This window comes from Montipora capricornis, chromosome 6, assembly GCF_036669925.1.
Source record: "Montipora capricornis isolate CH-2021 chromosome 6, ASM3666992v2, whole genome shotgun sequence".
Taxonomy (NCBI): domain Eukaryota; kingdom Metazoa; phylum Cnidaria; class Anthozoa; order Scleractinia; family Acroporidae; genus Montipora; species Montipora capricornis.
Genome location: NC_090888.1, coordinates 25,064,007 through 25,121,506, shown reverse-complemented (window position 1 = coordinate 25,121,506; position 57,500 = coordinate 25,064,007). Strand labels below are relative to the sequence as shown.

The 57,500-nt window shown below is 39.9% G+C and overlaps 3 protein-coding genes and 1 pseudogene across 8 annotated transcripts; 2 read left to right on the top strand and 2 right to left on the bottom strand.

Moving 5' to 3' along the window:
- Positions 1–14,413: 14,413 nt before the first annotated feature.
- On the top strand, positions 14,414–33,266 carry LOC138051825 (adipolin-like). 6 transcript variants are annotated; one of them, XM_068898103.1, is made up of 9 exons: positions 14,414–14,613; positions 17,116–17,250; positions 23,038–23,163; positions 24,447–24,567; positions 25,365–25,402; positions 26,459–26,578; positions 28,677–28,867; positions 30,704–30,782; positions 31,903–33,266. In XM_068898103.1, exons 2-9 carry the CDS (start codon positions 17,140–17,142, stop codon positions 31,999–32,001), a joined length of 885 nt encoding a protein of 294 aa, XP_068754204.1. In that variant the 5' UTR covers positions 14,414–14,613; positions 17,116–17,139; the 3' UTR covers positions 32,002–33,266. The 6 variants fall into 6 exon arrangements, with proteins under 6 accessions (XP_068754204.1, XP_068754206.1, XP_068754207.1 ...); XM_068898105.1 differs by lacking the exon at positions 14,414–14,613 and adding an exon at positions 16,421–16,588; XM_068898106.1 differs by lacking the exon at positions 14,414–14,613 and adding an exon at positions 16,446–16,464.
- A 1,625-nt stretch (positions 33,267–34,891) lies between these two features.
- Positions 34,892–40,962, top strand: LOC138051824 (uncharacterized). The gene is made up of 3 exons (XM_068898101.1): positions 34,892–36,105; positions 38,500–38,700; positions 40,701–40,962. The coding sequence occupies exons 1-3, from the start codon at positions 35,382–35,384 to the stop codon at positions 40,931–40,933; spliced, it is 1,158 nt and encodes a 385-aa protein (XP_068754202.1). The 5' UTR covers positions 34,892–35,381; the 3' UTR covers positions 40,934–40,962.
- Positions 40,963–51,983: 11,021 nt separating this feature from the next.
- The window catches only part of LOC138050385 (uncharacterized), a 6,291-nt pseudogene continuing 774 nt past the window's right edge, over positions 51,984–57,500 (bottom strand).
- Positions 55,762–56,694, bottom strand: LOC138053486 (uncharacterized). Its single transcript, XM_068900116.1, has one exon. It carries the CDS (start codon positions 56,692–56,694, stop codon positions 55,762–55,764), a length of 933 nt encoding a protein of 310 aa, XP_068756217.1.

Here is a 57,500-nt window from a genome sequence, read left to right as displayed (position 1 = left end):
CTTACACCCATTTTCACAATTTTACCAAATAATTGCCAAAATCCATGGAAAATCCAAACATCCCAGGTAAGAATGACTTCGTCTCCATTGCATTCAATCTTATGCCTTTACTTCACAGTTCGACTACCACAAGGAAAAATTCCTTGTGTCTTACTTCTATGCACTGTTGCTTTACTTACGAATGCTTCCTTTTTTTTTTTTTTAACAAGAATTCATTTTATAAGAATATCGAAACTGAGATTTGCGAAATTTTAAGAATAAACCCGAGGCTGAAATAACGATATAATCTTGTGCTGAAAATCTGTGAATACACTACAACTTTATGTTTCTAACTTAACCGTATAAAATTATTTCTTTCTTTAAACATAGTTGAAAGAAAATCGGGTACTTTCGTTTCCGTCTTGGTGTTTCTGCGAGAAATGCATATTTGAAGGATATTAAGGTTCTCCTTTACAAAGGAAACTACTTTAATCTAGTTTTTCTTGGCCCTATATTTTTCTTTCCTTGATGTGCCATTTTTGTGTTATGCCGGTACTGTACTGAAAGTAGTGTAAGCTTCTGTATTGTCAGGAGCGTTAGTGATCGTATTGTATTGTAAGTAGTGTATGTACTGCATTGTAAGTAATATAAGTAGCGTAAGCTTTTGTGTTGTAAGTGATGGAGTTAAAAAAAAATTCAGGTAGACTACTGCACGACTGATACTAACGCGAAAATGTATTTTTTGAACAATATTTCGGCTACCCAATACCATCCTTCATCTGGTTTACTGATGATACTTTACCAGAGATGACACGACTTACACAATGCAACTTACTGCTTGCAAAGTGATACTTAGGGCAGGGTATGGAGCGTGGGTGCTCCGGCAAACCCAGCTAACTTGGCTGGGAGAGCCAACCGTTTTCATACCCTTTTTTAGAAAACGCATTGAGGAGTTTACACGGTATGAAGAGATCAATGTAATAAACACTGAAAAGCGGCCGCCACCGAACTAAGAGATAAAAAACAAATTAAACTTGCCTCCAAAACGTTTCTTTTGTCCGCCATCGTGTTTGTTGTGCTTAGTGGCCTTACAAAGGGAAGCCCAATGGCTGGCCATCCCGCTTAGGTGAGTTGCACGTAGTGGCGGGCTATGTTCAACTTGTTTTAACCCTCCTAGCCGGGTAACTCGGACAGCCGGGGCACCCTCCCTCCGTGCAAACAGGCCCTCACACAACGGAGTTACATTACGGCATGTTGGAGCATTGGGTACCAAAAAAATTCTCATCAAACTAGAGCAGATTGTTTACTGGAGAAAAGCTACAGCCTACTACATTCATTTATTCAAAAAAAGTAAAAATGGCTCCCATTTAAGTTGGAAGATTGTGGATCTTTCTTCTTCATAAGATAGTTAAACGTTAATAATGGTAAGAATTCATCCAGGTGTGGGCTGCGTTAACTTATTGATAATCTAAGAATAAAATTAAACTGCAGTAACCTGCAGTTTGAGGTTGTACGGACTTAGACCTAAAGTAACGTCAACTTGTAGATCATCCTTGCTAGAAACAATTTTGCAAGACTGCATCCAAGAGAAATCGCATTGTTTTTTAACATTCACAAAATAGCTGGTAATTAATAGATTTCTTCCTCGCCTTCGCAGAAAAAACAAACCTCCTCGTCTACAAGTCCCAGTTGTCAGTTTTAAGGATGTGTGGGTAGCTATTCGTCGATGGGGGCGATTGCAGAATATCCATCCATCCACAAAGAAGCGTTACGTTTGCGACACGAGAAGCAGTGCCGAAGTGAACGAAAGAGGGTTTCGCTTGGTTCGCGTCGGATACAGTGAATTGAGTAGTGACTGTTGCCGCATTGCCGTGGTGCCTTAGTCGACTTAAGGTTAAATTGAGTTCAGTAGAATGGCTGGTCTCACGGTGCTTTAGTCGATTTAAGGTTAAAGTGAATTGAGTAGGATGTCTGGCGCCGCAGTGCCGCAATGCCTTAGTGTTTAGTTGAGACGAGTTATATTCCATGTGTTGTTTGTTTTGCCTCGGATTAAGAACGAGGTTACACGGTTGGATCCATACCGATTTCCACCTTTTTACCAAAATCGGTCAATTTTCATGAAAAATATACATTAATTTTTTAAATAAAAGTATAATTCCAAGTTGAAATATTGAAAATGATGTTAATTTTTTTGTCAATTTTCGGGCACAGTCACGCTCTGGCTGTGTTATTTTCTACCCAGTAAGTCATTTGTCACTGTCTTCGTTACATAATCAGTAACGCAGTGAGTAGAGAGCTTTAGATTCTAGGACGAGAAAGACTACGAATACGAGTTTCTCACAGAACTACCATTACTTGGCGGGAAAAACGTGATAATGTCATCATTTTAGTGCGAGGTTTTGCAAAAATCAATGGTCGTCGTGTCAAAACAAGTCAACAACACGGTAGCAGTTTTGGCATTTTTCGACCAGCAAAAAGGCTCAGTTACCAGCAAGAAGAATAACTGAGCAACGCATGCTGCTAACAAAGAGTAAGATTAATCGTCCGAGCTATAAATGTTCCAAGTATTTTCGCTAAAAATGGGCATCGAAATCTCGTACTCGTTCTCGTCCTCTTCGTAGAATCTAAAGGTCTCTAGTGACTACTCAACGGCGGTCTCGCGATCATCTGATTGATGCGCTGGTGAATGTCTCTGAAACACTGGAAAGAGGACTATGGAGAGTTAATCCCCCTCCCCCCCAAAAAAAAGAATTCCGGGGAAGCATACCCCCGAAGTCCCCTAGGAACTTTATCGTTGTTTTGCAAACCGGTCATTATTTACCTTATATCCGCCCCTGAGCGTCCTCCTAAGCTATATCCATGTGTTGCGCGCTTGACAGTCACTTATTATTCGCTTTGGCACAGCGGATAAAAAGGACGGCGAACCTACACCGCGAATGCGGCACTGCGGCAGCAGTGTTTTTGGGGTCCATTTCTTGTGGTCGGGTATTCTGCAAACCTAAACTTGAAGCTTCTTTATCATCTTTTTTGTTTCAAAGGAATTCGAAAAAAACTGCAATCAGTCAGTAAGCTCTTTGATTGATTTCTTCATAATCCTATAATATATATATATATACTAATTGGTTTTAAGACTATAAGTATAGACTGAGCTTAGCTTCATTATTGTTAATAAATATGTCCCTGATTTTCTTGTTTCCGCAAAGGCTTCTGCTATTATTTCAACCACTAAAAAAATAAGTGAACAAGGCGACTCCCCGGGAGCACTGTCGAACCTTCCCCCCCCCCCCCCCTTCCACTCTCCTTCACCTCCCTTCCTAATTCGACTAAGTTTGAAGAAGTTATTCGTCCATCCATTGTTTAAAATACAGCTTTCTACGTCGAAGTGGAAAACGTTAATCCAATTTGATAACTGTGGACCGAAGCCAACATACTTCAAGGTCTCACGAAGAAAGGACCAGTCTGGAGTATCGAAGGCTTTCTAAATCCAGAAAAAACTATAAGTACTGCCGTTAATCAATAGAATATTTCCTGTAATAGATCTGTCTTTCACATGACGATAAAACCTGTCTGATCTCTTGAGATTAATTTTAATTTGTTTTGCTATAGCTTTAGTAGCAATCTTGTAATCGCAATATAAGAGCGTTAGCGGTCGCCAGTTTTTTACTAAGCTGACGTCCCAAGTAGTCTAAGGCTTTGCGATCTGTTTTTGGTATAAGTTTTACACCTCGTCTTTGCGATACCGAGAGCTTTCTCTTCTCATATGAGTAACTGAGAACGTTTATAAGAACATCAGCCACATCATTCCAGAAAACCTTAGTTATAAATTCAAACTTCGAAAGGCCATCGGTTCCTGGTGCTGTATCCAAAGACATAGATTTTAGCGTCTCAAAACATTACTCTTCTTCTTCGGTGCTCAACCGTTTTTTGATTCGCTTGTTTGAAAAGAAAGTCTTCCGTGAGGCAATGCTAACTTACTTTAGAGGCTATTATAGAGGCTTTCATAAAAAGACGCGCATTCGCTTCAGTAAAATCTTTGTCCGTGACAACAAAATCTTTCTCATTTACTTTGATCTGCAGAGTCGTTCCTTGTTTACAGTCTTTTTTCTAAATCAAGGAAGTAATTAACTTTTTCCCCCTCCTTCGTTGAAGCACCGGGATTTGGATATAAGAATAGCTCCTTTTGTTTCGTATTTATCAATAATTCGAATCTCGGGTCAAGTTTCAACCATATTTTTTTTCTTTTGAGAGTCGTCGTTTCATGTAAATGCTAGTAAGATCTTTTTCTGAACTTTTTAAGTCTCAACTGTTTTTCAAATTTTTTCTAGCCTTCTGACTTTCTGACCAGCTGACTTTTAGCTTTTTGAAAACCGGAGAATTATGAGGAAAACCCTCGAAGCAGAATCGAATACCACCGCGATACAAGTCATGTCCCCATTAGTGGGAGGCAACTGCTCTCCTTGGTTCTACAAGTCAAGTCCCGTTCCCAGGGCACTTTTTCGCCGCCCGTTCATTTCTCCTGAGAACAAGCTCGCCACTGTCCTGCCAATTTAACAGAAACGAATATTCCCACTCATAGACATACCAAATCAGAAAGACATCCGAGACAAATCGCTCACTGGTAGGACGAATTATCGAATTCAGCACTTTTTCTCAAAATGCATCATAATTAGCCGGAATGCGCTGTACCATTCACCAGCTTTTACCAGAATGCATTGCAGTTGAGCCGAACGCCATCAAACTCTCCGGAGATAGCCTGAGCACGAGGTCCCGTAAATATTCGATGAAACAACATATCCGTGATGTAAGAGTGAAAAGTCACAACAATTCCAGAAATGTTATTGCGCGGAGTTTTGCCACTAAATGTTTCAGTGTTCAGAAACATAATAGTCAACGTCCACGCTTTCTTACACCCATTTTCACAATTTTACCAAATAATCGCCAAAATCCATGGAAATTCCAAACATCCCAGGTAAGAATGACTTCGTCTCCAGTGCATTCAATCTTATCGCTTTACTTCACAGTTCGACTGCCACAAGGAAAAATACCTTGTGTCTTACTTCTATGCACTGTTGCTTTACTTACGAATGCTCCCATTTTATAAGAATATCGAAACTGCTGAGATTTGCGAAAATTTAAGAATAAACCCGAGGCTGAAATAACGATATAATCTTGTGTTGAAAATCTGTGAATACACTACAACTTTATGTTTTTAACTTAACCGTATAAAATTATTTCTTTCTTTAAACGTTGTTGAAACAAAATCGGGCATTTTCGTTTCCGTCTTGGTGTTTCTGCGAGAAATGTATTTTTGAAAGCCAAAACGGCCAAGTATCGTCTGACGTGACATCTTGACATCACTGCAACGGAAAGCGATGGAGTACGTTCACAGTGTAACGCAATATAGATCTAGACACCGAACACTTGTAATTGATACCCTAATACATTCTAAAACGGAAATGTCATTTAACAATTATACAAGAATATTTTCAGCCTAAGGTGGACAGAAAAATCATGAAGAATGTGAATTCAGCCTAGACCGGAAAAAAATATTCTTATTTAAAAAAAAAGTTTACACGAATCAGTAAAAACATAACACTCCGCAGCATTACTATCTGTTAGATACACTAGTTTATCGTCACTTTGCAGTCTGTAACGTACTTAACTACGATTTAATTGCTTTAAAGGTTACGCAATCAGTCATTTGTCAGTGACAAAATTAGCGAAGTTTTCAGCATCAGTCAGCTGTTTCGATTCGATCAGGTACAGTATGCCGAAACGGAGTTGACAATTCTGTAACCCCACCCAACAGGACTTATCTTAACATTGTAATAGGTTCTATAGGAGCTAATTTGTGTTACACAATCAAATCTTTACATGGTAATGACTATTTACGTAAAATAGTGCATTACATGAGCGTAATACAACTGACAAAAATTAAAGCAATCTATTTTAGAACATTTACAACGTCCGTCGCAGATTACACGAACAGTACAATTTAGTTATACACGGTATTTACACTTAGTTTCCTTACACATTTGTAATGCAACTTGTTACACACAGTTTGGAAAACTAGATTTTCGCTCCGCAAGGTGGCAGGGTCATTGCCGATATGCCAGTTCTGAGGAAATTAGTGAAGTTCACTTTAGCTTTATAGAGCGAGTTTCAATTGAGTGTCGTAAAACCAAACCAAATTAATTACTTTGGCCAATCAAAAAGGACGGAGACAATCCAGTAAACCAATCAAAACTCGAAGAAATTACACGAAGACGACACAGCGCGGGAAAATATGCACGTGCAAGCCACGAATGGTTTTGGTTTCACTTCTGATTGGTTGAGAAAATGGCGCGAAAACTTTGAACCAACCACTGAGTGAAGTAATGCAAAAACAATGCAATTCGCTAACGTTAGTTTCGACAATCAATTGAAAACCGCTCTAAATCTTGTGCTGAAAGGATGGGATCACACTAAGGAAGCGAAAAAGTTCTCCGATGGGGTAACGGTAGTACGAGCTCAGTAGCCAACAGTTTTTTTGTGAACAGCCCGGAGGGCTGTGCGAGAGTTCATTGGTGTCGATATTGACGTTAGGAGAGAATTTGAATCCGAGAAGTTTTATAGGGCATTTTTTTAATGTTGTAGTTTATTTCAAGTATTTTCATTTCTAAAACTAGCTTTATTGTATAATTGCCAGAGAAAATATTCACTTGCAAATAAAGCTTGTCACCTACCCCCAAGCTGTTGTTTCCCAGTACCCGGACGTGTTTCGTGGGAAGTCTACTTGACTTTCATAAATAATTCTTTAAATGTCGCTTGTCGATGGGATCGTAACCAAATTATAAACAGAGACAGTTACCGAAGACGTGCAAAGTACACTAAAACTTTGGCGAGGTGTTCGCCCTAAATTTCTGCGGTCTTACAGCTAGCCATTCGGTACGACGAAAGGCTAATTGAATTGAGGAAATATGTACGTTCGATAAGTATCGGAATGTCAAATATTGACCACTCAATAAGAACGTTATCAAATGCATTGTGTCTGGGAACGCAATGCATTTGGTAGCTGTCCCTCTCGCTAAACTAATTGAGTTTCAACGGCATTTACTGAGCTCTTAAGTGGTAAATGATGGCCATGTTTTCTCTCGAATTATATATGTTTTTAAAATCGGATCATTTTTATTTGATTGCCACAGGGTTTGTTTGTTTCTTTCTTCCTTTTTAAAATTTTAATTTGTTATCAGCAGTATCGTATTTGTGCTTCCCACTTTTGTCCTTCCATGCAAAAGAATGCTCTCAGTAAAATTAAAGTTGACTAAAAGTGTTGTACACTGGCTTTGTGAAGCTGTAGTCTACGACCTCGTGCACACCACAGGGAAACCAAACAGGTTTCATCCTATGCTGGAGGCGGAAACTCCTCTGTACAGGGCAAGGAAAATATTTCGATAGCTAACTGCATGAAAATAGCTCGGGTTGTCAGCTTCTATTTTGCGCTTTATACGATGCTGGCCTCGAAGGAAGCAATTTTCGTTACTTTAAGGAAAAGTTTCTTCACTTCTTTTAACGTAAATTTATGACAGATAAGAGCTGAAGCTTCAGTTCCTAGATATCTTCAAAGTCGGTTATCTTGACAACGATCCTTTGATGACCCTTCGATTTTTAGCATTTTTGACTCTTGTAAGCCAAGATGTGATAGGGGTAGAGGTTTGACAAAAAATTGATCGATAGAAGATTTTGTCTCGGATGTCATCAGGAAACAGGGAAGCTTATAACCAAAAGAAAATTCCATAAGGAATATAAAATCAATCAATTTTGGAATAAAAACGCTGTTCTGGCTAATCGTGACTCTTACAGTTGCAAGTATACTGTGCAAATCCTCTCGGGTGGTCTTTCTTACAATTTTCAAAAACAATATAGGGTCACTTGCCCTGCATCCTGCAGGATATGGTGGCATGCTTCCTTGTTAAATTAAAATTATTTGAGTGCCCGCTGTGTCCACATTTCCGGCAGTGAAGGTCATCAGTTATAAATATCTTGCAGTTAGACATGAACGTGAAAACATGTACATTTCTCAGTTACTTTAAAAAGCATCATGCCACGTGGCGAAAAGGGTGTGGCAGTCGTTACCTGGAGGCTGAGTCCAGTTTGTTATTGGATATATTCTGAGAACGATCAACTTGTCGAAAGAAAATACAGGATTTTACTCTACTGCATGGGATTGAATCCAATCAACTTGAAGATGTGGCGCCAGTGAAGCGGCCGAGATCATCTCAATATTGATTAAGTTATTTCAAGGAAAAGTTGCGAGTTTCTTTTTCTTTTAAAGTACCCTTCCATATTTAGCAAACTTGCACAGCAACAGAGTTAACTGAATAGAGTGTAATGTGAAGTGATAGATTTCTATCCCATATGAACCATGTGAGCGTTAGCCCTACTGATGGAAATGGGCGCACACAAGGACAGAGAAAAACTCTGACCAGGGTCCTTGTACTGGGTCCTTGTAGTTGCACAGCAACAGTTTCATTAAATCTGACACTTCTCGACTAGAACATCTGATATAAAGGACACATTTTACAGCTTACTTATGCACTGACATCAAACGGCCAAATTCAATTCAAAGCTATAAATTGACATTTCTAAGTATAAAGAAATGTTTTCAGCTAAGAGAATTTGATCCGTTCATATCACATAGTTGAAAGGCAGTGTGACCCAGTGTTGAGGGCGCTTGCCTTGAGATCCACAGATTACACGTTCAAGACCCCTTCTGACTGCTCCTTGAATTTGATTCCCGTAGTCCCTGGTTCAACTTCCCATTAGCCAACTAGTTTGCCTCCGGCCTGCCAGTTGAGATTCTTAAGCCGGTGACACACGGTTCAACATCTGTTGATCAACAAATGTTAAGTTGCATCTTTTGTGCAACAAACGTTGAACAGTGTGTCATGCCATGTCGAATGTTGAAATATAAAATTCAACACATTGAACGTTGCATGTTGAACGATGCTGAACGCAAATAGAGATCATCTCTATTCCGTTCAACACGTCTGTGCAACATTATTCAATATTTGTACAAATGTTTCAGGATGTTAAACCGCGTGTCATCGGCTTTCAGGGGCACCCAACGAGAATATAGTTCAAACCCACTTAAACATAGCATTGTTAAACGTATTTTAGTTTTTAAACGGCAGATATAGGCATATTTTTATCCCCTAAAAATTTTTCATCTGTTCGGATTCAGTCCTACCTGATAGGCTAGTGATCCGAAAACTATAGACATCGAAACTTACCTTTTCGAAAATTTCAGCCAGAAAAAAGGCTCCCGAAAATTCCGTTAAAATGGGCAATTATACCATTTTTTAGATGTTCGAAAATCATAGGACAGGCCACAATCAGAGTTTGCCACAACTTTGTCACGTTAATATGCTTGGAATAGTCGCGAAGCGATTACAAAAACGCGAATTCACATTTAATAACGACGTTCTCATTTCCTTTGCCATCGTCGTTGCTGAAACCCCCTATTACTCAATTTGAGGGCAATCTGCCACAATCATCCATGAGGCATTGGGCCTCAAGAACTTTTCGCAAAATGTCTGTAGTCTCAAGCAATGCCGCCTTCGGCACTTAAATTATTATTATTATTATTATTATTATTATTATTATTATTATTATTATTATTATTAAGTTTCAACATCATGTTCTGGCTGTTGTCATTGCCGTCTTTTATTCTGTTAGGCGACTCATAACAAATGACCAAAGGCTAACAGAATTATCTCTTCTTCACATTTCCAACAGTTTCCTTAATATCCTTGCAGTTTTTTGCATTACTCCAACATTGAATTGCAATCTACCTATCAAATCCTTTGGTGACACTTCCAAGGGTTCCTATCACTACAGGTACTATTATTATTGTTATTATTATTATTATTATTATTATTATTATTATTATTATTATTATTATTCGGAGTAAAATCTTAAATAGCCTGATACTTCCTGTTTTATGGTACCGCTCCGAACAACATGTTGTTCCAGGTTGATCCAGGTTTTATTTTTTTTCGGCACCACGAAAAGACCGATCAGTTGACATTTTTTCACTCTTCTCACAAATTAAGGTACCGCTCCTTGTCATTAATTTTCTGGCACTAATTCAACTAATTACTTAAAAAAAAACCTGATTTGAAACTGTTCTTTCAGCCATCATATACATTCATAGTTCTCTGCTGTTTTTGTCCAAATAGGTTGAACTTTGTTTTTTTAAGACTGGAATCGTGAATTAAAGTCTTCCTCAAAAAGCTTCAAACATAAGGCGAGCAGTTGTTTGACTATCATTACGTGAGTGAACTCGAATGCAGGTGTTGATCACCCGCTGTGGTTGAGTTGCACACTCGATGGGATTATCGTTCGCATTTTTTCACAACGTGACGTTACAAAATACATCCTCAGTTTCTGGTCGGCACGTTTCATACAGAGGCGCTTTGGCGGGTTTCTTGTACTACCGTCCAAAGGATAATGACTCCCCTGCTGCTAATATGCAGGTCGTTACTATGACGAGGCATGAAGTAAATTCTGTAGAATCTGCAAGAAAACTTGAGGAATTAAACGAGAACAGGATTATGCGATTACATGCTCTGCACACAACCCTATAACGTGAATCAAGTATAAAGTCTGTAAGGAGCTTGTATACCAGGGATAATTAAGGAACCTCAGCTAATTACAAATTAAACTGAGATGAGTCGAAGGCACATAACATGTAAATTAAAGCAATTAAGTCGAATACTAACGCAAAAGATATAGGGAATATGAGAACTGCAATAATTCTCATACAGTTTTACGGTACTTGGTCAAAGATAAATAACATTTTAAGAAACAGCTGGATGCAATACTGTCGTTGTTGCTGTTAATAGCCTCACTGTTACGCCCAACATGTCGCTGGGGTCGAATCGATCAGTTAGGCGGTTGCCACGGTTTGGGAAGATCGAGTTTGTCAATACGGTTGCTTCAGCGAATGTTTGTCGTGCTTAAAAAAAGGGCTGCAAGAAAGCAAGGATAAGTGTTTCATGTCCCGTGTTTTTCGACTTCATTGCCGCGCGATCATTGCCGCAAAAGCTTAAGCGGGAGTTGACAAAGCGCTGGTTCGAGTTCTTGTTATCAAGTGCCGCTTACTGTAGCTGCTGTTGTACTTTGGGAAGCAAATGATGGAATGTCGAGTTACGGAAGCACTTATAGGAGATTTATTCAAGTACATTGAAACAACTGAAGATACCGCAGAACTGAAACACCTCAAGGGGATCTCCTCAGCTATGTATAAATAAATAAATAAATAAATGATGCATGAAGACAGCATCCATTCCATTGAGCAAGCCGTGAAACGCATAACTTAGCGCAAGTGTTCTGATCGTAATTTCTTCCCCAGGTATTTACCATTTTCTGGCTGAAATTCAAGGCAGAATAAGAGAGATCTTTAGTGCAGCCGTGGGAGGGTCTTAATCAGATTCAGTGGATAGCATTGATTTATAGCCTAAACTCTTAAGTCAATTTCCACTCAGAGTTCTGCTTTGTCGAAACTGGGAGCATTCCTTTGCTTGTCCAAGTAACGCGGGCAAATTAACAAGAAACGTGGCAGCTCCTCTGTGGGAAATGGAGAAACACGTACTACGCCTTGTTTCATTCTTCATACCCCTTCGTTTTAGGTTTGTATCCCGATGAGTTTGAAAACTTATTTATCTCAGGTTAGCTTGATCGGGGTTTGAAGGGAAACTGAGAGCGCCGACCCGAAGAGAAGGCCGATTTAATCCGCCCGTTAACCTAGTTAAACATGCTTAACTAAACTTCCTAAGTCCTTTATTGAATCTAACCTCGGACATCAGAGGCTAATATAACTAATTGAGGTCTAGTGTCTGGCTACAAAATCAAGAAATAAAACTGATCAGGAGATCATTATGTACAAAGGGCGTAAAAATAATAGAAGAAAATGAGGTTAACATATAATGTTGTGATTATACCGTGACCAATATACTTATACTGGCTCTGAGTTAAAACGAAGAGTGTATTAAAACTACTGAGGAAATGTAGTTGTCACTAGAGGAATCAAGGAGCCTTCGCGACAGATGACACGTAATGAACACCCGAACGTCTCTTTCGCTTGTTGAAGGAGTATCTCTCAAGACTTTTAAAATATATCTTGGTTTAACCTCTTTTGCAACTTAAGTTTGATATCATCGAGTTGGACGCACCAAAAGAAAGATGTCAACTCCAGGTTTGTTATTTTCGACTTCCGGCTTGGGACACCATCTCTCGTTTCTAAAGAGTGCTATGGTAGTAATCTCAGGCCAGGCTGCAAGTTCTACACTAGATGGATCATATGATTTAAAAATTGATTTTTGAAATCAACTGACTTTGCATTCTTTGGGAAGTCACAATTCTAGAGTTATGGCTGCGACCACTACATTGTCATTCAACGGCGCTCACTGCAGTTGACAATAACTTAAAACACATTCAAAAGCATAATTCCGAGGGATTTTAATCCAAACTGAGCAAATTTTTCTGTAGTTCCGCTCAAAACGGAAAGCTGCCTATCGCTATGAGTTAAGTTCGGTTTATGATAAGTTCGGTTCCACTGACATTGATGGCCGATCGCCCTTCGCGATTGCAAGGAGCCGGTAAACAATCATTTTAAACACCCCGAGATCATGTGAGTTGTTTTTGCGATAGATATCGCAAGATTTTAAAGACAAAAATAAAAAAACTGCGTAGAATTAAAAAAAATAAAGTCCTCGTCAAAGATGTTATTAGAATCAGTTCTTATAAGAGATGAAGCCGGGATTGGTGTACAATTTCACGAACGTTAATTCTTGTGCCGTTGACCACTGTGAAGAATTGTTGGGGCAAACACGATCTCTACCGAAACGGAATTGAATTTGGCCTCTGAATGCTTCAAACGCGCGAGAAGGAATATTGTAGGGTCACCCTTCAACATAAATATACTGATTTAAGGCGGCAAAGCTCGAATACGAAAAGGTCCAATTGTCAAGGCCAACCTTCTATTGAAGAAAGAAACAACGACTTCCATCTCACACACCGCACACATACTCCTTAAAGTCGACGAACGTTTCTCCAAAGCACTATTAACTGCCAGATTAATCGTTACGTTGGGTCGTGTTTCAATTGAGGTAAATCAGATGAACGTTTTGCTCTTCATCTTCGGAAGTGGAATTTACTGGCTTGCCAATCAAGTTGTATTTCGAGCTCTTAGAACTAACAACAGTATTTATTTGAGAGATAAGATAAATATCAGCCAGACAAACAGGAAGAAAGACTGTCGCCTTGCTAACAAGGGGTTCTACAGATAAACCTTAAACACAGACAACACATTTTTCACTCCGCGCGATTCAACATGTCTTCAATATCAGAGTGATTTGATACATGATTCTCTTTCACAAAAGCCCGTTGGCTTTAATTTAATTCTTTTTTCATGATGCTTTTGTTACATAATCCACACCGCAGTTCGTTTTGTTTTTCTCTACCACTACGATCTTTTTGCCTGCTGACCGGCGCAAAATAGACGTGGATCATCTTGATCTGACGCAATAAATCAGCCAAAACCCAAAGATTGTTAATGAAACTTTGTATACTTGGGAAATCCCTTGTTTGAACTGAGGAGTAAAATAAAGTATAGCACCGAAAATAAACTACTTAGCAGTATTGAGCGCAAATTTGTTGCTTTGCCGGCTTTGTTTCTAGAGGAGAGAAACAAGTGAATCGCTCGGATAGAGGAGAGAAGTCGAAATATTCGACCGACTGATAATGTCGATACCAAGACCGGGAAGGGAAAACGGTTATAAAACTCCAACGCTTCTCCCTAAATTCAAAGCAAAACTATTTTTCTTTTTTTTTTTTCTTTGGAAACAGAGGAAAATATTGTTTTTACCTTTTTAAAATGAATCTGCTCAAAGAAGATAATAACTCTCGGGGAGGGGTTCTTATTTAGCGTATTAACATTTAAGTACTGATAAACTAGTCTAGTAATTTTTTTATTGCAAATAAAAACAAGGGCTTTCAGAGAGTCAATTAAGCCCACACAGAATTACCTGTTTTATATTTCCAAGTAAGGAGATTTGATCCAAATTAAATCAGCCAATTTCGGACCTTGGATCAGCGCTTCTCAGTAAACTTCCCAGTGTTCGCTTCTCCTGCCGTCGATCCATGGAACGGAAGCCAACAAAAAAAATATCGAGTTGCAAAAATTTTGGTTAAGAGTTTAACTGTTTTGTTTACTCGTTTAGTAAAGCAAGTAGTATGTTTAACGTGGATGAAATGATATGGGATGTTTTCTAACGGAAGTCCAGACATTGATCAGACATAAGCCATTTAGGCCATAAGCCACTCTCATTTGAGCCACATAACGAAGAGAAAGGTGTCTTTATTACTGGATGTTCATTCGAGAATTCCCTTAAATGAAAACAGTATAAGTAGAGCTTCTATCTTGTCGCATTGAAACTCAGCTAAGGATTTCTGCGCAACAACCCACTCAAGCATAATCGGCTCATTTCTAGTGCACTTTTATAGTCAATGCATGGTAAATTCTAGGACAGAATTAACGGAAATTGATTAATTTGTGACCGTCACTTCTTGGTTGCTGCTCGCCTTCTTTTGGTAAGTAGTTGGTGATTGTAGACTTTTCGTTTGCCACTGCCCGAATTATACGCCAGAGTGCAAACACTTTTTTTATTTATCCATTAGTTATCTATCTATTTATCTATCTATGTGCACTACAAGAACTAACAGATGCAGGGGAACTTTTTTGATGGAGTGTCGCTGTTGCTTTAAGTTGTGTTTGTACTAAACGATAAATAACACGATTGCAGGAAATCATTATTGAGTCTAAAATGCGTTAGTATACGCTTACATCACACTCTGTGATGGACTGTCACCGTTGCTTTAAGTTGTGTTTATACTAAACGATAAATAACACGATTGCAGGAAATCATTATTGAGCGGTCTAAAATGCGTTAGCATAGGCTTACAATTATTTTTCGAGCTAAATGGTGTGCAGAATCTATAAGCTCTAAAGCTTGGCTAAGGCTAATGCGTTGGGTTACATTTTCCCCTCGGAGTTTCAATAAAACTAAGAAATGAAAGGGCGGCTGGCCTTCCATATATCTATCTATATATATATACGTAGAGGTAAACTATCACCAAATTGAAGAAATAAAAAAGGAACTATCATTCTTTGTCTATTGTCTGTAACAATATCTGGAAAAAAAAAAAGGAACTATCATTCTTTGTCTATTGTCTGTAACAATATCTGGAATCAAACGCGAACGCCTATAATGTGTTTTGATGATGCAGGGATGGGACGGTGCAGCGGTGAGAGTACTCGCCTCCCACTAATGATGTGGTCCGCGTTCGACTCCCTGCAGATTTGGCGTCTCATGTGGGTTGAATTTGTTGCCTCTCTACTCTGCTCTGGGGGAGAAGTTTTTCTCCGACTGGGTACTCTGGTTTTTCCCTCTCCTCAAGAACCAACCGTCGATTTGATATAAGTTGACTTGATTTCACTTCTGTACAGTGTCGCCAATTAGTACCCCAGGGATAATTACAGTTGACACTTTAATGAAGTTTATTATCAAAAAAAACACCGAGGTTACTTTTCCGAGTTCGTCACAAGGGGATGCCGCATCGCTACACGTTATCTTCCAGTTCTAAACCTCTAAAACAACACTGTTAGTCGAGACTATTAACTCTCATCCTTACAAAGCTTTGGCAAATTTAAATTAGATGATTAAATGACTAATGCGATTCTTGAGGAATCAAATAAGCTCACAAACTCTATGATTACATTTTAGAATGGCGCTCTCCCGGAGATTAATTAAAAAATCACACGAACACTTAAAGAAAATGCAAGAAGTTGGTTTAAGGGGTCTGCTTTAATTTAGTAACTTCGAGGATATCCGCTAAACGAATTACTGCGACAGATAAGTGGATGATAATTTCAAAATATTCCCGCAAAAAAAAAGAAGCTCAGTGAGACATAGAAGACCGTATACCATCAGTTCCGTCGAGGACTCACGTCCCTCGTCGCAACTTTCAACTCCGCCTTTATTTTAACGTTTTGCGCAGTTTAAGTCTTTCCTGTTTAAAGAATTTACACGATCTCTTATTTGTACAAAACACCTTATATTACGCCAATTAAATTGGCGTGAAAATACAACTTAAATTACGATCAAATTGTTTGTGGTCGACCAAACTTGAGAGCGAAGCATGGAATTCGCAATTTTCGTGGATCACTAAAAGAGACAGACATGCAATATGGATGGCGGTCTCCGATCAAACCTCTTGAATATGTCGGAAATTTGGACGCTCGAAATAATTGTTTTCTTTGTTAATGGCATCGTAGAAATCTTAAATGGTTTAACTTGGGAGCGTTTTTAAATAGTTACACAGTATCTCCGTAACAGATGATTTATTTGCCGCTGAAAACTAGAGGAATCATGGGCAATTACCGTAAGAGTAGTGATTATAGCAGTTCACCCGGAACATTTTTGAGCCATTGATTTTTGAGAGAAAAATCCCAGACAGCTGAGTTTGAACAAAGAATACTTGACAGGGAAAATTCTTGCGTCCTGAGGTATTTCCTACAGCAAAAACACCGCGTACAATAGCAAAGGAGCCGCAACACAGTCATTCTCGTTTTGTCTTTCATCGAATCTTCAAGATTATTCGTGGCATTGTGGATAACCCGTTTGGTGAATGACATTTTCAGACTTGTACGCATTTCATTGGCCATTTATCCACGGGTTCCACGGTTAATGGTGCAAATTTTCGGGTCAGCCGGTGTATAAATGCCCGTGTTTCCCTGTCAGAAGGTCATTTGTATCCATTTGCAGTCATTAATCTTGAGGGTGTTAACATTACGACGGGTCATATTTGCTACTGGTCTTGAGTGCTTCGCTATAAACGGGTCTTTGTTATTGTAAAAATTATTAATTAATCAAGAATATTCTTACAGAAGGTTTGTATAACTTGCGTGCTTTTTTTTTTAGGTTAGCTCGAACGCGTGCCACAAGAGGCGTAAACACGGGTTGGTCGCCCGAGTGGAAAAAACTAATAAATTAACGCTGCAATGCTAATGAACTTTTGTTTTCAACCTGTTAGGTCTCGTAGTTGTTGGAAAGGAAAATGCGAGTAGTAAGTGCTTGTGTATTGCTTCTATTGTTGGATTTGGCTAACAAAGCATCTTGCGGCAAGAAACTGCAGGGAACACGCCGAAATCGAAACTTATTAACTACGGTAAGTCTTGTATTTGTGTGTGCATTATAATTGCTTCAGAAATTTATTTTCACCAAAGATAAAGTAAAATAATACCACCGATAAGCGTCATGAAATGAAATGGGAATCGCACGAGGTCGCAAAAAGTGGACCCCCAGGTTGTTAAAGGCGTTAACTAAACAATTTTCTTGTCTCCCCCCTCGCTCGTGTGATATTGTCCACCTGGCTTCTATAGAATTTAATTTGCAGTGGCTAAAACTATATTAATGTAAACCATAGCTTCTGACCGTGTGAGTTGGTCTAACACAACAATCCACCTTTTGTACATTCCCGAATTAGTAGACTACGTGTAGCCGGCTAGAAGATGAAACACGTTCTTTGAGCAAATTTTAGATATTCTTTCTTAGTGTATGAGGAAGAAGTTGAAAATGAATCAAGTAAATAAAAAAGCGTTAACTATGTTAGTTTTCGTCTCAAGAGTCAACAAAAGATAAGGATTGCTGTTGGTACGAAAAAAGCATTACACGATAACTGGGTGATGGAAGGATGGTTTGCTTTATCCTTCAGACAAATCACCTCTTTGTTCAATATACATGTACCATTCTCATCTTCTAGACAGTCATTTAGCACTATGCACTACTTAATTAATAAACGAGGCCGGAACGCAAGGATCCGTGTGAAAGTCTCTATGATAAGTTAAGGGATTTCCGAGAAAAAAAAAATTGTTGAGATTAAAAGACAAATCGTTTCGGCGGAAAGGTTACAACTTAAAATCCAGTTTGTCTTTTCCTTTTTTAATTTGCTCGAAATTTTAGGCCCAAACGTATTTGGATTGCCGCGAAAAGTGTTAAAAATTGCATGCCAACAGCAGCTTCCAAGTTTGGATAACTCAGTGGTTAGATAATGACTTTTTAGCCCCTCCCCATCGATTAGGAATCTACCCTACATAATTACTGAATCGTTCGAGTTGATTTGATGGGCGGAGTAAAAAAAAAAAAAACAGATGACGAGGGTTCTCACTGCCTGCTCGTGCCTTGTTTGTCAAGCTCAAGATATTTCTGAAGCCAATTTTGTGGCTTCCTCCTGCAACGTAATTAGCTCTTGACGAAAGTAGCACGAGAATAGAGTGGTTGAATTCGGGATCTTTGACCTTTTCCGCAGGTGTGCAACAGCTTGCTTTCACGGCTTTCAACGCCCCATCCCTGACATTAGCAAATTAAATGAAAATCAACTCCTCAAACCTGAACCCTTTTATTGATGAACAAACGCATTCGAAAAAGCGATACCATCAACACGACCTTCACCTTTAAATTATAAAGGGAAATACCAAGATTAAATTTCTCAATACCTCAGACCTCCCGTATTCTCGCGAAGCACATATATTGTCCGCACCGCGTCTAGTTTTCAACCAGTTGCATCTTCTTGGATCCAAGAGTTAAGCACCGCACACATGGCAGTTCTCTTATCTTGGGGCGTTGTTGACTTCGTGATATTCGTAGGCACACCGGTGCTGTTTTGTTTCCACACTGCAACTGTTGCTTCTACTGAGAGCCCATCTGGTATCACGTGGACACAGAACTTAACCCAAAATCACGGAAGAGTTGTAGCAAGGCCTAGCAGCTCAAAAGTAAGATGTCTTTTCCTTGTTTTTGATATCGTAAAATAGTTTTTGCTGCGACAAATTCTGGCAGATGGAAAGCAAGTGTAACGGTTTATCCACCCTGTCTCTGTGCTCGTCAACTCTTTGAGTACACGCAGCATCTTGATCCGTTGGTGTTAAGAGTATGCAAAAGGGCTTAAGTATTTATGATTTTAAAAGGTGCTTGACTTACGTGGAGATACATTTTTGGCATCGTAAATCCCTAAAAATCGTCATTCAGTTGTAAAGTTTGCGTGCTGAATTCAACACCCTAAGTCTCTCTCTATTTATAACCCCCGGCTTCCTCAAACCAGGAACCCTGAAAACTCAACGTACTGATAAAAAAGCAGTTTTGCTTATTATTATCTTTATAATTCTGTTTATTTTTGCTGATCAAAAGGGCCTGAAAGTGATGCAAAATTATGCCGGTTTATCCGAAGTCGGTTTCTTTTCCCTTGATCATGGAAAAAAGTAACGCGGCATTTGATCTAGAAGAGTACATATTGTAGCATGTTTCTGTTTCCGAAATTTGTTGTGTTTGACATTTAGCATATGTACATAGGTTATGTTTTATACCTGATATGAGGCGACAAGGATATGGATAAGGTTTTTGGCAGCAACAGTACTAGGATCTGGTTCATTAGTGACGAGCAGCCTGAGGATGAATGTTTCATGTCGTACAACTTAGAGAACAGCTTTTTGCGTTGTATTGAAACGGCATAATTAGAGTGAACTCCCGGGGGTGGGGGGGGGGGGGGAGTACTTTAGGAATTTCTGGGTGGGGATGTGCCGCTGGGACCCTGGAACCATTAGCCTATACCAGAGCTAGTTCAGCTGAATTTTGCTACCCTATACTAGAGTAAACTCCTACCGATTTCCGTCTAAATACCGATACTTGACAGTTAATAATATCCAGAAGTGTTTCATGATAGCCATTTATCGACACTGTTGAGGCTGAGTTGCGTAAACTAAAACTTTGCCGACTCGACTTTTTTATATTTTTGAGCGGGAATTTCTGGTTTCCTTAGTCTTGATAAAATCTTCAAGAGACTGGTCAGTTTCGTGAAAAATGATACCCTATTTTAGACCCAAACGCTCTGATTTATATACCCTATGCTAGAGTAAACTGCTTGAAAATCATACCCTACCTATATAGCCCATATATGGCAGTACCCCCCGGGAGTGAGCTTCGCACCATCGATTCTGTTAATTGTAAATTGCTCAGAGTCGGCCAGCAAGGGAGTTGTGCCACATTTATTTAAGGTATCTGAAAACTTCCAAGAATATCAGTTTAGTTGCCTTACGCAGATTGTGGATTGCGGACCAAGGAACATTTTGCATCTTTTACAGTATTTTTCTATTCACTTACTTTTGCCTTTTTATTTATATCATGCGAGTCTCCGTAAGACTGAGTCCCTTTTTAAGATAAACTATTAATGTGTCCAAATTCCATTGTAAGTTTGTTTCCAAACTGATAGCACATGAATTAGGATCGTCTGCGGTCAGGCGAATAGTTGCTTTGACGTGTTCTTGTATCAGGGAGAGTAACTTTCAGTTATACAAATTGGATTAGCGTCTGAAGGCCTTCGAGAAATCTGTTACGTGTCCCAAAACTCACTTTCAAATAAACAAGGTATCGCATATCTCATTTAAAGCAAATCTCATTGGACTGGTGCAAGGTTTATTCAATGAACATGTTCGCTATGTTGTTGAAAGCAGACCTAATTTTCATACACTACTGAGTCACAAGAATACTGACAATTTAAATAAGCCCTAAATGCAGCAAATGAAGCAGAAGCAAAGAGAGAGAATCCAATAGCCCAATTTCGATATATTAAAATTCAGTCCTAAACAAAAGGCATCAATACGAGCCTCTGGGGAATAACCTCATACAGATCCTTATATTTATTCCCCAGAGCCTCGAGATGGTGCCTTCATTTAGGACTGAATTTTAATATATCGAAATTGGTCTATTCGAGTGTCTTATTTTTAAGGAAAAAAATTCTGGCAAAACACTTAGTTATTACTAAACAAGGCTTTGGCTTTGTTACGTGAGTGTCGGATACCTTTTCCACCCCCTTGCAATAACAAAGTCGGCTTCTCTTCTTAAAACCTTTCGAACTACGCTGCTTCAAAGAAAGAGACGAGGACTGAACGAGGTTACAAAAACCTTATCTTGTTCCGTTTTAAAACCAAACATTGAATCAGCAACAAGGAAGCTTTACTCACTAGGCCGATTAAATTTCACTGCATCTTTACAATTCATGCCATGTGCGACTTAGGAGTCATGATATCAAGTCAGAAAACCTGTGTTAGGTCGGAAATAAGAGCCATTGTTTTCATGTAATACATCCGCAAATGAAAGATGACCTCGCTAGAACTTGCAGAAGTTCGTTTCAACTTGTTTAAGAAACGATCTCGGTTTTGAAGTCATTTAAAAAAGAAATGCACAGCGCAAGGGAGTTTAACTAATGGAAATCACCCAGTTGGTCGTCCACATGGGATCAGTGAAACTCACAGGGTCACAATGTCTTATGAATGTACACGAAAATAGGGCAAGAGCTAGACATTTCGACGGTGAACACTAAATCCCTCCAGGCTAAGATCAATAGGGCGTAAACACACATTAGTACACCGACGGAAAACACCCAAGTCTTTCAACGCGTCTAACATATAAAAAATATTAAGTCAAGTATTCTTAAGTAGCGTGTCAAATTGACACATTTTATCAGAAAATAAGTTGCGTAACCCTTTTTAAATAAAACCCATTTCAATTGTGCATAGTCGTGTTTTTCACTCATCGACCGATGAATATCGCTCCCCGATGACATCTAATTTTCTGATCGCATCTTACTTCGGCTCTCGTTCAAAATGATCGGAAAAGGAAACATTGCTTCAAAGCCCATGTTAAGCCCAAAGACATTGCCACACAAAGTCTTTTGGGTGAACATGGGCCGTGTTTTCTTGATGTTTGACTTGTTTTTTGACGTCTATGAATTTTTTACGTTCCTGAGAAAGACCAAAACCAAGCTTTCTAATAATACCCCTGCAACTCCTTTTCTAAATTCAATTCCTGCTGAATAAATACATAAAAGAGAAGAAAAGTTAGCTAAAGGGTGCCAAATTAAACGTAAGAGACAAAGCAGTCTTTATTGTAGTGTTCTCTCAAACTTCCCACAGAGTTGTGAGACGAAGCCTACGGCTTCTATCCTTATCCGAGAGGTTTGTTTGGTATGTGTGTTTATTGCTGTGAAATACGATCTTGAATACCCACACGGTCTGCTGTCTGACCTTGCAGCTCAGCTGATGTAATCCACAGGTACAATTTTCACCGTCATAGTTTTCTTTGTCCTTTGTTGGGCCAATTTGCGGAAGCAGAAATAGGTCGAAATACCATAACACTATTTGTTTGTGCACCCAAATTTTGAATAAGCATTGTTTCTTCTTTCTCTTGGGACTTACAATGGTCAATGATCAAATTCCTTTCGTCACGTTTACGGCTTTTGCTATATTCTGGGTTTATGAGTTCACATGTTTTTTTTATTACTGAAACGGTTATTTTCCTTATATGGAATAAATAACGTGAAGAATTTTAAAATTTAGAGCAAATTACAAGACCATTCCGATAATTCAAGTTCTTTCTTGATCATATACATTTGTTTAGATTTCCTTCCAACGGCGAACTCTGTTTTGATTGGCTACTTTTTTCACTAGATAAATATCTCACCTTGAAGTCAGAAAAGATAAGTTTCGTTTCTCAGTAATATGAAACAAAATTGCGCGTCCACTGTAGCCTGCTTAGCGGACTTGGAAACCAGTCAGAGGTCGTGAAAGGGACTCAAATAAGTAAAAAGAGTACAGGGCTACAATCTTAGACATTTCAAATGGAAAATGAAGACCACCCCTCCACCTAATTTGAATGATAAAAATTTGGCGGGCCTCAACTTGTGCGGTGATTCATCGTTGATTTTTTTTTGGGGGGGGGGGGTGGGGGTTTGTGTTGTTTCATTTATTATTTTCGTTCTCCAATCGCAGACCTTATCTGGAAAGCTCAGTACAACTTCTCCCAATAAAAATGCTGAAAATGCCGCACAACGACTCCTAAATCGTGTTTTGATAATTCATTTATTCCATTCAACTTTTACATCTCATCATACTCGTCCTCTTAGTTACAGAGTGGAGAAAATGGCTCAGATTCCCTGAACCCGGCGGAGAGTTGGAACTTTTTCAAAAAGCGTGTTGACAAAGGGAATAATAAAGGAAAAGAAAAGAAAAACAGCAAAGAAACTGGAAAGGTTTGTTATATACCATCCATATTGAACGTTAACTGTATAACCACAAAAATCAACTTTTTTTCCGGGCAATCCTTTCTTGATATCTTAGCGGGCAATTCTTTCCTACTAGCAAGCGATATTCAAGTCAAAAGTGGTCCGGTCTGGAAATAAAACGAGGAAGCTAAACACTAGAAAACCCGGTCATTAATTTTTATATGAATAGATATGCCTCGTTCTGCAAACGATGGTGGCAGTAGTTGCTCCAGCGAGGGCTTCTGTTTAGTCACTTCAAAACGGGCCTCCTTTGAAACCTCTTTTATGCGATATAATCGGCAAACATGCAAGGCAACCATGTTTGAGTTAATTTAAAATAATGGTGATTTAACTGAGTGGAGTGCAATTTGGTGTGAAATCATACCTGTGATTTTCGCGCGCAGCGCAAGTTCGATTTCAAATCACAAGTATGATTTCAGACCAAAATTGCCCCATATGAACTTCAATTTCCACTTTATTGCATCCATTAAGAAATCACACAATAACTGTTTAATTGCTCAAATACAAAATTTTAGTTAGTACCAATATTTTATTGACGCAGTTGGGAACAAAAGTTGTAAACTTCGCCACAAAATGGCTTTAAGTCTTTGTCTTTCATTTTCCTGCAATTTGATTGGTTACCTAAAACAAGCCTTGAAATCTGATTGGATGCTTTGTGTTAAGGCTTCCTTTCTCATTAACTGGGGAAATGGTGCGATTTAAAACTGCTGAGAGCCAATCAGATTGCAAGGAATACCAGTGATTTCTAAATGGATGAAATAAACTAATTAACAGTTCCCTGCAGACAAATGGATGATCGATACGAAGTTTCTTATCGCGCTAATGTTCACAACGATTACTGAGAAACTGCACTGTTTACTTTCACCACAGCCAAGCTCAAACTAATGATATATTGTCTCCTACGAAAAAACAAGTCTATTATTAGAAATGTATCTCGTTTTGATTTGATAAAAACCGGCGTTAATCAGACGTTTTGCAGGATCTTAAGCACGCGCGTTTTTGAGACCCGGACGGCAACCGGAAGTGAGCTGTTTTCCCTTTTAACTTGTCTTCACACAACCACACTTACATTTCTGAGTATTTTTTCTCCATTAGAGATGATTAGTATAAAAATCCAGGAGACATCACTGCTCTGGTACGCAAAATGATCTCTTCCGGTTGTCGCCTGCGTCTCAAGAACGCGTGTGCTTAAGCTCTCTAATCATTTTCAAGGACTCAATTTTATTTTCGTTGCTGTGTACCACTTTTAGTCTCAGTGTGACCCTAGTCCCGGTCCCCCAGGCCCTCCCGGTCCACCCGGTCCTGTTGGGCCACCTGGAGCCCAAGTTACCGAGGCTTTCATGATGGCGGAATTCAGGAGCATGGTACAAGGTGGGTACGGACTTGAGTGTTTCTTTAGTTTCAATGAAATCCTTTGTTGGCTGATGAATAATAATAATAATAATAATAATAATAATAATAATAATAATAATAATAACAACAACAACATCACAGGAACAGACAACGAAACAGAATATATTATTATTAAATGCCAAAAGTGGCTCCTTTCACAAAACAATGAGATAGTTAAAAGATTCTTCGGGTATATATAACGATTATAGCAGTGTTGCATGTAACACAGAAACAACAAAGCATAGGTGTCACCTGCATTGTTGTAAAAGAAAATACATCGAAGGAACAAATAAAGATGCCATAATAATAATAATAATAATAATAATAATAATAATAATAATACAATTAGATGACTAAATGAAAATACACAAGATTTCCTGCGACTCTGAGTTTCGTGCGTATCCACTCATCAGGTAGATTTAATGAAGAACAGACTTATTAGCCAGCTATATATACATGTTTACAACAGGTAGAACAATGGGGTTCTAATTACAACGGGTGGGAAGGGCGGAACTATACACCGCTCTACACAAACGTGTATTGAGCACTCTTTAGCAGTGTTTGCTACAGTTTCTCATGATTAACAATAATAATAATAATAATAATAATAATAATAATAATAATAATAATAATAATAATAGTAATAATAATAATAATAATAATAGTAATGTCGCAATAGAAAGAAAAGCAAAGATCATATGTTGTTACTGTGAGGCAAAGCATGGTTTTTGTTGTGTTGCAACCATAACATCATTAATTCTGGCTTTTTATTGTAGAAAGCGCTCAACGACGTTCAAGACGGATTGCAGACCAGGTAATTTTACATATATATTTTTTAACTTTCTCGATTCAAACCAATGGCAACGTCGCTAGCGGAACTGCTACAAAATAGCCTTTACTTGTGGAAGGCGTGCTTCATACTTCGACAAAAATTAGTGGTTAAGGAACAAGCAGCAGTTTTCTAGCCTAAACATAATCATTACAATTGTCTCAAATTTGATTGGTGCATTACTGCTTTATTTTTCACTCATTATTGTTTAGGTTTGTAATCGGACATTGTAATGGGAAAGTTGGCTGTAATCGGACACCTGTAATCGGGCAGTTACATCAGCCAATCATATCAGAAACCCATGAGGGTTGAAACGTGTAACACGCGTTCACAGCTTCCGAATATTCAGTGCGAGCTGATTGGTTGAATGTTTCAGTGCCAAGTACCATATTTGGAAACCTCTCGCTCTTGTTGTTCCAAATATGGTACTTAGCAAATTGAATATTCCCAGCACACAAGAGGCCGTTACACGTTTCAACCCTTAAGTGCACTCAGCTTAATCCACCAATCACAGAATTTATCACAATAACCATAGTAACAACCACTTACCCTACCCAACTCGGGATTTTTAAAAATGGACGAATTTGTAACATAAGACAGTGAGAAAGGAATGCATTCGTTTTCTAGGAAGTTGCAATGGTTATTATTAATTGGTAACGGGACTTCGTGTCGTCCAATTCGATCTGTAATCATACTCTTGATTAAACAAATGGGACTCCCGCTACGCAGTCGTCCGATTTTGCTAATCACTCGTATGATTACAGACCAAATTGGACTTCACACAGTCCTATTATCATTATTTATTACTAGTAATAGTCGGATTAAATAATTCTGAATTGTTTGGAATGGATATACTGCGCTTTTATAGAGAATGTTCTGGCAAATAAAACTATCACACGCTTCAATTCGCAAAGCTACGAATAGATAGGAGCATCAACATGACTGCCGCTTCTGTTGTCGATGCTGCTGTAATATCATCTGAAAACGAAGGATATGTTACCAATTTTTGAAGGATTAACTTTTCACATAATTTTTTCACAGAACATCAGTCTCATGGCTGCAGGTATTCCCGATATTTTGTCAGCACACCATGCTGTCCTTAGACATGACGTAGCCATTCCAAAGAAATCACATCAGGAATTGAAAAACTACAAACAACCTGTAAGTATTAGTTTGCTCGTAACTTTTTTCCTTGATATTTTCAACTTTGTTGCAAGTTGCAGGAACTTTTGAATGTTGTGGTGAGAACTTTTCAAATCCTTGAACTTGGAAATACCTAAGCTTTCCAGTGCAGTATATCAAAAGTGCTCGCGTTTACATCGTTTAAACTTGAGCGTTTTTCGGTTGATTGGCAAAAGCAACATCGAGACCAGCTTGGTTTTGTAACGTCACGTACAGTTATCATTGCAAGTGACATTTTGATCCAATCAGAGCCGTGTACAATTGAGGAATCTTTGTTTACATTTGTTGCTTCATTGTCCCAAGGCTATAGCTTTCTAAACGTCAGCCTAGAATAAAGCATTGGATATTGAAAGTGCATTGCATAATGAGCTATCTCTGTAAATTTGAGCCCGATATACCAGACAATCTCTGAGCAATGATGCTTGAAAAAGTCGAAATTTTACAAAGAATGTATGGGATCACTAGCACCAAAAAATTTACCAGTTTGTGATGGCTAATAACTCCCTTGTTATCAAATATAGTATAGTCACCTATACTATTATAGTCAATTATTATATGGTTCTGTCTCACAAGGACTGGGAACTACCAAGTTCACGAATTTGATTGGCTGAAATCGATATTGACCGCGGTCTAGATTTTCCCACCTGGACCGGCATCTAGACCGGTAATGTTTTGCGGTGAAAAGATGCAAACTAATATGCAAAAATATTGAGTATTTTCTTCTACCAATATTTTGGAAGTACCAAAGAGCATGATGACAAAAGAGAGGATGACGAGCAAACTTTGACAGAATTAAATTCAGCTCATCGCCACTCATCGCCGTTCGCAAGCAAAATGTCAGTTAGTTCAAACCAGTTACATTAAACGAATTAAATTGTTCTTGTTTGCCATATAATAAACATCTTATTAACCGAGCTTAGTCAGTCTGTATGGGAAAATCTTGACCTCGGTCTTGTGTACAGACCTCACTGCGTTCGGTCTGTACTCACGACCTCGGTCAAGATTCTCCCATACAGACCTCCTGCTCGGTTAATAAGAGCTAAGTATAGTCGTCTGGCGTTGTACAAATCAACTTAAAAATCTAAAAATCTATCGCTGAAGTCTTACTCCTAGGAATCATAATGTACTCTAAATTGTCAATGAGCATTGGATACTTTTATAACTTTTAAAGGGCTAATATCTGCTTAACATTTCTTGTCCTTATCTTTTTTTTTAACCTTCTTGATGGTTGTGATGTTAAATCTAAAAGTTAGTTGTTTACGAAAAGCTTGGGTCCTTTATCTCGGTTTTGATAAACGACGATCCAGCTCCCCTGGAGATCTCGTACATGTAGCTCAATGTGTAGAGCACCCAAACGTTGACCGGTGTTACGGGGGTCGTAGGTGCGAATCCTTTTTCCAGCGACATCCTATCGATCCTTCCCAAGGGGTACATTATACCTTCCCAGTAGTGTAGCAGTTCTCGTAACCTGCTATTGTTTGGTATTGTAGGCAGCTTTTATTGTCTTTAAGTTAAGTCATTACTTCAATTGTTTAGTCTTTTGTTTTTGACGTGGATAGTGCGCCAATCACATTAGGGAACTTAACTAAGCAACGACAACGGCGACGGCATCGATAACGTGACACATTTGCATATTTAGTAGGGAAAGAAAATAGCTTTGCACGCTCTGCACGTGCGTTTTTCACTTTTGTCCATTTCTTTGCCGTCGTCAGCAAAACAACGACGTGAAATAGCCAAATTTGAGGTTTTATGAAGAACGTCAGCACTTGAGGATATATGTTCATTTTCTCCCGCAATTTAAACGCCTTTACTATCACTGTCACTTTTAAGGAACTACCACAGCCTTGTCATATTAAGAAGGTTCAAATAGTCACGAAGTGATTACAATAACGCGAATTTATATTTTGAGATGACGCTCTCTTTCCCGTCACCGTCGTTGCTTCGAGAGCTACATCTCCCCACCTTTCCATCATTTCATGTGCGTTAGATACCGTTATGCCTGACGAAGAAACGTTACAAGGCTTTATTCATAAACATTATCTATTTTAAAAAACACACCGTTGTGCTATTTTCACAGGGAGAGCATTCCGGAACATTTGTGCGTGGAAATGATTTTAACTATCGCTCTGGAAGATATGTCATTCGGTACAATGGTATCTACCAACTGACAGCCAACCTGTTGATATCACGTAACAGAGAAGCAAATTTGCGTCCAAGAGACTTTGTGAAAATCGGCATCTGCATAAACTCTCTTTGCGAACTGAACATGTGAGTAGAAAGAGTTAATTAACAGACATACGCAAGATACAATGCACTTCGCTTTATGGGTGTAGGGATGGCGCAGTGGTGAGAGCACTCGCCTCCCACCAATGTGGCTCGGGTGGCTCTCATTAGGCTTAAGATCGTACTTCGTCTTCTCTGAAGATACCTAGTTTGTAAGGTTACAAAGTAAGGCACTTTTACTTCAACTAAAATAAACGCCGTTCACATTCAAAGTAGAACTCAAACATACTGAAGGCGTTCGTACGTCGTCCCAAGTATGAACCCACCTATCAGTACCTTTTGCAAGGACAAATGACGCTACTTATCAGCAACCGAATGAACCTGCGTCTGTCCATATGCTTGGGTCATAACGCCTAGTTCAGATGCCGTTCTTCACATGAGCCGAATCGAGTTCTTGTGAAGTACGGCGTCTGAATCAATTAAGAACGACCGGTCGAATTCGGCTCGGCCAAGCAAGGAATTACGGCTGTGAAGCGGCTCTGATCCAAACGCCGTACTTCACGTGAGCCGAATCAAATGCAGAAATTATTACAACCTTGCAATTTTCTTCAGTCATAGTATAATATGCTTCTGTGAATTAATTTCGGCGCAATTAAGTTCCGCGTCTGAACTGATCAATTCAGTCGGGATTAATGAATTTGGGTCTGTCTAAATTCGAATTCGATTTGGCTCATGTGAAGTACGGCGTCTGAACCGGGCCTTAGTGTATCGTGTAGTCCATAGACGAAACACATCCCCAGGGCTTCATTTTTATTTCCCCGAACCTAAAAAGGTATGTACGACTCATTAACTTTAATTTAACATATCGGATCTTGGATCTCTCTATTTTATTCCAGTTTCTCCTTAAAGCAATAATAATAATAATAATAAATAATAATAATAATAATAATAATAATAATAATTGTAATAATTGCAAGGATGTGGAACATGAGAACTGTGCAGGTGGTACCAGTCGCTGTAGGATCCTTGGGAAATGTGACAAAAAACTTGGACAACTGGCTGGGAAAGTTGGATGTCAAAATTGGTGTTTTATTACTCCAGAAAACTACGTTACTAGGAACAGCAAGGATTTTGAGCAAAGTATTAGAGCTGTAGAGTAAGGAGAAAACTCTAAGGGACCTTTGGTCATAGGCTATGACTCGCTCCCGTAGGAAGTTAACCAGAAAAAAAGATCACCCAGTTCACAAAGACAACAATAATAATAATAATAATAATACTACTACTAATAATAATAATATTAATAATAATAATAATAATAATAGTAATAATAATAATGTTAATATTAATATTAATATTAACATTCTATTAAAATACTAAAAAGGACATTCACAACAATCCTATCAATTACTATACCTGGAGAATGGTGTTTGTCTTTTTTTTTTTTGCTGAAAACATTAAAATCTGAACAAATTCAAAATCTAATAATCTGATACAACAACTAATAATAACAATAATAATAATAATAATAATAATAATAATAATAATAATAATAATAGCGAACATTATTTAAAATTGGTAGCGTAACCAACCTATGCCAGTTTTCGAACTTGCAGTCGTCTGCTAGTCATGTGAATTGAATGGACATCAAATGAACTGTTGTATTTACGAGAAGAGGGAAAACCGGATTACCTGAAAAAAATTCATTTCCGGGTAGGGTAGAGAACCAGCAAATTCAACCACCCCTCCCCTCCCGATTTCAACACAGAAAGGAGGAAGGGGGCGGGGGCATTGATGGGAGGGGAGCACTCTCGTGACTGCACGCACCACCCCCCTCCCCGCCTCCTTTCTCGCTTGTTAAACTATTGGCATTCCATTTTTTAGGTCGCTTACGGCAATCACTGGAATGGAGAGTAATAGTTTGAGGTTTACGGTGTCAGTGAGTGGAATGTTAATGCTGAAGGTCAGTTATCCTAAAGTTATGCCAAGTTCATGTTACTATTTCTTTCCTTTTGGGTAATGATAAGCAACGGGTCTTCGCATACAATCAATCCGGAGAAGAGTCTTCCAGAATACCCATCATGTGCTCGCCATGTAAAATACATTTGCTGAGGCCCTGTTATTATAAGCAATTTAGAGTCTTCTCTAACATCCCTTACAAAGGTATCTACCGCTTTCAACTTAATTTACTTTTCCGATGGTTTAGTCTTTGTTGTTGTCAACGTTTGTTTCGTCTTTATTTTATACGTTAGTATTTAAAAGCACATCTTGATTGGTTATTCTGTCACTGACCTATGCCATATAACCTCCTGAATTTGTCTTCTCAATGAATTTCTCTTCACCCGGTTCAACTAGCTGTTTTGCCTATCAAAAATTGCCGTATTGTCAATTGTCAAGTTTATTGGGAATGGGACAACGTTCTCGAAGCCGGGAAAACCAATCAGGATACTGGCTCCTCAGTCAAGATATATCTCAGTATATATGCAAGACCCTGCAATATACAAAGTTCACTGTGAAATTCAGTCCTTGTCTTCTGTCATCAGGTCGCATAAGCAGCAAGCGTTTCTGTGGGGTTTCAAACAAAATACAGACCAAACTATGTAACTAGCGATGTGAGATTTTTTTAACTGGAAACAGAAACTTTTCAAGGCCTTTGTTCCATTAAAGAACGAGTTTACTTTTCTTTTATTAGTCAACATTAACATAGAATTATCTATGAAAGGGTAATTTGTATTACTATAAAACCCAGAAAATTCATGGCAGTGTTGTATTTCCATAATCATGAAAATGGGCTCACACGGGGAACACAAAGGTCGAACCAAGGCATCGAATTCTAATGGATCACTTTTGCTCCAAGAACTGAGGCAAAAAACTCGCTAGGAGCATGCCGCGGGTAATATAGATCTTAATTCACAACAATCCTTTAAAGTGCACTGACAGGTAGGTGGGTCGTATAGGAAAAGACTGTATTGAGGAACATGAGGTAACTATATATTCTTAGAGCAGACTTACTGAAATTAAGGAAAAAGAAAAAAGGTGCCCATAAGAAGAAACGACGCTTTTCTTTGTTTATTTTACGACAGGCAGGGGATTATGCATCGATTTACATCGAAAACAATACCAACAAGCCAGTCACCATCTTGGACAAGTCCTCTTTCTCTGGCCTTATGATTGGTCGATGAGATGTCGAAAGCTCGTTCAACAGAAAGACTGGACAAGGCTAAAGACTGCTTTCGTTAATTTATTCGTATTTTAGGGTGTCTCAGTTATTCTATTGTGAGCCAGTATTTCGCATTGCTCAGTTAGCGATAACGAGAACAGCAACAATTTATTTGTACCTTACGTAAATAAAGATAAAGTTTCTACAAAGTGTATTTTAAACAGAAAAATCGGTAGCTGCTGGGCACCCGAGATACCTATAAGAAGCTAATCTAGTAGAGTGCCCAATGCAAATCTCTTTGAAGAGTGAATTACTGATACATAATTCACTCTTGATGACGACAGATTCTCATTTGAAGAAATATCACGATAGTTTCGCAAAGATGATCATCAGTAGCTGCAGTGTTTAATTTAAAGGATTTCTTCTTTTAAACATCGCTTTTAATATGTGGAAAGAATACATGTAATATTGTGGATTACTTTTCACCAGACAAGTGAATAGCGCTATCCGCGCATTCTGATTGGCTAAGGCAGTAATGTTCACCTCTGGACAAACGGAAGACCTTAAACAGCAGTGACCAGAACCAAGGTTGCTGACCAGCGGTTTTCGTTAAAACAATGGTTTGCTGGGGGTGCTCAGTCTCGCGGGCTCAGAATACCTGGTTGTGGTCATTGTTACTTAAGGTTTTTCTGAATAAACGGAGAAAAACAAAATGGCTTCCCGTTTCGCTTCTGTTGCCGAAGAGCAAATTTATCTACAAGCTCGGATGTTTATTCAACTTGTGTGGTACATTCTAAAACATTTATTCTCTTCAGTGTCGGTGAAAGTTGTGGATATTTCAGTACTTAGCCGCGACTATTCGTCTCCACTTCGTGAATAATTGTTAACTATTCAATCAGATTTTCAACCCTTTTATGGTGGCCTATGTTAAGAAATCCTAAGTTCTAGTAGTCATTGCCATCCTCGTTGCTTAAGGTTCCTCAGTACAGAGCGGCTTCGCGGCCAATTTATTTACAGTAATACCACTAATGCATGCTAACGAACACAGGGAGGAAAATGCGAGATGTATTTTTTTAATCATCCAAAGATAATGGTGGCGATGACTTATCGCACAAGACCGCCTTATTTAATGGCGGTCAACGCTAAACAAAGTATATATATTATAATAAAGAAGCAAGATTTAGCTGGTCAGTGTAAACATAACTTTCACAGGTTTCTGTAACAATATTTGATTTCATGGATTAACTAAATTGTCAAATAAACTTATTCAAACTTATTCAAAGCTTATTCAAAGATAGGTTTGTGTATGAGGGAAGATAGGGTAATTATCTTCAGATCTAGGTTTGCCGGCTCGGGGAAACAAATTGCACTTTGACTGAGGTTTGGATTTTCTCGCGTTTGGCGTTAGAGTTGGTTGTTTCAAAGGGAAAAAAATATTACGCGTTTAATACATTACGGCCTTAAAACACAAGGCCCTTCTTAATAGACTCTGCGTTTCTTCATAAGGGTGTTACAGCTGTGGTGTTTGAATAGCCTGCGAGTGTTTGAACTGCGGAGTTAGATAATTAAAAATTAGACCCATAGCCGCACATTTTGATTGGCTACGCTACTAGATGACTATTAGTAATAGTCCTTGAGTATCGAAAAGCGTGACGCTTTCTTTCGTTTCACTCCGGCGTAATAAATATTTCTTCAACTTGCATTCGCTTACTTTATTATTACCTTTTCTGTCTAACTACTTGGGTGATACTAAAACAATTAGACCCTTCGCCCTCAAGAGCCACGGGCTATTGACCTGTGCGGTTACGTTTATAGAAACGTTGGCCTCGTCAGAGTTTTTCTCTGTCCTTGTGTGGGCCCATTTCCATCAGTAGGGTTAACGCTCACATGGTTCATATGGGATGTAAATCTAGCACTTCACCTTACACTCTATTCAGTTAACTCTGTTTAAAATATAAGTGCTACACGGCCAACGTTTCTATAAACGTAACCTTTCCTTGTACTTGTACATGTTCGTTGCCGTGACTTTAACATCTTCAGTTCCCACGGCCTGCTCCCGTCTGGCCTTGTAGCTCAGTCGGTAGAGCGGCGAAGATCTAACTCGAAGGTCACGGTGGGTTCAATTCCCACCCTGGTCAGAGTTTTTCTCTGTCCTTGTGTGGGCCCATTTCCATCAGTAGGGCTAACGCTCACATGGTTCATATGGGATGTAAATCTAGCACTTCACCTTACACTCTATTCAGTTAACTCTGTTTAAAATATAAGTGCTACACGGCCAACGTTTCTATAAACGTAACCTTTCCTTGTGTGTTCGAAACTGCCGACTAAGCAATCCATGACATCATTAATTAATTTACCGTGAAGAATATATATTACTTTATGAAAGCCAATGTAAAATTTCTCTAGCTGGCATCATTCATGGCCTTAAGAATGTATTAAGATACCTCAAGTACATGCAAATGTCTTAAAATGAAAGACCAAACTGAAAAATCCAGGCTGGAACAAGATTGGAACCCGTAGGAACGACACACTGTTTTACCATGTCATCATGCACGATATTGTAAGACAGATTACGAACACTCTCTTTACTTGAACAAGTACATTTAGAAGCTAATTCCTTCTTTTCTTCAATTAATTCATCCTTTAAATCCTTTAATCCTTACTTTATATTCCCTTCTTCTAGGATATTTAGCGTTCAGCGGCTTTTTTGTTTTGTTTCCTCTTTGATTTTTTCCCTTCAATTATTAAGAAGAATTTAGACCTATTTTTACTTCAAATTCAAATTCTTGCGCTACAACCTGAAATGAGGGCCAACATGTCTCCCTTCCCCTCCTCAAACGACACAATGTTGTTTAGGAAGAATCGAAAATAACCCAGGTGTGTTATGAATTTGGTTGCAGGGGGGAAGGGTTAGCTAGGGTTCCATAACTACGATTTATCTCGTAAAAAACGTTTATTCAGATATGGACAAGGAAGTTAAAAATGTTTCAACAATTTTGTCCGTGATTGTCAGTTGCTATGTGAGACTGTATGAGACAAGATATAAATCACTGTTCTAACTGTCGACAGTCGAATGAAATATACACCCAGAGCAAGCGTGCAAACTTTTTAGCCTAAATATTCGCGGCATGGTTTGAATCGTTTGTGGTTAAATGCCTTGTCTACTTGTAGCTGTCGCTTTTAATTTAGCTATGATCATTTAAGTTAAATTTTGTCTTCGCTGGTAATTAAACCATACTGTGACACGTTTTTAGCGTTATTTTGGTAAGAAGGGTGATTTTAGAAACTAAAAATGAAATTTTACTCGAAACGGATATATCGAAATATTACCTAATATAAGGCTCTCATCCTCAATATTGTACATATATTTAAGGAGAAGCTCTCTATCGGTTGTTTACTTTTATGAGAAAAGCCTTGGTGAAATACTATTTTTGCATGGCTACGAATATTTCTCCTGTTGCCGAAAATGAGGAAAAACCCTCCATCGAGTTACAAGTTGAGGACATCGAAGAGTTACCGATAAACGAAACAAAGGAAAGGAGGAAGTTGAAAATTTCAGAGTGGTGGAATCGACTTAAGCTTACTGGTGGCAAAACGTCTAAACTTCATGGAGGTTTCAGCCTGATACAGAACAACTCTATTACCCTTCGAAATGTTGTTGTGGCAGCCTCAACATATGGACTTGAACGACTTCTCAACGCCGAAGTATTCCACTGCCCAGAGAAAAATTTTCATCAATATGGTTTTACTTTTCTTCTGGCTCCATTAGTTGTCCTGTTCTGTGTAAACTTGCTAGTCATCGGAGAAATCTGGAATCTATCCTCTAGGATTTACATCAAAAGATACAGAAGACGAGGAGATTGTTTCACTCGGGTTTTGTTGAGTTTGCTTAAGGCCTGTGTCGCGCCGGCTGTTTGGCTAATCGTAGCGTTTCTTGATGAAGATTATTACGTATGTGCTAAGCTGGGGCCGTTAAGAAATCGCGGAACAAGTGCGCAGCGCGTTGCTGAGTATAGAAGCCAGTCACAGATTTACGCTTGGATGGTGCTAATCAGCATTGTCCTCATTGGCAGCGTGTTCGTAGTGTGGAAAAATTGTTATCTTAAAGACAATCTTCAAATGGAAAGTAAGTAAAGGGTAGGCTTTGAAAATATTTTGAATTGGGTAGATCGAGCGATTTAGCAAGAGTTTTAAAGTAATTATGTTCTGAATTTCTCCGGTTGCTTGTCCATTTCAGCAAGAGGACATTCACCTTTATCACTCGGCGGCCATTTTGGAGTCGTTCGGGAATAAAGGCTTTGTCTTTGCATTGTCTTTGCCCGTCCAGCCTCACATTGAGTGAGAGGCTCGACGGGCAAAATCTTTTGTTTGAACATTGAGTGATATGGGTCTATTGCGTATCCAGTTCATTCTGCATGTTTAACAATTATTCCATGAGCCCGTGTTGGATATGAAAATGGTACTAAATAGCCAACAAGGCGTGTAGCGCTAGCGCTGAGTTAGCTATAACCAGTCTCATATCCAACAAGGGCGAATGGAATAATAATTTTGTCAAATTTTCATTAAACTGTTAACGCCTGGACACTCGGACCAACCGATAACCAATAAGATAACCGATAACCGATAATCGTATGACCATATTAGGTCCTGATAAGCGACAGATTAAGTGAACCAATCAGAAAGCTAAAAACGCAATATCCGAGGTCGAAAGTTTAATAATAGCGACATTCAGATTGGAGTACGAGAACACGACTACGAGTACGAGCTTTCTGTACTGGGTACGCGCAATATTTTTAAAGAATGAAAATCTTCGAAATGCGCGTGCTCAGAACTGAGAACTCCTACTCGATCGTAGTCGTCATCGTACTCCAATGTAAAGGCCGCTAATAGTACATTTTTGCCATACAACTTGAGCTCTCGCTTGGTAGGGTGAATGAAGCTCAATCTGACGGTCGTAGGTTTGGGCTTGTTCAACTTGGAATTTTCAGTCTTAGTATTTGCAAATGTTTTATTGAATGCAGTTGAAAGCAATGATGTTGACAAATACTTCTGTTAGAACCCCACTGCCACGTGCACGACAGTCACTGAAATACTAAGCCAGTCCACCGATTGAGTTGACTAAACTTAACTTTTCAAAACCTGGGATACAACTGGCTAACTCTTGAAGTCTATTAAAGAGAGAATATGATTCTGCTAACCGGAAGTTATCTAGGAGATGTATGTCTATATCCAGATACACACATCCTATTTCAACGCTATCTTATTTATGTTATGAGAATTGAACCATACCGAGTTTTGACCGTCACTTATTTTTTTCGTATTACAGTTTCAGTTTCGTGCCGATTGCATCACCCCGAGTCTTTTGATTGTTCAGTGCAGGGGAAATGAATTAAAACGAAGTCGTGTTTGCATTGAAGTGGACGCTGAGTACTGATCGCCATCAATTTTTCAGTTATCAAAGTACATCACTATGAGTATCTAGATCGATTCAAGACAGAACTGACAGAACTTAAAATTCTAATTAACGATTCAACCCAGATTTCCTTCAAGTCAACCATGCGACATTTCATTTTCATTTTCTCTTGACAGCAACTATCTCAAACTGAAAATGGAGATTACCTTTAGTTTTGAATCAATGCAAAGAAATCACTGTGTTTTCTTGAAATAAGCTAGATTATTGCTGTCGCATTTGAAAATGCTTGACAACAATTAAACTGGTGCCTTAAATTGGATAAAAAAAGTGAATGAAATTATGCTTAACAAAATGTCTTTTCTGGCTCTTGAAACAGTTTTAATTTAGTCATTTGTTTATTCTTTCTACTATTGCTTTATCAACAGATCTATTCAGTTTTAGGGGCACCTTTAAAATAGTTTCTGGAAAGAGTTAACATAATTTATTTTTATCTTTGCAATCATGTTTGAGTGAACTGTTAACTGAAACTTTCCTATCGCCGGCGACAACAATTTATCTTTTTCTGATTTACTCAATTCAATTACACAGATCGTCCAAAATAATTTTAATATTTGAACAAACATAAACGGTGATAACGTCATAATTAGGTCACTTGATACAGAAAGACTCGGATTTCGTGTTTAAAGTAAACTGCATGAAATAAAACACAAAAACCTATAAATGATCAGAAAGTTATAGAAATTTCTCATTATTTGAATTAAACTTTTTTAAAATAAAAATCATTCATTTTCTTAACAATGATAATTGTACAATTGCCTTCTTACACCTCGTAGTACCTCTGGAATTCCAAAAAACGTAGCTACATTCAAATTTGGATAAAAAGGTCACCTTGCATTTTCGGATAAACAAAATCTGCAGGCGGATTGTGTGAAAATCGGCGTACGAGTTTCAAGCTAAGTCACTTAAGCTTTAAATCCGAACAGACTATTACCGCACGTAACCTTTTCATAAATACACCAAAAATGTAGAATCCACATTTTGAGATACAAGAAAATTTGACGTAAGATGCCGTTGAGATTTTTTCTTTAACTCTTCACTCGTTTTCAGATCTCTACTCGTATGAGAGGCGAGAGGCCCTGAGTGCAAAGAAGGCGTTTACTGAACTCATGGGTTCCAAATGCGAGGACGCTAACCTCGATAACGATCCAATGACAGGCGAATATGGCATTGAAGAAGAAAAGGTCACTCTGTACCACAACGGAATTCCAGAAATGATTGGAAAAAAGACAGCCGAGAAATTATTTGAAGGTAAGCATGTGAAGAGCAATTCCCAAAGCAATGGTGGGCTTGTCCTTACCTGGTTTAGTCACAGCAGGATACAGAAAAGGAGAATAGTGTAGTGAGGAGTTAAGTCATGTGTGGGTTCGAGAAATTGGTTGGAGGGACAAGAGATGAAAAGGGAAAAAGTTATATTCGGGAGAGATATAATGCCATGTTTTTCATGGCTGGATGGAGCTTGATTTGACATTCAATGATAAATACTGATCAAGGAAAAGGTAAATTAGTTGTTCCTTTACAGCCTTCGTTGTTAGCTTGTTTTCCAATGAAAAAAAAGAACTTGTTTCCAGTGGTAGTGTTGTTACTCTCTCTCTTTTACCTCTCCCCACTCCCCCACCGTCCTGTTTTTACCTCGGCTCGGCCTTCGCGTGGCCGTTCTATCGAACGACTGAAATTCTCTAGCTTACCCGGACACAAATTTAACCACCTGGTCATGCAAGTTAGTTTTAAGATACTTTAAGGCAGTAAACTAAACATTGTTGAATTAAAAAGGGTCAATTGGGAGTCGTAAATGGTTTGAACCTAGGAGTCGTATCATAATTTATTGAATTACGATCGTCCGAGTGAGTGTAGTCCTGAGAAGTACTACACTCACCCGGTGCCTACAACCGATGCTTACAACTTCCCGCACCAACAAACTTAAACCACTTATGACGTCGACTCCGATAATCTAACCCGAGCCTCATTGGTGGGAGGATAATTCTCTCACCACAGTGCCATCCATGCTCAGCAGCAGTACTGAGGGATGGCACACAACACACTGACCGACCTATTCTAATAACAATAACTGACCAACCCATTTTACCAACACTACATGCGCAGACAGCAGTCCTGACTCGATAGATCGAAGCGCACCAATCACTGTTTACCGTCTTTACAGCCAAAGACATCTAAGCTTAACTGAAAGTCTACCAAGAACATCGATCACTACTTAGTTGACCATCATCCATGACCACTGTTATTTCCTCGTATGCCTAGAAGTTGCCCTGCTTACACGAGGAGCGTGGTTCGTACATCTCCCTAATCCACATCACTGATGACTGCTATGGCCATGGCGGGGGAAGGGGGGAGGGCAGGGAGTGGCAAAAACGTTATCTTTTGTAGCTCGTCGTTCTCGCACCGCCTCAAGTGCGCGATCAACTTCATGTGTTGCTTCTCGGCGAAGTAACTAATCACACCAACGACCAGAGTGAAATACCATATCTTCTGACAATACCGGCAAATCTCTTGACTGTGAGGATGACTTCCGCTTTGGTTGTCGAAACTTCACTCAATGTCATCTCAAACAGTCCTTCTTTGGATTACACTCACAAAGACGATCGTACTTCACCTTAATTTAGATTGGAAGTGTTAACGTTTAATTCCGATTAAAAGGCAATCGCCATTGCCGCCGAGACATAATGCGGCCTTCTGTGAAGAAAATTAACGAGTTATACCGTAGCTGTTTGGATAAGGAAATGCCATTATTAAGGAAACTTAGAACCAAAACCGGTTAAAGGAAAGTTCGGGCAGAAGATAGGCTACGTGTATCTGCTTGATAATTGCTTTTGTGACACCGAGATATCATGAGCATTAGGATCCATGCATTTATTAAGCTAAATGTCTATGTTTGACATTGAAATCGCACGAATGCCTTCTGAAAAAAATGGTAGCCAAAGCAAGCGCTTTTGTGATGGATCCAGAACCCTGGGGGAAATACAATTCGGTGTAAACAGGGTACACATTAACTGGAACACACATTCATGCCCCCTCATGGAGCAGAGAAAGTGGTTTTTTCAAGTTCTATGACACCCCCTCACGGAACAGAGAGACTGTTAGAAAAGGCAGAAAAAAATTGGAATTTTGTTCGTAAAGTTATTCCCTGCAAGAACTGGAAAAGAAAGATTAAGAGGCAACAGGTGCTATTGGGAAACGCGCGTAAGAGAATCGTTTATACTTGGAAAGTCAGCAAAATTGGATGTTTTTTTCAGGTTACAAAGGGGAACATTGGACAGACAGTGATGGCTGGCATTACATCCATGCCTACAATGCTTTCAAAGAAATATTTCCTCGCATTTCTACGGGGAGTCCCCGAGATCCTTGGCGAATTGAGGACCCAGGAACAGACAGACATCATACGACGAAGAATTCACGGGCAAAATGGGCTATAACAAACATTTTCAAGACTGGAGAGTCCGTTGATGTCAGAGAATCTAAAGTCTGAATCGTGAATAAACTCAAACAGTTTAAGGCGATGATTAAAGTGATTGATTTGGGAAATGAGCTTAAATGTTGTTACAAGGATAACGCCAGCGCCAGCTTAAGCCACGCGTCTACCGGATGACGAACCAGTTAAACAATGCGAGTTTTATCCTCTCCAGGAAGAAAAATGGAGGCCCAGCCGCCAAATACCACTTCCTATCTCTTATACACGCAGCATCGTCTTGGAGACAACGAGGAGGTTGAAGTAGTGCTTTTGTTTGGGGACTCGGGGATACTCGGAAACCTCCGGGTGCTCCTTCGGGTTCTTTGCAATACTAGATCGTGAACTTACGACCATCCGAATCAGACTAACTAGTTCGGATGCTCTACCACTAAACTTTTAAAGGCCGTTACAGGAAAGCTATATCACGGGAGACCAGTAGTTTTAAAAATTGAACTAAAGCGTGGTTTTCACTAGCGACGAAAGCATCAAAATCAACCACGGCAACCTCCATCTTGTTCAAATTCTCGGACGCAAGGAATCTGGAACGAGTGCTTTAATTGGCCAGACGCATAAAATTTCCTTGTGCATGCTTATGCTGCGTTTCGTTTTCACACGACGCAAGCGAACTCAAGCTTAAGCGCAATCACAAGAAAAATGAAAAACTTTGATCCTTATGCTTGTGCTTGCGTCAACCCCGTTTTCACGGTGAGATTAGCGCTCTTATGCCTGCGCATGTGCTTGCGACGCTAGTGAAAACAAGGCTTAAGTTTTCAAGTCTGCGTTCCAGTTTTGAACTTTGTTCTCGAGATTCCGAATTCCCATGGATATTTTCCTTGATATATCGAGAATAGTTAGCAGTGAACTTTTGTTTACTATAAAGTAAACGTTGTTTGAGAACTATTTCAAGCGTTTGATGAATTATTGTTCAGTTATCGTGCATTTTTCGTAGTAACTTTCAAAAAAATCTTCAAGAGTCCGTTCAATCTCGGAAGCTCCAAAGAGGAATTTGAATGTTAATTTCAGTCTTGTGGATACCGGTCACGTGTGACATAGCGTGACTTTAAAACTTGGCTAAGGTGAAAATTTTTGGGCTATTCTGGTAGGATTAAAAAAGTTTTCGAGGTGAAGTATTTTCGCTATTTTAATAAAGGACTTGTTGGATGTTAAACAAAACAAAAAGGCAAGGTGACACGCTAACACCACACATTTCTTGCATGTGGAGCTGCCACTTGAAGTGGTGTCTAAAACACCTGCCTGGTATGTTATTTACGCCATGCTAATAAGATCCAGCTAGGCCAAAACAGCTGTCCATGGCTGCTAATTTATCGGGTGAAATGGTTGTGCGCATGCGTGATCTGTTGGCCGCACAGGGGTGGTGTTAGCGTGGGCCACCTTGTTTTTTTCATTTTTAGATATTAACCTCGATGATCGGAAATACAGAGTTGTTCTTTTTAGACGACAAGAGAGGATGATGGGAGAGAACGCATGCACCATATACGGATCTCTTCCAATGAAATTTGTTTTTAATCTAAATTTAGCCTGTGGTTATGATGCTCGGCTATTTTAAGTAAGACACCTTGTTGGTTAGTTGTATACGAGAAAAATACTTGTGACTAATCATCGCCCACGGGTTATTTACACGCCTTTGCCAATGATACTTATTAAAATAACTGTATTTAACCGTTACTTCTGACGTAATTTCTGCTTTTTTTTTATACAATCATTGACTTCTAAACTGGATCAGTGCAGATTTGCCAGTGTCGCTCCCTTGTTTTGTTATTTTCGTTATTTTTGCTATAATTATTTTGGGTGTTTTTAATTTGTTACATTTGTGAAGGCCCTTTCCCTGCTCTCTTCCAGTGAGTTGTGATATTTGCCAGTGTCACTCCCTTGATTTGTTATTTTCATTATTTTTGCTATAATTGTTATTTTCGGTATGTTTTTTGCACAGTTGTTATATTTGTTATTCTTGCGATTGCGTGCATTTCTGGACATAAGTGCTGAACTGAGGATTTTGTTACCTTAAAAGAAATTGTGGACTTGACTTAAGCGCCCATCGGCCATTGGTGAATCTGTTGTAAATCCTGTACACCCACGCGCTATATGAACTCAAAACGTCAGAACCTCAAGTAATTTAGGCAGCGTTTACACAAACGTGGTTTCATTTGTAACCGCATAGTTTTCGATGCGGTTACGCCTTCCGTTTACACGACACCGATCGAGACCGTTTGCGAAACCGGGTCGATTTGAAAACGCTGCCAAAAGTGGAGCGTTTCCAAAACGATACGGTTTCATCTCTCCTGTAAACATCGAAACCACATCGATTTGAATACGGCTACTATTTTGGCGCGAAATTTGCATCCTTGAATTCAAAACAGTGAATTTAGCATGTAGTGCAGCGCTCGCTTATACCATCACGACTTGGATTTTCTGGCGAAAACAGTTCCGTGTAAACACTTCCAAACCGCATCGATTTTGACGCGGTTTCGAAGTCATGAAACTGTGTCGATGTGAAAGTGCGTTCGTGTAAACGCTGCCTTACTCAGCCGTTCACAACAGCACAGCTTGCGGCTTACATTACAAAAACAAAAAGACTTTATATGCTAAAAGACAGAAACTCTGAGGAGTGCCCTATATACACGATAACTATTTAAAATTAAAATCAATCCGGTTCTAGACGGTTTCTTGAACAGAAGCTTTAAGGTAAACTCTAATTTCGTTGTGACACACCCCTCACCCTCCCCCCAACTAAAGGTACGATCGATCTAGTGGAATAAAATATTTACAAGTGTAAGTGTGTTACGCTAAAACAAGGTTTACTAAATAATTGCCAGACAACACGTAGAAAACACGACCAAAAGAATACAATAAAATGCAGAACTAAACTCCTACAAAACTAAAGAAGTGGAAAATGAACATGCTAATTTGAAAGGCATTCGTGCAAACCCTTTAATGTAAAAACCGACAATCGGCGAAAAAGTTAGTTGAGACAGTTTGCCAACAGAGCACAACCATTGTTTGCAAAGAAAAATAATCCTAACAGTACTTTCAGGGATACTTCTCCCTCTCCCCCCTAATCAATGTTGTACCGCTGTTGACAAGGCTGGTAGGAAACAGAAAATAACACAACAACGTCCCGGGGGGTGAGGGGGAGGGGGGCATTTTCGAACCGAGCTTGAAATAGACCCTAAAGGATAAGAGTGTCTCAACAATTTTGACGCCGATTGTAGGTTCATGATTAGGCTCAAAGGTCTACAGCTAGCCTTCTGTTTTTAGAAGGAAAATTAAAACGGCTACTGCGCAAAAGGAAAGGTCTTTAAAAAAAGCTTGAGTTTCTTAAAATATGCGAGATCTCATATATTCGAACTGAGGAATGGCGATCATCAGATAGCTCAGTTGGTAGAGTCTATACAAATAAAGGGAAATCACATGTGTTGGCGTCATTCACTTCATTTCAACATGACCGATTGGTAGATCAGTGTAACGCAATCGCATGGTCACGGGTTTGATTCCCGTTCAAGCCTGAGTTTACTGCGATGATCTTCCATTACATGTCCCGAATTGCATGTGCAGTACAAATATACGAAATTTTCCTTGCCGGTGCAATGCTCTCCCAACTGAGCTATGAAGCTACTCAGTTGGTAAAGCATTTCGCCGTCATCGCAGAGGTCAAAGGTTTGAATCCCGTTGACGCCAGCTGAATTTTTCAGGTGTCTATAAGAGACAATTGCTTAAATTGTGCAGAGGAGTGCGAGGATCACTTCTTGCTTTCAACCATAACCCACGCTACAAACATTTAACAACTATTTACCGAAGTGACGGTGGCTAGTGGTGGATGTTTACCGCCACATAGCCTTGTCGCCCCAACATCGAAGTTGTGTCGCCCCAACTTTTAAATACACTATATAATTTTTCAATTAAACAGTACCCAAGACTCCTCGGCAGTTAGAGCACGTAAACGAGTCTACATTTATTGAGTAAAGCATAAACAAAATTCATCGAAAAGAAACGTAACAACAGATCACTGATGGGAACCCCTGAGGAAACAGTACTTTTTCTCGCGTGTGGGTGGGAGCGCAAGTTAAATTAGCATATCATATCATCATATCATATCATCATATATGCAGTCTGTTAGAGCTAACAACGACGTAGAAGGCTGGCATCACGGTCTTCACACCTGAGCCCAGGGCAAGAGCCAGCTTCCCATGTACCTCCTGATAGACCTGCTCCACAAAGAAGCCATAATTACTTCATTGAGCGTCCGAATGGTATCAGAAAAGAAGCTCCGACGAGTTCAGCGCCGCCGATACCGTCAAATCAAAGCGACGGTGTTCTCACTGTGGGGACAATACGAAAATGGCGACAAGACGCCGAGACAGCTTCTCAAGGCTTGTTCTTTGATTGTTGGGCCAAGAGGCGTGTAAATTTCCGTTAATTGGTATTGTAATAGAATTTGTCATTTATTAATATTGTTATAGAATTTGCCATCAAATTGTAATAAATAAACATTTGAAAAAGTCATGATTAACGATTATTTTGGGGAACCTGGTTTGTAATATCAACTTGTGACTCCTGTTCCGTGGTTAGTCATGATTTTATAAACCAATCGGATTCCTGCCACGCAGGAGTCCGATTGCTTTGTAGCCTGCGTAGCAAGCGTTCCTGTTCGACAGAAGAGCTTCGAACCGATTTTCTGCAAACTGGCCGCGCGAAAGTTGGGGCAAGAGACTGAGGGAACGCTTGCAAGAAGACCCCCTATTTTTGAAAAACCCGTTCGCCCACGAACGGGGGCTTCTGATTGGTGCGGCACAGTCACAATGATTGACAGGTGACAAATTCTGGGGCAAATAATTTCTCCTAAGTTCTAGCGTGACAAAGGCAATGGTGGAAGATGTGGAAGGTTTGTGTCGAAGCTGTCAATGCGCCATCTCTTTAACTGTATAGATGTAATGGCCGTTTTGCCAACAGGATTCGGAAAAAGCTTAATTTTTCAGATGTTTGTCATGATGTGCGGAGTGCGAAATATAAGAACTTAAAACGAAGAACCGGCTTCTCGAGTATCATCGTGATTTCTCCATTTCAAAGCATAATACGCGATCAAGTAAGTGGTTGAGGTGAATTCTATGGGAATGACAGCCTGTAATTTAAATGAAAATCTGGACTGCTTGGACAATATCCATCAAGGGAAATACAATATTATTTACGTGTCAGCTGAAGCCGCTATGGCGTTTCCGTAATTCATTAAAAGCAAAAGATTCGATCGTTATTTAACAAAACTTTGGCAGCGCTTATTGTCGACGAAAAGTTTGGACTGAACTGAAGTGAGCTTTTCGCTCGCTTGCAAAAGATACTTTATTTACGCAGGATGAATTAATAAAATGCCTGCGAACTATCGGAATCCACATGTTTCAGGATCAAGGAAATTCGTCAAATTCTCATCGTACCTTGCCTGATGTAAGCTTGAGTCCTATATCATGGATTGAGACAAGATGAAGACAACTACGCAGCGATTTTTTTAAAGCACTTTTACTTGCTATTTAATCTACGATTTCGTGACGATTTGACCAAAAACGTACTGTGGATTATCAAACTAGCGAGGAGGTTTGCCTGTAATTTCCAGGAGATTTAGTACGATCCATTTCGTCAATCACTCTGCACCAACAAAATAGCCAGCAAGTCGCACTGAAATCGTCGTTAGTTTTAAACTTAAACCTACTTGAATGGTTTCATGGTCAGCTTTGCTGGAGATTTGCATTTAACGGCCTTACTTATTACCCATCGAACTCTGTACGAGTTTATATGTTTCTAAATTTCCTATTTTACGAGAGCACGGATTGCTTAAAGGTTCTGAAAATTGGCTGTTGTTTTCGATAACTTCTATTCCAACCGCTCTGCAAATATCAGCTAGAATTTGCCCGTAAGTTTCTTTTCGATGGTTTAAACAAATTCTCAGAAGAAACATAACCAGTCGTACCCGGCTTAGAAGCTGCCGTTACAAATTTAACATTTAAAATCACACTGGCAAATTCTGCAGTGCGTTGATCACTCGGTGTTTCCTCCATGCCTCGGTTTGTTTTGTCGGAAGCCAACATGTGTTAACATGGTTATCTTTTATTGGCTAATTTGTTAATAAGACGTCAATCAGCGTGTGTCAAGTCAACCATAAAAGGGTGGGCGTTTTTCAAAAATAGGGGGTCTTCTTGCAAGCGTTCCCTCAGTCTCTTGCCCCAACTTCCGCGCGGCCAGTTTGCGGAAAATCGTTTCGAAGCTCTTTTTGTCGAAATTAAAGGAACGCTTGCTACGCAGGCTAATTGCTTTATAAAAGCACTTCCGATATGATGCGACTCAGCGCTGTAGCTTAGTAACCTGGCAAACATGAATTCATAGTTTGGTTACCACGTTTTCCAAGATGGCGGATTATTCATCAACCCGATTTGTGAAGTTCTTTGATTATCCTTTCCTCTACTAAAGCTCCTTTTAATATAAAAACACGAGAGAACGGTTTGTTAAATGTTATATGGCTTCATTTTTAGCATGCTTTGTTTCAAACTATTGCAAAAAATCCTGAAGTCAGACGAATTGTTCGTGTTTGAAAGATCGTTCGAACATGGCAAATTAATAAACTTCACAGTACACAGTTTAAGTTGCTTTACTTCGATGGGGCGACACAATTTCGATGTTGGGGCGACACAACTTCTATGCTGGGGCGACGTAACTTAAGTTGGGGCGACCTAACTTGGGGCGACACAACCTACATTCCAGTGGAAGGCTTGAGTGGGGCAGGACTATCAGCGAGCCATGCGAATTTCGCATTTAAGGCTACGCACCCATTTCAAATAGCACTGATAAACTGTTATTAAGTCTAAGGACCCATTTTAAAATGTGTGATTCGCATGTTGACTCGCATGGCACGCCATGTTGGCTCGCATGACTCGCATGTCTCGCTGGCTTGCACATTGTCCTAACTCGCTTGGGTGACACAAGAACAATGTCAAAAAAGTGATGGCCGTTGATCACCTGCAAAGTGTAGCAAAACACAAGTTTATTAGTCCAATTACGTTTGGATCCAACCTGTGGTTATGTATTCAATTGCACGCAGCAGAATGGCAGTGGATATTTATGGAAAACTTCATCCGGAGGGTCAGTATAACATTATGAAATCCTGGTTAAATGGTTTATCGATGGAGATCCCTGTCATGCCAGAAGGAGAAATTCTGACTGGCATAGATAATGATCAGGTTTTGTCAAAGAAGTGGACTGTACGCAAAGATAAGCATCTTGACATGTGTGTGTTATGCAGAGGTTGGTACCAATTATCGAGTTTTCCAAAGAGGTGAGAAGCTTGCACTTTGTGTGTGTGTGTGTCCACCAGACCGTACTTACAAGGACCATGATGTTTTTACACACCAACTTTGCAGGGACCACCGTAGTTACGAGGACCGATACCCGGTCCTCGTAAACCTTATAGCTCCAAACGGCCTAAATCATCCAGAAACGTGTCTACGACTAGTTTAAGAGCTGGTCCTCGTAAACCACCGAAACCGTGTGTAAAATGGCGGTCCTCGCAAACCACCCAACATGGGTTTCAGGTTTACTTGACATTTCCATTACTACCTGGATACTTTAAGAGGAGTATCGCAAGCTGAGGATAACAGTCGATATACCCTCTAATAAAAGTCCCTTTCAGATCCTTTTTACACTCTACTTTAAATTTTTGATTATACACACCATTTTGCGGCCCTCACAACGTTGGTGTGTAAACAAAGGATATTCCCTGAATGTAAAAAAAACTTGCCCATCTAAATGCTACTTTTTTAACAATTATTCGCCGAAGGCGAAGTGATTATCGGTGAATATTCACCGATAATCACTTAAGTGACGCGGAAATTAAATGTCGCGAAAATTAATTGACTCACATTATGTCAATAACTAAAACAGCGACTTTATTACACACGTTTATAACAATCATTTTGAGCTATATTCTGTGGTAATGTTCTGGTCCTCTCCATCGCTACTACTTTCCGTCTCTATTCCAGGTAGCACTTCTTTTGTACAATCCTCAAACTGCCATTTACTGGCTCCTTGAGTGTGTCTCACTCAAAAACGCAAAATTAAAGTGAGTCAAAATGCAAAATTTTCGCAAAATCGCGAAATCAACGTGTCACGAAATATGCGAACCTCAAAATCGCGAAATTAACGTGTCGCGAAAATTTCATGTAATAAGGTGGTTTCAAGGCTTTGGGGAATAAGACAAAAGAAATTTTACACTGATCTAAGGAACTCATTTTCACCCCTGTTAAATTCCCCTTTCTCTTGTAACCAAGTAAGAAACTTGATATGTTTCAATTATCAAACTTAGTAAAAAAAATACAATGGAACCAAGGTAAAAATAGTTAATTTCCGCACTTTATCTTCATCACATAAAAGAACTGTAAACAGCGACGTCAAAGTCGTTTTTTCCTACTCGGTATTCTCTACCACTTGTCTAAAATGACCAATTGTTGATTTACCATGCAAACGACTTATTTGTTGAGAAACAGGCCGTTCAACAACTTTTGCAATGTGCTTAGAGTCTCAGAAACTGATCACATAGTGAATCAGAAAGAATGTAAGCGCTTCCACAGACGGCGCATCCTAATTCCACAGTATTTTTGCGCCGTTCATGACCCACCGAAAAAAGCAGAACTTAGCAAGGGGTGGTACCACTTTTTAATTGTGAGTAGGCTTTCTTTGATTTAGTTTCTTTGCTGTTATACTGCAAATTATAGAAAGTCTATTTGGTTTTTAATGCAAAGTTACTTAACTTCCTTTTTATACGCGCTTTAAGAAAACAAAGAGGAATTGTGGAAATTGAAAAAAAAAAGGGATAATTTACTTCAGAGATCATTATACATCAATAAAAAGCTCGGATAACACAAAGGTTTTTTTTTTTTACATTAAATATTGTTGTCTCTGACAAATCGTAATTACCCTAATTTTCTTTTTGGACTCCCACCGCCCTTGCTAAGATCTGCTCCAGCAGTAAAATCATACACCGTGCAAACCCAGAGTTTTTTAAGACCAGCAACATATATGCCATATGCCAAGGCGCCCACCTTCAGTAAGTTATATGAGGCCGCCTTTAATAGGGGTTTACACCTTAAAATGCAGCAGAACCACTATCAGGCCAGCCAACACGGATTCTTCTTCAGAGTTGCTATTCACCAGAAAAGTCGGTGACCACAAACTATGCTTTAACTGCACATCAACGACAGACCCAGCGCAAGTAATGAGGCTGGAGAAATCAAATCCTTCATTCAATTTTTTTGAACCATTGCTGGCTTTGCCAGCAAAGAAACAGACCACGGCACTGTAGTCTTTACGATGACAATGGGTGTTCCAATTAATCAACCATCCCTATCGCATCTACCTGGAGGCCCCGATGGTGGTTCTTACTATTGTTCTTGCCACTGTCAAGCAACCACCCAAATCTGATACATTTTGTTCGGTTACATTTTACTCATATCCAATCTGAATGACATGAATCAAAATCTTAACGTAACTGGTGCCATGTCTGCCAAGTCAAGCCCCTATCACGGGAGAATCAGCGAGCCTATGCAGTCTTGAATAACAGCTTATGTTATTCACAACCGTTGCCACTTTCCAAAGCCTGAATGTTCATTCACAACCATGCTCCGACGGCAACTCATGTTAACTTCTGGCAGTGGAAATCTCCTTAAAATTTCTTTAAGGGTGGTTGCTTCATAGAGGAATTGTTTGTACAACGATTCCGAAATCATTCTAAAATCTATTAGTAGTTCGTGAAAAAGTAGACTTCTTTCTATAATTATACAGTCAGATTACTTTCCAGCTTAACAACGAGACGAAGACGACAAAGGATATTACAGTAAATTACCATGATTGTCATCCATTTCTATTGTTTGTATCATCTAGACCTCAATATCAAGTTGAATGGAAGAGCTTCCCCAAGAGGGGCATTAATGGATTTTTTGGACGTTTAATTTTTGCAAACGGACTTGTTTTGACATGAGGAATGTTGTTCTATGAACTTTTTTGCTTCATTTTCAAGAAAACTGGGCCAAAAATCGCAAAAACGCGCACAAGGTAATTTTCACGTCAACAAAGTGCGTACAGTGTATGTAAAGAAATAGCAACATCCTGTACAAAAAAATAATCAAATTCCTGACCAGGAAGCAATATTTGCCCATTTACGGGAAGCCCTTCAGTTTTAAGCAAGGGGCATATTAAAAAAAGATATAGGTCACACTTTTGCAAACTCCGTGAAATTTAAAAACCACGAAACAAGAAAAAAAAGTCTAGTTTCACACAAACTCTCAGCCAACTAGAAAATGCGGTCAAATTTCTTGGCCAACAAGCTGATCAACACTGTTGTTACTCAATCTCAAGAGAAGATGGTAACAGCCCAGAGTTTTTGTGTTAACTTTATACGTGTACCAACAAAGGAGGGGTGCGAACTGAAGTATTCTTCAGTTGTTGTCCCTATTCTTCAACTTGACTTTCTGAAAGTCTGCCAGCACCACCCCAGCACTATGGGGTCTTAAATGTCTTGGAACACTTTCACAAATTTTGTCAACCAGGAAAAAGTAGGGTTGACAGATTTTGTCAGCAAAGTTATCAAGTTTATGCAGAAAAATACCAAATACCACCACACATGCAAGCAAAGAATAGTATAAACGTATTGCCACAAACTGGGCCAATATGTACCCACCAGCAAAATCAGAGCATAATGCCAAAACTGGGGTACCATTTCTGTTTAGGATCAGCAATTTTCGTTTCTGTTTGCATATATTGCACAAAAATTGATAAGAAGTCTCTCTGCAGTTTTTTTGACAAAAATAAAATATTAATTAACAATTATTTGCCGAAGGCGAAGTGATTATCGGTGAATATTCACCGAGACGAAGTCCAGGTGAATATTCACCGATAATCACTGAGCCTGAGGCGAATAATTGTTTTAGTATAAATACACGTGAAATCATCTTCACTTACAGTGGCAAAACGACTACTGGCAGCCATTTTGTCCGTCGAGGTGATTATCGGCTGATAATCCGAGATAGTGAGCCAATGAGAGCGCGCGATTTTGTATAATCACCTGTGTATTTATACGAAACAGCTACAACCCCTGTATTATGTAACAGCAAGACCTCTATTAGAATGTTTTGAATTATGGTTATTATTCCCATCATCCGCCAGAAGGGAAGTTGCTAAAAGGCCACTTCCAGTGTATTTAACCGTATGGAAGATATCTTATTAACAGCTCAAATTTCAACAGTTCAGCAGAAATGCTTCAAGCCAATTCTACAGGTACACAGTCCCAAAGAGCCGGCCGGGTTCATCATGGCTACCTTCCTGCATTAGTAGAATCTTGTTCTACCGGTAACAGGGGCTTCATTAAGAGAGAAGCTGCAGGAAAATTGAAGATCTGTGAAAATCATTTTACCAGACCGCTCTTAGCACCCAACACAATTTTCTTCAAAACAAGAATATAAAATGCCAATGAAACCCCTACATACATGTAAATTTCAATAAAATTATCTATCAGAACCAATCCTAATCCCCCCCACTAACTCAGTAAATACAAAGCAACACATCATACATGTGTACATGAAGCCCTTGCACTGCCAATGACCATCCTTAATTTACAAGGAAGAAACTGTGTAGTGCTCACTGGAGGCTCTGCAAATAAAAGAGAAAATTGTTGGAAATATTTCCTTTCTAAAGATCTCCACAGCATAGACACAGATTATAATAGGGACCTTTGTAGATCAGAGGACGAGAATGACTACAAGTTTTCCGTTCTGAGCATGCACATTTCGAAAAATGTTGGCCTCCTCGTCCTCTGATCTCAAAGTCTCTAATGGGTTTTTAGCCCCACGATTCCAAAGCTCACTCAGATATACATCACTGTTTCAACATTCAATACAAAATCATTAATAAAAACCCCCACATCATACTCATAATTATCACAAGTTAAGGTACCTTTGATTTTAAATGTCACTATATTGAGTCAAACAATATAAAACAAAACAAGAAAGCTGTAAAGGTTTGTTCAATATATGCTCTGTCCCCATTTAATGTAGCAATGCTTATAGCCCAGGAAATCCCCATAATACCGGTAATCTGGAGACCATAAAAATACCCTAAAAATATTATTTTAAAACTGCATGAAAATTAATATTTAATAATCAAATGACAATAGTTAAAAATTTGATATAAGAATAACGCGATTACAAAATCACATGATGAGCAGAGGGAACAACTCTTGCAGCCATCATCCGCCAATTAACTTGAACCACATTTACGAATCATCTTTTCACGACGTTTCAAAGTTCTTGCACATCTAACATCTAGAGATAATTAATTTTTCCCCATAATTTTGACCCAAGATGCTGCAAAGGATGTTACAGTATTGTAACTACATGTACTGTAGCAATGGGGAAGTCTGATTGTCTTAAAAAAGTAAGAATTCAATTATTAAAAATATCAGGGATAAGTTGAAGTGCGTATTCATCAGCATTGGCAACTCAGCAAAATGAAATAAACGGATAACTTGCATGCTTGTCTCCATAGGTCGCCCTCAGTCTTCTTTCTTGCATGTCACCACAAATACAAACGTGCTAAACTATATAGCAAAACGTAAGGTACAGTACAAATTGAGGTTATGTGATCTGTAATGTTCAGTTTAGAATCCATTGCAACACCCAAGAGCGTAAGATTTTCTACAGTTGAGATTTCCTCATTATTCACACAAACTGCATGTGCAGCACTGTTGATATCCTTAATGTAACCAGTGTTTGTAGTCTGACATTTCTTGAGGTTTCCAGCACAAAGATTAAAATCATACATGTACCTCTTGGTAGCTGTGCACACACTAATCCTGTTGAGCTTGGATGTAACACTGGATTGGTCACTCCAGTATGGTGAATTTTATGATCATCTGCGGACATTGATAAGGTTGTTGTCACCCAGTAAGGCAGGTTGATTTGGAAGAGGCTCCATATTAATGGGCCTAGGGCAGAACCTCGGGGACCATCTCAACTGACCGTCCTGCATAAGCTTACAAGACCTCCTCATTTCAGATGGTATTTCTCGTCACACAGATAGCTATTTAGAAGTTGTAGTATGCTGTCCAGAAAACCACATGCTCTTAGCTTGCTCAGCAGCAATGACCGATGTAGTAAGTCAAAAGCCTTTGATACGTCCAACATTACGAAGCTGACAGCCCGTGTATTGTTGCTCTCCTTCCTCCATCCCAGAACAGTTGTTTCACAGCTTTGTGCTTTCCAATGAGTAGATGAGTGTTCATAGGTGCAGCCGTCACAGCCCCCAGTGAGTTGTTTACATACTACAGCTGTACCTGCTCAAATGCCATTGCAACAAGTCACTTGAGGGATTCTAAAACGGCAAGGACAACCTTGTCCTTTCACATCAGGGTCTGTTTCCAGTTCTAAACTAGTCCCCTTTCTTAGGATACTCAATTGACAGTACCCATTATTTACGGTACTTCTATCCTGTCATCCCGACCAAAACTCTTCCGTTTTTCCGAAATCCTGAACGTTTCTGTCGGCCAATCCCGATCTTAGTAATGACATCACAACATGATATCCAAGCCTCATCACCAATTACAACTACAGTTGATTTACAATATTATGCCGTGTTAGTCTTCTCCCAGCAACCTTTATGACCCAATTGACCGTAATAATAGCAATTCGCAATTTATTATTTGAAACCAAAATGATGAGTGATTGTTTGTTATTAGTAGTAATTGAATCTGTTCACATGTTCCACTTGGCTAATTGGTGACGTACACATAATTTACTACATAGCTACATGTATGTAATTAGAGTTAAACTCATCGCCAATGGACGAGCTTGGAGATGGTGCCTGCCAAAGTGGGCGGCGATTCCGGAGCGAGCAACGAGGCTTGAGCCACAGGCCATGAGCAGAGCACACAGGCCTCCACGGCAACTCTGCGAGCGGCCACCACCCACCAGGCACCGTCACAATGACCAAGTCAGTGGAGATACTTACCAACCCTATACTTACCGAATCCACCAATGAGGGAGGGAAGGGAAGGGGAAAAAAGCGGAACAACTGAACGCTTGTTGCTTTAAACAAACAGCACCTCACACAGCAGAAACGACCAGCACGTGCGAATGGAGAAACCCCATATGTCACCTCAATGCGCATGATTCCCTGGCCACCACTGACCAGCATTGGCTTGATTTTAACTTAGCGTAAATTACATTTAGCCACATTTTAAACTCATCGCCAATGGACGAGCTTGGAGATGGTGCCTGCCAAAGTGGGCGGTGATTCCGGGGCGAGCAACGAGGCTTGCGCCACAGGCCATGAGCAGAGCACACAGGCCTCCACGGCAACTCTGAGAGCGGCCACCACCCAAAGACCACCCCAAGGGTGCTTGGAAGGCGAAGGGGCCGCGAACAGAGAAGACGTGGAACCTGCGCCACCACCCAAACTCACACAAGCACCCACTCCCAGCTCAAGACGCAACACTGGACGACACTTACCCGAGTACCGTGAAGCTGATCATGAAATAAGACTGAGAAGTCCGCTAGCCGAGGCAAGGTGAAAAGGAGGCACTAAAGCAAGGTCCGCCACAGCTCCTCCGGCCGCGAGGCATGAAGAAGGTTCTGCCTGAAGTAGGAACTGAACCCGGAAATTGCCATGTCCTGGCCAGCCACCGCAGGCAGGCGCAAGCAAGCCGCAAGCGACCCTGAAAAACTGAGGAGGACTGGTCAGCTTGATTGCCTGCGATCGGCGTGATTTCCTGCGATCCGCATGAATTCCCACGTATACCCGGGTCACGAGCCAACTGAGCCAGCAGCGAGATGAGAAGAGAGGGAAGCCAATGACCCGGATGGAGTGCGAATGTACAACTGGTAAGCTGAACTACACCAACGACCCAAGGCCTGAATAAGGTGATCAGGGACGCCGTTGCGAGCTGCCACCGTGGCCGCACCAATGCGGAAACTGTGACTGGAGAAATTGCCCGACACACCTGCTCCAGCAAGGATTTCTCTGAGACGAGCAGTGAGGACAGCGCGAGTTAGGGGCCGACCATCCTGGAAAAGAAAGAGAGGGCCACCCAAGTTTCCTCTCACTGCCAAATAGGCCAAAACAGCTTGAAGGGCGCACAGAGGAAAGCGTCCCCGGCCAATGTGGACAAAGCGGCCTTTCCGAAAAGGGTCAGTCTTGCAGGCTTTAATCCGCACACGCAAGCAGGAAGGATTGGCGTCAGAGTCTACCGAAATGTCACCGACACTTACGTGGAGTGCCGGGGTGAAACTAGCCAAATTAGGAACAGTAAATTCAGCAGATTTGAGGAAGCCGAAATATGCTAGGTTGAAGGTGGCCCAAAACGTGCAGTGGTCGAAAATAGATAAATCTAAAGACCTAAAGATGATCATCAAAATGTGATCCGTAATTGGAAGGCGCTGAGCTTGAGGGGAACCTTGGGTCCGTTTGATTCCTCGAAGAACCCGCTGCAAACGTAGACAGTTGACCAGAGGGTCTGGGAAGCCTTCTTCGATATGCAGGGCACGAACCACTGAAAGGTAAACTTTGGTCGAAGAGTGCTGAACCGATCCAGCCAGAAAAGTGGCAAAGAAGCACAACGTATTCATCGGTGGGGCACGGGGAGCCACTGGGATGCAACTTGCCCAATTGCGCACTGAAGTTGACGAATTTCCTCTGGCCAGATGCGTAAGATCTCCGAGTGGAGTCAGCCAAACCATGGGCTAACAGGAACTGGCACTGCTGCTCTAATGAGAGCCGATCAATTCTTCCAGGAGATGAGGTGGAATGGACACTGGAAGCTTCTGAGCCTGGGGTGCTAACCTCCGGAACTCCTGCCAATGAAAGCGGGACAAAGCGTCAGCAATGCAATTATGAACCCCCGGAACATGCTGAGAGGCAAAGGAGAAATTGAAACGCGCCGCTGAGGCGAGAAGATGGCGAAGCAGGCGCATTAACACGGGAATCCTGGATGTTCTGGAGTTGAGGATATAAACCACTGCCTCGTTGTCGGTGCGAAACAGAACATGGCGCCTGGCGAAGTGAGGCCCCCAAACATGAGCGGCAATGATAATCGGGAACAACTCTTTATAGGCGATAGAGTGAGAGGCTTGAGAAGAAACCCATGCGCCGCTGAACCACTCCCCATTGAAGTAAGCACCAAAGCCAAGGGAACCGGATGCGTCCGATGTAACTTCGAGATCAGGGGAGGCCGACATGCCGGGAAACAACCAAAAATAGACGCCATGCCAAGAGGACAAAAACTGAAGCCACCACTGAAGATCCAGGTGAAATTCAGAATTCAGGCGGATCGGATGGTCCCGTTTACGAAAACACTGGAGCAGATTGATCATAGACGCAGGAAGGTACGACCGGGCCACACGACCATGGCGGCATGATGCAAGTGGCCAATGAGGGACTCCAGTTCGCGCCGAGTACACCAGCGACGATTCCGCCACGACTGCAGCAGCACCTGTAAAGCAAAGAGCTTGTCCAAGGGGAGACAGGCCACCTGAGCCACTGAGTC

Coding starts and splice junctions, on each gene's coding strand:
- LOC138051825 (XM_068898102.1), top strand. CDS start 18,680: ATGGCAGTTCTCTTATCTTGGGGCGTTGTTGACTTCGTGATATTCGTA. Junction 28,868..30,703: donor TCTCTTTGCGAACTGAACAT/GTGAGTAGAAAG, acceptor TCCATTTTTTAG/GTCGCTTACGGCAATCACTG. Junction 30,783..31,902: donor GTGGAATGTTAATGCTGAAG/GTCAGTTATCCT, acceptor ATTTTACGACAG/GCAGGGGATTATGCATCGAT.
- LOC138051824 (XM_068898101.1), top strand. CDS start 35,382: ATGAGAAAAGCCTTGGTGAAATACTATTTTTGCATGGCTACGAATATT. Junction 36,106..38,499: donor AGACAATCTTCAAATGGAAA/GTAAGTAAAGGG, acceptor ACTCGTTTTCAG/ATCTCTACTCGTATGAGAGG. Junction 38,701..40,700: donor AGCCGAGAAATTATTTGAAG/GTAAGCATGTGA, acceptor TGTTTTTTTCAG/GTTACAAAGGGGAACATTGG.
- LOC138053486 (XM_068900116.1), bottom strand. CDS start 56,694: ATGGTTTGGCTGACTCCACTCGGAGATCTTACGCATCTGGCCAGAGGA.